General features: G+C 37.4%; 1 pseudogene; it reads left to right on the plus strand.

Moving 5' to 3' along the window:
• The first annotated feature begins 19,482 nt into the window (after nt 1–19,482).
• On the plus strand, nt 19,483–19,959 carry LOC121490159 (annotated as a pseudogene).
• Nucleotides 19,960–72,089: the final 52,130 nt, after the last annotated feature.

Consider the following 72,089-nt stretch of genomic DNA (forward strand, 5'->3'; position numbering starts at 1 on the left):
AAAAAAGAACAGGAAAAAATCTACAAAAACAACTATAAAACAAGTAACAGAATATTAGCAAATCAAATCCAACAACACATTAAAAAAATCTTTCAACACAATCGAGTAGAATTTATCCTAGGGATGCAAGGGTAGTTCAGTATTCACTAATTAACAACACGATACCTCATTTTAACAAGAGAAAAAATAAAAACCCTATGATCATCTCAATAGATGTAGAAAAAGCATTTGACAAAGTACAACATCCATTCACAATAAAAAAAACCTTTCAGCAAAATAGGTTAAGAGGGAACATACTTTAACATAATCAAGGCCATTTATGAAAAACTTGCAGGTAACGTTATACTCTGGTGAAAAACTGAGAGCTTTTTCTCTAAGATCAGGAATAAGATAAGGATGTCCACTGTTACCACCTCTATATATAGATGTCCACTGTCACCACCTCTATTTAACATTGTACTAGAAATCCTTGCCAAAGCCACCATCACCAGAAATAAAAGACATCCAAATTGGTAAGGAAAAAGTAAGTTTTCACTATTTGCAGATGACATGATACTATATATAGAAAACCCTAAAGACTCCACCAAAAGAACAATAGAATGGATAAATGAATTCAGTAAAGTTGCAGGATACAAAATTAGTGTACAGAAATCTGTTGCATTTCTTTACACTAACAATGAAGAAGCAGAAAGAGAAATTAAGAAAACAACCCCACTTACAGTTGCACCAAAAATAATAAAATTCCTAGAAATAAACTTAACCAAGGAGGTAAAAGATCCATTAAAAACTATAAAACATGATGAAAGACATTGAAGATGACAGATATAAATAAAAAGATATTTCATGCTAATGGATAGGAAGAACCAATATTGTTAAAATATTTACACTATCCAAAGGATTCTAAACATTTAATGCAATTCCTATCAGAATACCATCACCATTTTTCACAGAACTAGAACAAATTATGCCCAAATTTGTATGAAAGCATAAACGACCCCAAATAGCCAAAGCAATCTTGAAAAATAAGAAAAAAAAATTGAGACGTACTACAAAGCTGTAGTAATCAAAGCAGTACAGCACTGGCACAAAAACGGATACATAGATACATAGATAGGAACATGATAGCCCAGAAATAAACCCACATTTATACAGTTAATTAACCTATGACAAAGGAGCCGAGAATATACAATGGTCAAAAGACAGTCTCTTGGGCAGCCTGGGTGGCTCAGTGGTTTAGCACCACCTTCAGCCCAGGGCCTGGTCCTGGAGACCCGGATCAAGTCCCATATCAGGCTCCCTGTGTGGAGCCTGTTTCTCCCTCTGCCTGTGTCTCCGCCTCTCTGTCTGTCTCTCATGAATAAATAAATAAAATCTTTAAAAAAGATAGTCTCTTCATCAAATTGTCCTGGGAAAACTGGAGAACTACATATAAAAGGATGAAGCTGGACCATTTTCTTAACACCATATGCAAAAAGAAATTCAAAGTGTAGTATAGATCTAAATGTGAGGCCTGAAACCAAAAAACAAACAAACACATAGGCAGCATTTAAAAAAATGTGTTTATTTATTTGAGAGAGAGAGAGAGAGTGAGAACATGAGTGAGAGGGGGCAAGGGGCAGTCGGAGAATCTTTAAGTAGACTCCTTGCTGAGTCTGGAGTCCAATGCAGGGCTCAATCTCATGATCAATGAGATCATGATCTGAGCCAAAACAAGAGTCAGAAGCTCAACAGACTGAGCCACCCAGGCACCCCTAAAATTTTTTAAATAAATAAAATAAAATGGTGCTTCTTTCATGACTTAAAAAAATAAAGGCCATTAGATCAGATGATCACCAGGAACTCCTCTACCTCTCAAATACTGTTATTCAATAAGTTGATATATAAATTTGATTCCATGAACTCCCAGGACTACTATTTGACTTTCAGGCCTAACTGCTTATAGAAACATCAGTATCAAAGGAAGTTTTTGCATGTTTTGCTTGTCTAAAGTCAAATGCTGCTCAAACCATCTTAACTACTACTAGAAGCTGATACACCCCTCAATTCCCCAGCCCCTTACCAGCATCACTCAGAGAGTAATTTTGAAACTCATCTGCCTATCTGTCCTGCATCTAGCTGCTATGAGATTCAGTCATCAGGAGACATTACTTAGAATTTTGTATTGCTGCCATATTCAGATCTGCCGACCAACAACTGACCAAAGAGGAGAGATCATGTAGCAGAACACATCCTTCACATAATCAAATGTCTCCCTGCTGATGCAATTATACCATTTCTACTTGGCTTTGACCTTTGCCTCTATCATTCCCATCCTAAGATCTGAAAGCAAAACAAAACTGACATAGACATTGCTCTAGTATGTTGTGAAATAGTTCTACACAGTTCTAAGCCTAGCTCATTTCTCCTTTAGCAATGTAGTATAGTAATTACACCTAGAAATCTATTGAGAGATAAAGAAAAAGGAAGTGATGGGGGGACAAAATCCTAGAGGGGTTACTAATTAATTGTTACATGTTTCTCAAATGTCTCTTAAGATTTTTGAAAAACTTATGTCCCTAACCAGATTTATAAGACAATCTAAAAAGAAAGTAATTCCTAAAAGACCATTCATCTTTGATTATGTGGATAGAATGGAAAACTCTAACATATTTTCTTTTCTAACCTGGGGAAGGTGGGAGGGTATCCATCGAATACTGAAAAATACTTCTGTTCCTCAAGCAGTGGTGGAGAGAATTCAGTAGACTCCTTGAAAAGAGTAGTGGAATGACAAAGACTTGAGATGAATTTCTTGTTAAAACATCAGAATTCAGTATAATGTGAGTACACATTAGATATAATACAGAACATATGATCTTAAAGAATGAGTGTTGAAGCTATGATTTGTGAGGGAAATTCAAGTGGTCTGGAAGATACCTGAAGGTTTTGTTGTTGTTGTTGTTGTTGTTGTTGTTGTTTTGTTTTTGTTTTTGTTTTTGTTTTTTTTTTTACCTGAAGGTTTTATTGGAAATTTTTGCTTGAATTCTGCTGAAGAGAAAAAAAAAATTCAAATGGAGTCTGTCGGGTCAGCATTTCTGGCCACCTTTTGCCTGATTATCAGCTCTAAGTAGGCAGTCTGTAGGGAAGCATGCACCCTGAGGTCTGTCTTGCTGATGCTTATCCTCCCCTACAACTCTCTCTCAGTGACCCTTTGTCCTTTATCCAGAAATGAGAATGGCAGACCAAGCTTTACAGAATTATTGGTAATAAGTTGGATGATGCTTTAGGCAGACTTCTAGGATGACCCCCAGTGAACTCTGCTTCCTCATAGTGAGTGTAGGCTAGACCTGGTAACTTTCTCGTAACAAATATAGTACAACAAAAGTGCCAAAAGTGATTTCTGAGATTTGGCTGTAAAAGACTGTGACCTCCATTTGTGTATATTCTCTCTGGTTCTTCTCACTTGCTCTGATGAAGAAAGCCACCATGTTGTGAGCTGCCCTGTGGGAAAGCCCACATGGCCAGGACCTGAGAGTGGACCTCCAGGCAAAAGCCAAGCTTTAATTCCACTGTAATAAGCCATGTGAATTAGCATGAAGGATCCTCCTCCCCACTTGATCCTTGAGATGACTACTGCCCCGTGTAACCTTGATCACAGCCTGTGGGAGTCCCTGAACATAGAACCCATCTAAGCTGTGTTGGAGTCCCAACCCACAGAAACTAGGGGAAAATAAATGTTGTTTTAAGCCACTAGGTTTTGGGGTAATTTGCTCCTTGTGTGGACCTTGCTTTAAGTGATTAATGAGCTTCTTTCAATTATTTTGTAAATCTGTTTTTAGTAGTTGAAATAGGCATGATACAATACTTATGTGTGAAAGATGCTTTTTTCCAGACATCCACAGGGCATTTCCTAAAAAGAGTATGAAAGAAGTATTTGGCTTCAGTTCCCACCTTCACCACTGTGGTGTAAGGGGAAATATATATTTTCCAGAAATCTGTTTCAGATTCTGAAAGATCTGAAAATAGTATCTGGCAAACAGTATATAATCCTAGAACCTTTGGAATTTCCTGAGTGTTAAATAAGGAGTGATAGAAGCTTCTTTTACTATTTACAACAAGCACCGTTCAATCATACCAGAGTTTATGCATATAATGAGGTGACTCTTGTCAGGGTCTCCATATATATTCAGGAGGGGGCTGGTCATCAGAAAAACCCAAGAACTAAAAGTGTCCCATAAGCTCAAGGAGACATAAAAGGAAATGAGAGAGAGATAGATTCAGATAGTCTTGTGTTGGGCATGAGGAAGTCCCCAGGATTACATTCTATGGACTGATGTTGAGAAACCAATATGAAGAGCTCCATCATGGTGTGTGTACCACAGAGATATAGTAACACAGGACCATATGCTTCATTCACAAATCAAGCCTTATCTATAATCTCTTTGACACCACCCTACACCTATAAGATGTAGCCTCAGAGATGGGGTTGGAGGTAATGAGATGAGTAGGGCTTTGAAATAATTGAGATTTACTTTCTAACCTTGGTAACAGAGCTCTGTAAATGTAAATTAGGTTATGTAAAAATAAAGTTGCATTTCTTTATTTGGTGAATGAGATTTTATACCCATTGTACAAGTATTATATTCTATAGAAAGCATTGCCCTTCATAAATTATATCTGCCCAGATTTACCCTGAGGCAGCAATAAGATATTGAGAAAAGAGCATGCATGAGCTTTGGCATCTGTCAGACCTGGATTTGAGTTGTAGCTTTATAATTTACTGTGCATGTGAGCTTATGAAATTTGCTAAATATTCCCTTGACTATTTTCTATGTATAAAATGTGGGCAATAATACCCATATCGTGGAATTTGCTGCAGGATATCATGAAATGAGACAAATGGAAGTCTTTAGATCACATCTATTCACTTTCCAGTCGTTAGAAAATAACTGGGTCTTGACATCACAAGGCCAGAATTTCTAGATGTGGTTCTGAAAGTTCCTGCCTTGTCCAGAGTCAGGGGGAATAGAACACCCTGAAAGAATGACATAATGGCTGGTCATCAGAGCTTTGCAGTCTTCTTAACAGCATTCTGGTTCTCCCTCAGGCTCTACCATTTCATCATCCAAGGGGACAGCTTTCTAATCAGACTTATATTCTCATCAATTCTTATAATAAAACCTAATAACTTAAAGATTCTATTATCTTAATTCCTTTGACTCTGAAAAATGACTAATTAACTGAATGAGTAACTTATTTAAAACAATTTAGGCATTAAATAATTTTCTTGGTTCAACATTTTCAAATTGCTTAGCACATGGCAGGCGCTGCATTCACCACAGAGGATGAAAACATGCATTGAACAAAGCCCTTTTCTCAAAGAGCTCACAATATAATACAAGAGACAGGCATAAAATAGTCAGTTAGATAAACATGTGATTAGTAAAATAAGGGAAGAGTGTGGGATCTCTGGGTGACTCAGTGGTTTAGCGCCTGCCTTTGGCCCAGGGTGTGATCCTGGAGTCCCAGGATCAAATCCCACATCGGGCTCCTTGCACGGAGCCTGCTTCTCCCTCTGCTTCTTCCTCTTCTTCTCGCTCTCTGTGTGTCTCTCATGAATAAATAAATAAAATCTTTTTTAAAAAATAAGGAAGAGTGTTCAAGGTGCTAGGGACTTGGCACAAACATTAGGTGGCAGAGTGAGAATAAAACTAATTATTGAAACTAACATAATTTCCATACAACCTTTAACAATGGGGGTTGTTGAATCCATTTCAGAGATGGGAAAACTGAAAGTCAAAGACATTTCTAAATGCAGTGGTCGAGACAAGAGTGAGGCTGGGGAAAAGCAGCCAGCCAGGCCAACCTAATACAAAGCCCATGCTTTACCCACTGTGCTTACACCACTTAGTAACTGCTTCCAGGAAGAGGACCAGAAAGAACCTTGCTATCCAGCTCTCCCTCACCTCAAGCATTTCCTCTGCAGTGACTTCTACATTTGCCACCAGATAATTCCTAAATGGTCCATTAAGAGCCACCAAACAAGGACACTATATTTTTTTTTTAAATTTCCCCCCCATTATGCGTATTGGTATTATTTTGTATTTATGCCTTTCTTTCCCAACTATATTAAACCTGACACATTTACTGTACATTTTTATTCCTTCTCTAGATCTGGTTGGGACAGAGAGTTTTCTCTAATTAGTTTATATATTAGAGTTTATGTTTCATTCTGGAACTGCCTGGAGACTCATTGGTGTTATAGGTGCAAGATAAATGTTAGTCATTATCATGATAAAACCTCAATAAACATTTAAGCAATGCAAAGTTATAATTTGGGGAGTTTATGGAGGAATCTGAAATAATTCAAATCATGAAAGATTCTATTACAAGAAGCAGCTAGGCTGATTTCAGGAACACACAGTGCTTTGTTCATTTTTACCCTGGCTCTCCTGCCAAAACACTATATTTTGACAGGCAAAAGCAATTAAAGTCACTGTTTTGGAACTTTGTTCATCTTCCTCACCACTCCTCCTTCTCATCCTCTCTTTCCATCCAATCTGTCATTAGCACACACATGCACTGGCCTTGAGGTGGCCTCGGCATTGCTAAAGAAAGAGAAAAAGATTTTCTGGGAAAGAGGGAGACCTATTGTGGAATGTGAAGGGCTTTGCACCAGGACTCAAGGGCCCTAGAGGCTGCCTGTGCTTTCTGGTACTTGAAAGTGAGAGTAGCAGCAACTACCGCAAGCACCAGTGCGCATCTGCTTGTAACGGCCAAGATCAACAGAAAAGTAGAAAGCCAACCATTGGTAAAAGGAGGAGGCCTAAGGAAATGCTGAAAAAGACTACCTGTGGCCCTTGACAAATGGTGAAAGCCTGGGTGAAAGCAAACTGAAAGGAAACTTTCAAAGGCTGTATCAGAGCTTTTGTTCATGTGCATGGAGTAATATGTTGCATGCACATACAGAAAGATGTTTCTATAGCAAGAACCCTGTAACACCAAAGTGAGTGTTGCAGTGGAGAAGTGTTTCACCTGGTTTAGCACATTTGACTACCAGAATCTGGACTCTATAAGTAGGCTCTGACAAGTCGAAGGAACTAGCTATACATTTAATATCTAGAGAGATCTTGCTTTAAAGTTATTCTCCAGTTATATTAAACATCCAAAATTTAAATGTACCGCATGGTTAATTTTTTACATACATACACACCTGTACACATACCTCCCTTGTAAAACTATACCCTCCCATTACATGTTCCATGTTCCTCTAATTTTTCCTCTTGAAGGGGATTCTTTACCAGTTGATTTTATGAAGTTGATTAAATATTTTGAGAAGTGAATAACCCCACATTCTGCAATGGTAATATAGAAAGGAATAACATAATGTGAATGTAATCCTGTGTATATGTGTGTTTATGTGTATGCATTCACTTTCCAGATCCTTCTCACCAGGAAACCAAGAGCCATTGCACCAGGCTTGCCACAGGAATGGGCCTGACAGTCTGAACAGTCTGAAGCTCTACTGTGGGTCTCTCCTTTTGTCCATTTCTTACTGCTTGTACCAGGGGTGAATTTCTTGTATCAGGCCTCTGCAAACAAGCTCTATGCACTTGTCCAATCTAACTCTTTTTCATTTGATTCATTAAGGAAGGACTTACTTTCTTCCAACATAACCACTGACATACTAGTAGTGGCATGGAATGTTGTAGTTCTCTAATCCATACCAGAATGGTCAAGTTCTCTCTGCATTCCCCGTGGCATCCCATTCTTTCTGTAGAGTCAACTTTCTCAGCACCTTCCATGGTGATAAGTGGCATTTTAAACCTCTTTTTAAGGTATTATCACTTCCTGCTTGGATTCTCCATTTTCAGAGTGCTGGGAAAGACTCTGTGTGAAACTATTAAACATCCTTCTGGCAGCAACAGCTTCAGTTGCAATAAGGCGATTATTGGATGTCAATACCTTGTGTGTTTATAAGATGATGGTTACTATAAAGCTTGTAACTAGAGTTTTGTATTTCATAGTTAGTGCACCATTTTTATTTTTTTTTATGATTTTATTTATTTATGCATGAGAGACAGAGAGAGAGAGAAGCAGAGACATAGGGAGAGGGAGAAGCAGGTTCCATGCAGGGAGCCCGACATGGGACTCGATCCTGGGTCTCCAGGATCCCACCCCGGGCTGAAGGCAGGTGCTAAACCACTGAGCCACTGGGGCTGCCCAGTGTTCCATTTTTAGATTTTAATAATTATCCTGTGAGAAAGGTATTCTTCCTAGCTTTATCAAATGCGTGAGGAGTAGGAAGAAAGTTAATCAATTCTGCCAACATGGGGCAGACCTGGGATTTGAATTTCAGGATTCTAATCCCAAATCTTATTCATGTTTTTTTTAAATATAAATATACTATATTGTCTCCTGCTAGAATAAATAATGATGGGTTAAGGAGCATAGAGTGAGCAGAGGACCCAGGAGAGTGGGCATCAAGACAGTTAAGTGAAGAAGTGGCTCATAAAGAAATGGAAATGGTGCAAATATCAAGGCATTTATAGATATTTTTTTAAAGAGAGTGTGTACATAAGTGAGTGTGAGCAGGGGGGAGGAAGCAGAGGAAAAGAGAGAGAGAGAGAGAGAGAGAGAGAGAGAGAGAGAGAGAGAGAATTACACAGGCTCTATGCTCAGCACAGAGCCCAAAGCATTGCCTTATCCCACAACTCTGAGATCATGACCTGAACCAAAATCAAGAGTCAGAGGCTCAGCTGACTGAGCCACCCAGGCGTCCCTCAAGGCATTTATAGATTTCTAAGTGAGCTGACAACTATATCCCAATGTACGGCTATCAGACTAAAATGGTGCAAAAAGTGTGCTGGGCAAAGAAACCAAAGACCATGAATGAGTATATCCATCATACCAGAACACTCCATTCCTCACTGCAGCAATTGCTTATTACTTTCCCCCTAGCTCATCTACTCCCAAAACCAAAAATGCTGTTATCTCTATATTTCTTTAAACATTGTAAAAATAATAAAAAATAAAATTCAAGCAGAAAGCCCCTCAAACTATATCCAAGTCCTCAGGCATCTATTCATTTTGTGATTGTCTACTTCTTTGTATGATTTCATGTATGGAATGGGGGCACTTGAAAAGCCTACAAGTTACACAGATTTAGGGTGGGCCTGTTGATGATGGGAAGGAAGAGCAGCAGAAATGTATGCTGTTTCCGGGTGAACCATGTGAGAGGCAAGGGTAAGAACATGGGAATGTATATTAAAAATATATAAAGCAGCATACCAACATAAATAGAAGATTATTTTGTAATTCTATTGCAATGAGCTCTCCAGCAGATTCTCAGCTCCGTAACACAAGAGCTAATTAATTATTGTATTTACAATGCCTTACACAATATTTGGCATACTTTAGGCTCTCCATTAATATCTTTCACATGACTAATGGAGGTTTTTCCTTGGTACAAAGTATGCCATTTTGGAACTGGAGGCATCTTAAAGACTGTCTCATACAACTGCTTGTACAGTTATAGAAAATTGGTCTCACAGAGGCTACATGATTTACCAATACCTTCCAACGATATTAAAAGCAAACAAACTATAAAATTTGGCTTGAAAGATGGATTAGGTATTCATCAACAAGTATTTGAGGAACTTAGAGTTAATAAGTGACACTCAAAAAAGCACCTCCTTTAATTTTGAATTGATAAAATTCAAAATGAACAAATCAGAATGTTTAACCTGATTTATCAGATCAAAATCTAGGGAGTTTGAATTGAAGGAGGCTCACAAGGAATGACTCTGCTGATGAAAAATAAGGATGGGGAAGAAGAGAAATTATTTTATACTATTCTGCACAAGAAGACCATGTAACACAATTAATTTATTAAATTGTAGATTATTAGAAATAAGTTTAGACAATCAGTAGATATGGAAAGGAATAATTTGGGGCAGTTGTGACTGGGTGTGCTACTGAGCTATACAGACTTTGTTATAACTTCCAAGACATACTTCATATATTATATACCTATTTTATCTCTCCCTGATATATACATATGGGCTATGTGTGGTTAGTCAGATTATTAAATATCTAAACCTTAGAGTCTTTCTATGAAAACTGGAGGATATAATGATTATTAGTTAGGAATGAGTGAGATAACCCATGTGATTCACCTTATGTCCTGAGCACTCACTCTAGGTAGGTAACATTGTAAAGAATAAGCAACAAGCAGGACATCTGGATGGCTCAGTCTCTTAAGCATCTGACTCTTGGTTTCAGCTCAGGTCATGATGTCAGGGTTCTGAAATCAAACTCTGCATTGGGCTCTGGGGTCAGCACAGAGTCTCCTTGTCCCTCTCCCTCTGCTCCTCCCCCACTTCTTTCTCACTCTTTTGAGTAAATAAAGTTAAAAATATTTTTAAAAATTAAAAAGAATATACTATATCTGAATTTAAATTAAAAAAGAAAAGAAAAAAGAAAAAGAATAAAGCAGTAAGTAACACCCCAGAGGGAAGATTGAACAAGGACTCTGGTACCCTACAATCTCAGTGCCTATGCCCATTCTTCTTTCCGATATGGCTGTAGGGGCAAGCTTTCAGATCTTTGAACTTTCATCTTTCATGAAAAAAAGTGTAGGTATGATAATGACTACACCCAGTTTCTTTGCAAGAATTGAGAAATATACATAGAAGAAACCAGCACTTAATTATCCCTTTGTGTATCTTTGGTTCCTTCGTCACCTCATTTGTGCTTCTTCTTGATCCTAGTAGCCACTGTCCCCTCCACCCCCCATATCTGCTTTTCCTGGTTGATTGCAACCCATGGCTTATTCCCAAATAACCTGCCTCTTAGGATATCAGTCAAACTCTTCAAACATATGGACTAAAAAGATTCTAAAGTGTTATTCCTCCCTTAAGGTATGCATTTTAATGGCAATCCTTGAAAACTTAAAAGCCTTAAAAACCAAAAGAAATCAATGTTTAATGGTGGAATTTGAAGCATTATGACAGGGGAGAAGGAGCTGAAAGGGATTTTAGATTTCACTGAGTGCAACCAATTCATCTTATGGATGAGAAAACTGAGAGAGAGGGAAATGACAGGTGTCACCTGACAGCCCCCAGCCCATAACTCGGGCAGAAACTCAGACTATGAGGCTCATCATAAGCTGCTCTGCCTCAAGTGCCATGTGCTGCTGAGCAGCAACTACCTTACCACTACAGTAAACATCTCCTGCCCTTCCTACCCACCACTCATATTCACAATAGCTGGATCAGCCTCCTGGCCCCCAGACACCAGGAGTAGTACTCTTTTCTGGGCATCTCACCCTAAAGAACATTAATACTTTGCACCTAGAGTGGTGAGGAAAATGGTCAATGCCTTACTTGGAGAGTACTCACTAATTGACTGCTGTTAGACAGTGATGCATTATTCAGGAAATTTTCTGTTACAGGAAGGGATGGATTGGCATTCTATTCACTCTATACCACACAGAAGCAATAGCCAAGCCTTAAAAACATAAATGAGAAAAATAGAATATAAAAGTTGGTCATTCCTCTATCTTGTTTTTCTCTACCCCAAACTAGCTATATAAAGGTCAGGGAAAAGAAGATTTTCACTTCAAGTATATGCCTTATGTCTGAGTCAGAAACTTGGACTTTAGTTTCTAATGGATAGAAGGAATGTTAAAACTGCCAAGCACCCCCCAGGCAAATGAATTTTCTTGGGCCACTAGAGAAAATCATTGAATATACACACTACAAGGTGACCTATAAAATTGTGCAGCTTAACCAAACTTGAATCTGTTCAGCTCACTCAGATTGACCTCCAGCTTGGACCCTGGATTGCCCCTACTTGTTACTATAGGTCCTGAGGGACATCAGTTTGATCTTTACCTAAGAAAGGGAAACCAATTGTCCTGGAAGGACCATTTCCAAACAAAGGAAGGTTGGAGAGGCAAAGCAATTAGCTGAGAGAATAAATTATTTAAGTCCAGGAATGGAGGATGGGACAGGGAGTTAGAATCAGGAAAAGTAGGGAGATCATATTTTAGAGACATCAAGGGAGAAAAAAGTAAAAATGATGAGAAGAAACTGCAATAAAATCATCAAAGGAAGATCAGAGAGGAGGCAAGTGAGGAGCATAAAATAAAAAGAATTTGCATAAAAAGGGATTAAAAAGAATTGAAAAAAATTACAAATTAAAAGATCTAATAAAGATTACTGGAAAATAAATGAACATGCAATAAGAAGGGTTCTGCATGGAACAATAAATACATTACAGTACTGCGAGGGGAAAACATCATAGAGAAACCTCGGAGCGAAGAAAATAAGAGAGGAACAATAATTTAAAGTTCAGCCCACAGAGGAACCAAGAAGATGAAGATAAAAAGGATAAAGGAGGCGAGTAAGTGACAGATATTAATACAATACACAGAAGGCATGAGAGAACCATTCAAAGCAGGAAAGAACCAGGGTAGGTGACAGGCACAGGCATGACAGGAAATGCATGCTGCACATAGGCAGAGCTTCTTTTTTCAAAAAAAAAAAAAAATCTGAGAAAGCATTCAATATTGCTTAGATAGCATTGACAGGATGATAAAGGTATTTTCAAATTTGTAATTAAGAGTTTATTCATGCATAAAAGCAGCTATTGCAATATTAGAAAAGTAAAGTCAGGGACCTTTTTATCTTTGTAAATATCTAGAAAGCCAACTCTGTCTACATGCACAATTTAACCATTATCTACCTCCCTGAAGGAAGTACCCTGGGATTTTGTATTCAAATATCAAGGGAAAATGGTTTTCATTTTTTTCTTCATTCATCTGACATGACTTTCAGGACACTTGGAAGAACAGGACTGGCTTCTAAGTATAAGGCTGTCAACAGCATGGGGATTTTCTTGCACTGTACACTTCCTCCGACTTCAAGACCCACGCAACATTCTAAAGTAGAAAAAGAATTGCCTCTGCCACAATGTCCAGGTGTCCCTGTCTCAAGTTGCTAAGTGTCAGCTACTCTTCCTTCTGGCATCCATTATTTTGGACATACCTGTATCAGTGCAGCCTTCATATGTATCAAAACTGCAGGCTGTTGCTTTGAGACAGAAGACTTCTCTCTCTCACCTAAACCATGTGTGGGGGGCTTTCTTCATTCCATTCCTTGGATAAGCCCAACATTATATTTCAAGAATCATCCAGATTTGAAGCCTCAAAGAATGTTAGAATAGAAGGAGACTGGAGGTATCAAAGAAGCCATACTCTTATTTCACAGATGGAGAAGTCAAGGTCAACAGTGATGATATGACTATCTTTATCCAAAGGTGTCTCTAATATATCAGAACCCTTTCTACAGGTGGTTTATAAGGAACACATTGAAAACATGTTATTATATTTAGATGGATTGTGTAAAAAATAATCTCTCTAAACCTTCATAGGAAAGTAAAGAAATTAACATCAAAAATGAAGTGCTGTGAAGTACTTAGGTACATGAGAAAGGTCAAACACATTTTATTGCATTAGGTCCAGGGGCTCCCAGTCTTCCTTGATTCTCAGTGCCCTTAATGTCTCACTAATTTTTTATGGCACTCTTGGGCAAAAAAAAAAAAAAAAAATCCTAAAAAGTAACAAAAAAATTAAAAACAAAAACACCTAGATGTTCAGTTTATTTAGAAGGAAAAAAGACAGGTTCAAACAACCTAGCACTTATTCCTTAACAACTTATTAGCTGTCTGCAAAAGTAATACACATGAAATGAATGACAAAAAGATATACTTATTTCATTCTTAACTCCAGTACTAATGGGATGTGTGCCCATGTTGGCCACTGCACAAAATCTCAGACTTGGAATCAGATTGCATATTGCCATCCTCATTCTTTTTCATGCCAGTTTTCACACCATATTTGATTTTTATCATACCTGCCAAAACAAAGGATATATGATATATGCCTTTGAATGGAAAGTAGCATGATTTTTGGGTTGAAACTATGAACTACCTCTAGCTAATAAACAGTGTCTAGTAAATGTCAACTATTATTATTTTTACTTTGAACATTTAAAATATCCCATTATGCTACTGTAAGCTCACTGTGGTGTCTTTGTGCCACTTTTGCACTGGGTTTGGGATCCACAGCTCAAGGTCCTTGCTTTGATCTTACAGTATTATTTATTTTTATTAATGATGACAAAGGGAAAGAGTTTAAACCCTGAAAATGAAATCAAACCAGCTACCTTCTCTATTATACTGTATGATGAACAGAAATCTTCTTGTCTCTATATTTTCAGTTAACAGTTTCCTAACCAGCCTGCAGGGCTATCTTCAGGTCTGGAGTCAATCTAGATCTGGACCAAAACTCTAAAGTCATCTAATTAGATACAAACCATTGAATGCATATTCAAAATTTGTTTTCAGGGATCCCTGGGTGGCGCAGCGGTTTGGCGCCTGCCTTTGGCCCAGGGCGTGATCCTGGAGACCCGGGATCGAATCCCACATCAGGCTCCCGGTGCATGGAGCCTGCTTCTCCCTCCGCCTGTGTCTCTGCCTCTCTCTCTCTCTCTGTGACTATCATAAATAAATAAAAAATTAAAAAAAAATCAAAATTTGTTTTCATTGCTTTGATGAATTTCCAAAGCAGAAGGCAAGAAAGCATATTCTATAAAATATGAAGAACAACTTCAACTAAATTCCTAATAATCTAATCTATCTTCATAATAGTAGTATAGCATCACAGTAATTTCCCTTCTAATACCTGCTTTGATCCTCACAACACCATATGAGGTGGGCAAAGGCATCATCAGTACTTCTATTTGACCTACTGTGGCTTTATAATAAAGGTAGTAAGTAATCAATGCAAAAATTGATAAATCAGAAGGCTTTATTGCATACCTACCCTATATCATTACCATTATTCCCGAAAATGCAGGATTCAAGAGAAGTATGAAACATGCTTCCTCTCCCAAAGAAGATTTTATACTCACTGTTGTGAAAGAAGGTACACACATATAAAACAATTAACATATTATTATAGGAGACAATAGCAGACAATTGTGTTACTGGAACAATTAAAGAATGGATCAACATGTAATAACTGGCAGCTGTGCAGGGCTGACAATAAATACAAAGTGAGTTAAGCCAGAGAGAGATTGATGTGGCTGCAGTCATCCAAGAAGCTTTACACTCAGTGGGAAGGTCACTGGTTGAGAATCTCAAGGACAATCCAAGTCCACTTATCTAATTTGTATCTGGAATAACTGGAAGGACTGAAAATATTAAGAACACCCATTTTCAGTTTCAGTTTTGTTGTTGTTGTTAATAGTCAACTGGTAGCAAAGTTGGTGGTTACATATTACTCTTCACATGGCAATCAAGAGATTCTAACTGCAAGTAGACTCAAATAGATGAATCTTTTTCTGTGATTTACTAGAAGTATATTCAGAGTTTAACACAATTAAAATGAGGGCAGGTTTTTATTTTGTTTTGTTTTGTTTTTAACTAGAGAAAATAGACAAATAATGAGAGAAAGGTGGATAAAAGAGAAATCCTGGAATCAGAATCAGAATTTATGCCAGCCAGATTTAGGAGGAATATCGCATCTCAAAAGTCGGCAATAAGTAAGGTACAGAAAACAATCAACTAAGTCAAAGACACTTTTGGACATGATTTGTATTACACTCTACCTGAGAGAGTAGACAGCATGTAATGAAGAAGCAAGGGAACAGATTCTGGATCCCTCCCCAGAGGCCTGATGGTTTGAGTGGGAATATAAGGTCTCCAATCCCACCATTAGATGAACAACGCAGTCATTGAAAAAAAAAAAAAAGTTACCTTCTCATCAATTACTGTAAAATAATCAACTATCTCTTCCTCACCTCTTACATGTCATAGTTCAAAAGTATGTGTGCCCACTTACATCTTCTTATTCTACACTATCATCCTTGGCCATATCATCCACTCCTACATCCTCAGCTACCATCTAAAATTTAAATGCTACATGAGATACATGCCAACCTTTACTCTTAACCCAATTCAGTGGGGACTGAATATTGCGCATCTCTCTCTGGTAACTCAGTCTCAGTATGCATACATTTGAAACTACTGCTTTCCTCTGTCTGACTGTATGTATCTGTGTATCTCCAGTTTTGTGAATGGGGCATGATCTGCCCAGCCTCCCCATCAGAAGCCTTGGAGTCATTTCTGATTCTTCTCTCCTGCTTATGGCCACATCCAATCATTCTCCTACCACTTCTCCTTTTCTTTTTCTGCCTTCCATCTTCCTTCCTTCCTTCTTTCTTCCTTCCTTCCTTCCTTCCTTCCTTCCTTCCTTCCTTCCTTCCTCCGCCCTCCCTCCCTCTCTTTATTTTTAAGTTTATTGATCTGCACCAAACTGTACATATGTAATGTATATAATTTGACAAGGTTGAACATATGCATACACCCATAAGACCATCGCCACAATCAAGATAATGTACATATCAATCACCTCCAGAAGCTTTCTTGTGGTCATTTGTTTGTTTATTTCTTTATAGTGAAATATTTAACCTGACATTTGCCCTTTTGACAAACATAAGTGCATGATACAGTATTGTTGACAATAGGTTTTATGGATTATGACATATCTCTAGAACGAATTCATCTGGTACAGCAAACTATATACCAATTGAACAATGACTCCCCATTTCCCCCACCTCAAATGGTTATTGCAATAATTAAATGTGATTATCTATACCAAATGTAATGGAAAGAGGCTAGTATATATTATACCTTAAATAAGTGTTACCTAGAATTGGCATTACTCATTATACAGGAAGAGATGATTGGGAGAATAACCTGTGGTGGGACCAGCTAGCCTTAAAAAGGTCACAACTCAAGCAATAATCAAATAAGGAAATTATATGGAAAGTTTTTTGATAAACATGATTTTTAAAAATATGATGGAAATAAGGTTATATACTAAAATGGCATGGAAAAGACAAAGCACCACATGAATTCATAGTTTTAGCTAAATTCAACACAAAGGAGTCCTAAAAAAGTCATTTTATAAAGGAAAATATAAAAGAAAGACCTTTAGCTTGGTATTGATTACACAATGACAGTGGATAAAAGTTATAAAGACAAATTATCAACTCATCCTTAAGTTACAAAGAAAATGAACTTTAAGTTAAATGAATACGTGAATGAATGGATAGATAGAATAGAATACATATTGATAAAAGGGAATTAGAGTCTTAGAGAGATATAAAATGGTTTTAATGAGAACACCTTTTGTTCTAAATGAGCTCAAAGTACTGAGATCACTGATATATAAGCAAAGAACTCTGAGAATGCATAAAGATGTGTAATGCAATTTTCAAGAAGTGGAAGAGGTGAATTTATTTAAATTGCTAAAAATGAGTTTGATATCCATTCTGGTCCACAGTTCAGAACTAGCTAGTAAAAGAGTATTTTGTGGGCATTTAGGAAAGGAAGTAGGGATCTAATGAGACAATAGATAGTATCTTTAAAAGAAAATTATCTAGGACAAGGGAAGGGAGAGACTTGGTTTACTATGACGATTATGTTCACTTTAGGCAACACTTTTTTAGAGTGATAATTTGGAGGCCAATTAAAATAGATAGGAATAACAGGGAGGTTCAAAGAAACACTTATGAGAAGGAATAGTTGGACAAAATTATAGCAAAATTATGTGCAATTTCTAAGGATTGTTATTTTATTGTTATTTTTTAAAACACATTTCTATATAATATTAAATATTAGAACTAAATATTTATGGAATAAGCATTAACTATTCCTTCCCTTTTTTAAATGTTTTTTTTTTCTGTTTTTAACACCTTTATGCACATGTAATTTGTATACCATGTAATTCACCCATATAAATAAAGGGAGAAAATATTTGCAAATCATGTCTGATAAGGGGTTAATATCTAAAATATAAAGAAGTCACACAACTCAAAGGTTAAAAAAAATCCAATAAAAAATGTGCAAAGGATCTGAACAGATCTTTCTTCAAAGAAGACATATAAGTGGCCAACAGGCATATGGAAAAGTGCTCAACATCACTACTCATCAAGTAAATGCAAATCAAAAGCACAATGAGATCATACCTGACACCTGTTAGAATGGTAAATTGTCAATTTCTCCTCTCATTTCTATAAGGCTTTGGGGTCATGTATATTGATGCTTTGTTATTAGGTGCATACCTAATTGTAATTGTTCTATCTTTCTGGTGGATGAATCCTTTTATCACTAACTTTCCCTCCAATTCTAGTTACATTCTTTTTTGAAGCCTTTGTGTCATGTTAGTATAGCTACTCCATTTCTCTCTGGCTACTATCTGCATGATATAATTTTTCTAGGCTTTTACACTTAATCTACTTTTATCTTCGAATCTAAAGTGTGACTCTTCTAGACAGCATGTAATTGGATTTTGATTTTTGTTGTTGTTTTAATCCAATCAGACAAACTCAGATTTTTGACTGGATTTTGTTTAATCCATTCACACTTAATATTATTTTTTATATTGTTGGATTTATGTCTGTTGTTTCAGTTTTTCTTTTGTGTATGTCTTGTGTGTCATTCGTTCCGTTCTTACTGCCTATTGTTTTCTTTTACATTAAGCAAAGATTTTCTAATATTAAATTTCTTTCATGTTTTTTCACTTTTTATAAAATTTAGGTTTTTACTGGTTACTCTACAGTTTGCCTTACACATCTTAACTAATCAGAATCAGTTTCAGTTTTCTAGTATCTTAATTTTAGTAAGACACATAAACTCCCTCTATGAGATGATTATTGTATGCATTACATCTAGTAATGTTACAAACTGAATAATACACTGTGATAATTATAACTTTACACAATTTTGTCTTTTAAACCAGCTGAGAAAAGAGCAAGTATATGTTTATGACTTTTGATACATTTTCTTTTATAACATTTCTTACAGATTCCAGTTGCTATCTCAACTTTGCTCTCGCCCACCATACCTTTCTTTACTTTTAATTATTATTTCCTTTTGTTCCTTAAACATGTTTATTACAGCTACTTTCAAGTCTTTTTTCTTAAATATAGCGTGTAGTCACTTTTCCAAGCAGTTTATGTTGCATGATTTTTGTGTGTTGTTTGTCTGTTTTTCTGGCATATGGATCATACTTCCCTGTTTCTGTGCGTATTCTCTCTCTCTCTCTCTCTCTCTCTCTCTCTCTCTCTCAACTGGACATTTTAGATAAGATATTGTAGCAACTCTGAGTACTGCTCCCCCTTCTGAGGCTTGTTATTGTTACTTGCTTGTTCATATCTCTAGTACTAGTTACTTTAGTTACATCTATTTCTCTCAATGTTAAACTTCTGATACTGTTCCTCAAGGAGGCATAGCTTTGGATATGTCCCAGAGCTTCCAGATAGAAGCATATCCTGGACAATCCTTGTTTTTAGCCTTCTGAGAGCCTAAGCTAAAAACCCAGACAAGGCTGCTGTGGACTGTGGGCTGCCGGGGTCAGTGAAGGATCTCAAGATGGCTGGGCTAAAACTTGCTCTAAAAACCATTGACTGGGTAGCTTTTGGGGAGATCATACCCCAAAACCAGAAAGCATTGCCAACTCTCTGAAATCCTGGAATGAGATGCTTACCTCCAGGTTGGCTACTCTTACTGAGAAACCACCTACTATCGACTGGGCTTACTACAAGGCCAATGTGGCAAAGGCTGGCTTGGTAGATGACTCCGACAAGAAGTTTAATGCCCTGAAGGTTCCTGTGCCAGAGGATAAATCCACTGTCCAGGTGGATGCTGAGGAAAAAGAAGATGTGAAAAGCTGAGTTTTTGCCCCTCTCAAAGGCCAGGATTGAAGAATATGAAAAAGAGCTGGAGAAGATGAAGAACATAATTCCATTTGATCAGCTGACCATTGAGGACCTGAATGAAGTCTTCCCAGAAACCAAATTAGACAAGAAGTATCCACATTGGCCTCACAAGCCAATTGAAAATTTATAAACTTGAGTTGAGGAGAAAGCCTCGGCCCTCATATTATAAATGTTGGACATTAAAAATAATGATACAGCAAAAAAAAAAAAAAAACAGACAAGCCCACTTAGACTTCTCACTTACTCACCTGAGAGTTAAAAAATGAGTTTTGTTTAAGCCACCATATTTGTGATTATTATGTGTTAATAGAAAATTGATAGGGTTAACCAGTCTCCAGTATTATCCTATTCTAATCTATTCTCTGAGGAATCTTTCTAAAAGGGAAATCATATGGTCATTCTTCCTTGCTTCCCAGCAACTTTAGAAGAAAATTTGAATTTAGCATAACATCCAAAGCCTCAGCAAATACATCACCTTGCTCAAATCGAATGGTGAATTTGCACCCTTTTACTAAGCTAGGCTGCCTTCCATCTCCATGTGATGGTACAAAACACTCTGGTCCCTGCATGAATTTAAAATGAAATGTGAACTCTTTACTTTCATCAGTTAGCATCTACAGTCTGCTCTTCCCCTCTACTTCCTGAGTTTATCTAGTATCATTTTCCTCTTGCTTATTACACTCCAGATGCACATGTTTTCTTCATGTAGCCTTTGGATTTCCTCTTCCCTTGATTGAAATGCTTTTTCCAGGTCATTGCATGGCTGGATAGTTCCTTGTCATTCAGATATTACCTTAAATGGCACATCTTCAGAGATGCCCTCCATGAATGCTTCATCTAAAAGAGCCCTGAGGTCACTCTCACATCATCCCATTTTACTTTAATCATACCACATAACTACTGATATATTTTCTTGATTATTTTATTTGCTTCTTTCCACTCCCCCACCAACATATAAACACACACACACACACATGCTAAAATACTGGCTCTATTAAAACAAATACCTAGATCATCTTATTTAACTACATCCTTACTTTCTAGAAAAAATCACATAGTGGGCACTCAATGTTTGAATGAAATTAACCATGATTGTCATCACTGTGGGTAGAAGATCTCTAAGAATGGTTTAACAGTGCCCAACCTGCTCAACCATACACAGGAGGCATCCACTGAGGGGTAAAGCACAAAAAAACACAACCCTGTTTTATGACTATGATTTAATCTTCATAAGAGAGTTATAGTGCTATTGGAGTCAGTAAGATGTTTTTACCTGAACCAATTTCTCCCAGTGCTCAAGATTATATGATGTATTGCCTTAGCAAAAGCCTTGATCACTCTCATATTAGAACTGTGGCAAGTATTTTATCTGCAGAAAGTCAGGGTGGGGATAGTGGCTGATTTATTCAGTAGGATAATATAATTACACTAATTATTGTCTTATAATAAATTAGCAGTAATCAAATTCTGTAATGAAGATGGTCAGTACTTTTGGCCTGGGAACCAGAAAGCTGAAATTCATTGAGTAACCTATAAAATAGATATATTAAGGAGTATATTTTTCTAAAAGCCTACCCGACTAATGCTGGCATAGGGTTCTTTATTAAAGCCAATATGAATCATTCGACTCATGCAAGGTGAACTCTAAAACAAACTCTAAAACAAGTTACATTCTAATAGTCATAGATACCAATTACCAAGAAAATTGGTATTTGAAAAAAGAGTCAGTGTATTTGAAAGAAGATATTTAGTGGCTTACGAGTTTGAGATTCATTGGCATAAGAGTGAAAGGTTTTCTATGGGAAATACTTTGGTGACACATGTCAGCAAAAACGGAATGAACCTCAATCACTGAGTGACATTTTCTAAAGGAAGTCATCTCTAGATCTGATATTAAACAATCATCGCTGCCTGCACAGTTTCATGCAAGTTGATTAAAACTCACAAGCTTTAATTTTGACTTTTGTAACACAGAGACAAAATAATAATAATAGCAATGGCCTTCCCATCTCACACAATAGTTTGGGGCTCAAAATACTAGATGATCTAATATTGTAAGTTGCAATACATTATTAAAAGTAAGTGTTGCATTTTACGCAGTGATGCTATGCAGATTTGCTAGGGATTGAGTACCCAAACTCAGAGTAATACTTAAATTTTGTTTTCACGGCATCAATTGTGGTGAAAATCCAATAAAAATTAAATAGAATATAAGATATATTAATATTACATATGTACCTACTGGTTTTCTCCTTTATAACCCAGGGGCACTGAGGCACTGGGATCAGAAGCCAGTGTAAATTTCTATAGATAGGTTAACATAGCAGATCACAAGGTTGTAAACCTTCATCCCCCCATGTTCAAACTTCAGAAGTACCGTATAACTAAAGAATTTCTCCTTGCTCCTGAATGGGTCTCTTGCCATAAGGTTATATCTGTCCTATGGCCTTGTGCTTTTCATCTCTGCATTCCCTCTCCATGTGGCATTTCTGTCACTGCTTCTAAGTCCCTAAAGGCCTAAGCAGCAGCAGTCACAGCTGGCAGGAGTGATTTCTATAAAGCATTACAGGGTGAAAGGTGCTTCATCCACCTACAATGCTATCATTAGCAGCCATCTCAGCAAAATCAGAGTTAAGCCTCCTTCTAGTGTGTCACCAGCTGCAAACTGCTGATATTTTTTTGATATGGATTTCTTGATTGTTAAACTAGAATAAAATGTATATTGCTTTGATAAAAAATGCATGTGGAAAAGCTTCTTATTTGAAGGATTAAAAGTAAAATCTGGTTTTGTTCTAATTTCCTTCTGTTCTATTTGAACAGCAGGAGTACAGACTTACTTTTACTATCCTTCTGCTCAGAGCAATGGGATTTTGATATTAAACAAAAGAAGGGATTTACTTCAAATATCCAGGCATAGGCCAAGGAACCAGAGCTATGAGTCAGTGACGTGAAAATTGGACTTTGTTACATGAGATGCAGCTCTACAAATTTTTTCCTTAATTGACTCAGTGACTGCACAAAAGTTCATTTACTGTAATCAATATTACTTTACATTGTGCCTCAATCAAAAACTACTTTCCACGGTCAATAGCAATTAGACAGATGGAGAGAAATGGCAGCATCAATGGTGATGAAACTCAAGATTTATACCTGCCACTCTTCTTTAAAAAAAAAAAAAAAAAATATATATATATATATATATATATATATATATATATATATATATATCAGAGAAACAGCTAATTGCATTATATTGAATCTGCTATCTTGCCAGAAGGACTTAGAATGAATCCAAAATCCCACAGGTCAGGAAGCCAAGATGAAAAATATCTCTAAAACTTTATCTCTGATATTGTCTTAAGTTAACCAAGATCTAATAAACAACAGGTAAAACACTGAAGCAGAAGAGCCAGGAAGGACAGAAGTAGAATATAAATTGGTATCTTGTAGATATTTCCAAATAAATAAAATAAATTCACTGGAAAAGGAATTTATAGGGAGTTGGATCTGGTTTTCATAAAGAACTATGGTTGGTGATTATTAGAAAGATAATGGAGATAAAAGAAATCATAGCAAGAAGCACGCTAAACAGAAGTGATGAGAAATGAGTGAGCACCTATAAAGAATTTGATGGTTTGTCTGAACAAACATAGGGAAGTATTTACCTTCTGCTGTCATATGCCAACCTGACTATACTTATGCACATAACACCTCAAACATCTGCTGCTTTGCAATAGGTTTCCTGATTTTTCTCTTTGGTCCTTTTTAAAAAATCTCTATTGGATGGTTTAAACCAATAGTTTCAGGACAATATGGTAGTGACACAGAAAGTTTACTAAGTGTTGTTAGAATCAAAATGGGACAAGTTAAGTCAAACTAGAAATAGGACTGGCATTGGAAGTCAGGGAAGCAGTAGTAATGGCACCTTTGAGCTGTAGCAGAAGGAGATGGAGACTGAGAACCAGGCCTCAACAGCACAATAAAAGTAGCCAAGTTTGATCAAAGAAAATAAGAAAACAAAACTAAGGGATCAATTCTAAGCTACAAACATGTTGGTTAATAATGTAGCAATGTCCTGGATCTGGTAATCTAGATGAAGTTTACAGGATAGCATCCTTATAACCCAAGTCACTGCAAAGCATCTAGCCTTGGGGAGTATAAAATATAAAAAAAGACATACTTAACCATCGCAGCTTCCCAATTTTTCTGGAGATTTCTTTCCATAAAAATAGTAGTTCCTCCAGAAAAGAAAGGGAGGCAGGGAGGGAGGGAGAGAGGAAGGATAAAAAAAAAAGAATCTGGAAATGCTCTCCTTTTTCAAGAAGTTTTGGAGCTGTCTGCAAATGCTTATAAATACTCATGAACATAATCTCCCTTCATATTGCTCAAGTGACCCTCAACTTTCTTTGACCATCTGTCTTCTAGCTTCTAATCTTGTCAACCATCTCCATGAGAAGAATCTATTGAAAATGCAGTGAAGGGCCACCTGGGTGACTCAGTCAGTTAAGCATACAACTCTTGATTTTGGCTCAGACCATGATCCCAGGGACCTGGGATCTAGCCTTGCATCTGGCTCCACATTCAGCATGTAGTCTGCTTGAGATTCTGTCTCTCTTTCTCCCTCTGCCCTTCACCCTGCACTCACTCTCCCTCTCTTTCTCTCCCTAGAATAAATAAAATGTTTTTAAAAATAAAGAAAATGCAAAATAATCTCATTCTACTACCTCAACCCTTTTAATAACTTCCCATTTTTCTCTGAATACATTTAAAACTTCTAATGGCCTGGGAGGACCTGCAAGATATGCTCCCCTCACCTCTATAGCTTTATCTCCTGCTCCTCCCTTGAGCTTTCAGTTCCTAATACAATAAGCACTTTATCCAAGGGCTTAACATCTCTACTCCCTTCTGCTGAATATTTTCCCCAGTGCCTGTGAGACTAATTTTTCTTACCAGATGATTTGCTGGTGTTTGTCCTGGAGAGGGATAGAATTAGCCAGAAGCCCTGATAATCTCCCACCATACTTCCTTTATTGTATGCAAACAGCCATTTATGGGTGTTCGATCTTAATCCTTAGTGGTAATAATTCACCAATGAGCATCTGATGGGAGTTTAGGAAACCCTGAAAAGAAGAAAAGAGGGAGACAGATGGAAAAGCAACTCATATGTGTATAGTTATAAGAACGAAAATTATCAGGGATTCAGGAAGGAATAATAAACTAAAAAGAGACTATTGTCTACAATAGGAAAAACCTAAGGAAGCCATGAATATGAAATCACAAAAGTAAAGTTCCAATGGGTTTAAAAAGTCAAAGAGAAATTGCTGAACAGGATTTAAATAGCCACAGAGAGCCAGTGAACAGAAGCAGAGGAGAAAGCCCAGTGCTGCTTATATTTTGAATTGATTTTTATGACATAAGAATAGGAAAATGAGCCAGAGTCTTTTAAATCTTTTTAAAAAATTATGATTCTTAAAAAGTTGACTAGTTAGGAGATTACCATTCAAGTCAAGCTCTCATTGGTCCAAAACTGAACTGCATCAACGTTCTTCTTATATTCCAAGGGGGCAAAACAGATACTAGCACTTCAATGTGCTATTTATTCTCTGCAGCACTGTGCCTTTTATCAATGATCGTTTATCAAAAACAATGCTTTATGTACAATGCACACACATCTTGTTGAAAACAAAACAATGCTTTTACTGTTCTAGCTTCATTCAGGCATCTAGTACAAGTTTGCTGTTGTCTTAAGCTTTATTATGTCCCTACCTTCTCACTTAACAATAATACCAAGATCCAATTTATAACCACCCGGATAGTCAGGGGCATTTGTCTCTCACAAGGATATACACAAGTGTGGGAGGCACAAGTGGTTTTGTGGCGCTTGTCACAGTCCATTGGAAGTTGAAGATGAATCAACGACAAAGAGGACATTTTAAATTATTTTGATTTCAATTTACTGCTACACCCACAAGTTTCTGTAAGTAATAGGGAAAATAAATAATCATTCTGTAACGGGAAAACCACCCATCCTTTACACCAACCAAAAGGGCTGTGATAATTAATGGGGACCTTCCGTGAGGCTACATTGTGAATTTAAAACCATCACAAACAGCACTAATACTTGAATTCAAAACTGAACTCAGGTGATTTTCTTATTTGGCTTTATTTGGCTTTATTTTTCTACTGAGCCATGAAGCAAACATTGTTCATGTTTGAACAAAAGTTTTGGTATTTTGTTTCTTTTCTAATGTCTTAGTGAAACAAGATAAATGGAACAGAATTTATATAGTTCCTAAAATGATTCACTTAGAGCAGAACTAGAATAAAAAAGAATTCATAGACTAGAATAACATTTTCATTCCAGTATTTTCAATTATGCTATATAATCAGGATTTCTTTGTAAATACTGGACCCTTGAGCAAGACAGGGGTTAAGGCACTTTTGACTCCTCAAAAACTATTGAGAGCCTTCATCAGAAAACTTACCAACAACATAAAGTCAATCAATACCTATTTTGAATGCTGTATGTATTATATACTGTATTCTTATGATAAAGTAAGCTAGAAAAAATGTTATTAGAATCAAGAGAAAATACATTTACAGTGCTGTATTTAAAAACAAACAAACAAAAAAAACTATCTGTAAGTGGACTTATGCAGTTCAAACCCACATTGTTCCAGGATCAACTGTATGCACATATAAGGGTGTGTGTGTGTGTGTGTGTGTGTGTGTGTGTGTGTGTATTACATACCATGTGGGTATTAGCTATTTGAAGATTGATTTGGGAAGTATAAATGAGTAACCATATTTTTCTTTTTTTACAACTCTGTAGTAAATGAAATAACATGTAAGTAATTTATTAAAGAGCTTAGTACATTAGAGATCCTTAATTCATGCTAGTTCTTTTCCCCTTCTGGATACTAGTTAAGAAAGGAGTGAAATAAAGTTCAGTTGTACTAATTATGTGTTCACCAAAATATGTAAATACCTGCTGTATACTAGAAACCTCTAAATAAAGCATTTTATTTGCTCTTTACAAATGAGCATTGTAATTCCCAGTTTAAAGAAAAAGAAAAGTTAGTAAATGCTAACTCAGCTAAATGCATAGAGCCAAAAAAGGGTGAAGGTGGCAGGGATGAAAATTTGTACCTGGGGATTTTGACTCCTCTTACAGGTTGAATTTTTCCTCCTAAAACAATATGTTGAAGTCTTAACCCCTACGACCTCAGAATGTCTTATTTAGAAAAGGGTGGTTGACAAGATCATATGAGAGCAGCATGAGCCCTTAATCCAGCATGCCTGGTGTCCTTGTAAGAAGAGAAGTGAGACACAAAGGACAAAGTATCTATGTGATGATGGAGCAGAGATTGGAGGGACACATCTACAAGCAAGGAACACCAAAGACTGGCAGCAAACACCAAAAGAAGTGAAGACAGATTCACCCTCTACTTTTTTCAGAGGGAGTATGGCTCTGCTAGCACCCTGATTTCAGACTTCTGGATCCAGAATTGTGTGGTTTACCTAAGGACATGGCATTTAATCTAGAAGTTTAAGAAAGAACAGATGTGTGCCAGGCCAAGTGATTTTTAAGGTCCGATTACAATTTCATTTCTGTTGATGGAGATGGAGTTGGTAGTGATGGGGAAGTCTGGGTAACAGTCACTTTAAATTATGCTAAATTTATTTTAAGGATTCACATGGGAATAAATAAGTGACAAAAGATCTCAGCTACATGGCCAAGACCCAAGAGAAGCCAGGGAAAGCCATAGATTCAGGCTGAGAAGGAGCAGAAGCCACAGTAGAACTAAGGCTCTGGAGTTTGGACCAGGAAGGTCACTTAGAATCCAAAGTTGCTTTAGGAATCTCAACCGCAGAAGTTCTGAGTTTACACTCAAGCTCTTTACCCTTAAATCAAATCTGCCTCTTTGTCCACTTAATTTTATCTTGACAATTTGAGGGCTTCTCCCTATATTTTCTAGCACGAACTCCAAGAAAGGAATCACATTGTCTTACCAAATAATCCTTATTTACATTTGGGCAATATTTTTCCTACCATGCCATGTCAGAGGCCGCTGGTCATCCTATTCCATTTTAAATGGCATTTCTCAGCAAAAGATAATAGGTGGGCTGGTCCTAAGAGAGGCTATTCAGATGTTGGGCTTTCCAAAGGAAATTTACAATACAGTTCTTCTATGTCTTCTATGTCTATCGAAATATGGTAGTCTTCTATGTCTATCAAAATAATTCTAATTTTATTCTTTGGATTTCAATCAAAAGATACTTGTGCACAGAGAAGTGTCATAATTAGCTTTACTGGGCAGCCCCGGTGGCCCAGCGGTTTGGCACTGCCTTCAGCCTGGGGTGTGATCCTGGAGACCCGGGATCAAGTCCCACCTCAGGCTCCCTGCATGGAGCCTGCTTTTCTCCCTCTGACTGTGTCTCTGCATCTCTCTCTCTCTCTCTCTCTCATAAATAAATAAAATCTTCAAAAAAGTTAGCTTTACTTTGTATGAAGACAGCTATAGGATCTCTGAGAAGTAAAGATTGAAATGCAAGGAGGTGGGCGGTCAAGACAATAGCAAGGGGTTTTGCAAGAGTTCGAGCTAGTTAAGGGCAGAACCCAGTGTTTCTCTACCATCCACAACTTGGTGATTTCACATAGGTAGTGTCTCAAATATTTCTACATAGATCACTTGAGATGTACTTGCTTGAGCTATGCTTTTTATCCGATGTATTTCACAATTCATCAACAGAAATGGGGACGAGGTGACTTAGGCCTTATGATGATAGACCATGCCTATATACTGAGAGAGAAAACACAAAAACAGAACAAGCAAAACAAAAACAAAAACCCCCTTGGCTTTCTTATCCATGACTTTAACAGCTTGAGTTATACAAATGCTTTTTGCTTCGTAAAAGCAAAGCCTCAACCAGAACACCTTTCACAAAATGGCTATGTAATAAAGATTAAGATAGAGCAAATCCATTTTGTTTTAGGTAAAAGACAAACCCACATATTATTGTCATCTTCCTTCTGCTTTACTGTTTTTCTTTTAATTAAAATGCAACTTTGTTTGAGTTCCAAAGGTTCTAGTCTCATCACTATCAAGCCACTCTGAAGAGGAGAGAGGTTGGTTTGGCAAGAGTTGGAGTGCCAGGATCCACATATACAATGAACAGAACAGAAAACAAAGTCTAGCATCACCCAGGCTTTTTTTTTCCTCTTCTTTTTTTTTCTTCTTCTCCCTCTTTCTCCTCCTCCTCCTCCTCCTCCTCCTCCTCTCCCTTCTTCCTTAATCTCCTTCTTCTCTGTTTTCTTCTTTTTTTACATGTAAAACTGTCATTTAAAATGAACAAACACCAATATTCCTGAGCAACAGGAAAAGCAAAGCAGGTTGTTGGTTTTCTTGTTGTTGTTGTGTTTTTGTTGTTGTTGTTTTGGTGGTCTTTTTTGTTTTGGTTTTGGTTCCACTCTTCATTTCAGTGAGTTTCCTAATAGCACCTTTGACAAGGAACATGCATTTCCACTTGTGATCAAAATTGCTGAAGAATAGGCAGCTCTCCTTTCCTTCATCATCCTTCTCTGTCGTTGCTGCCCAAGGAGATTTGTTTTTAGTCCCAAATAAAATCATCTAAGGCCACCACTAAAAGGGAGATGTTTTATAATGAATAATTATGCCAAGATCATTTCATTAACCCTTCATTGCCCTCAAATCTGATTTAACCTTCGGAAAAAAATGAACATAATTGAAAATATAGGAAATCTATAGCAACACAAGACAAAGCTGGAAGAGATATGCTTGCATGGCGTGTGATGGGAAAATGCACCTTGAGGGACACCACCTGACCTTTTCAAGAAATCAACAGTCATAATTAGGTACTAGAAGCACACTGAGTTTCCAGAGACCAGAGGAGGAAGAGACAAGGGCAGCATATTGCAGTAAGATGCATTCAGCTTCTGTTTACACTGAACATTTTGGGCAGTTGCTGCAGCAAGTCAGATGGAAAACCTGGATTCAAATATGCCACAGGGCAAATTCCCTACCCCATCACATGTCCTCCTGCCATAGTGGAGATTGTAGTAGTTCCTCAATCACAGAAGACTGTGAAGATGAAATGTAACACTGTGTCTTGCAATGCTGTGACCTTGCTCTCAGAAGAGGGTCTAGCATGTAGCAGACTTCTAAACAAATGCTAACTCCTCAAGGTTGGGTACACAAGCCCCTTCCCTTGTACTAAAAGAACTATTTGCCTTAACAGAGAGTACAAAGATTCCAGAAGATATTACTATTTCCTTTTATTAATTTGGTTAGCTGATTTTGATTTGGGGTAAATTTTGGAGTGTTTATTTCCTCAATCTCCATTTTATTGTAATACTACACAAGTAAGGCTGGCTTCTGTTGTCCTCCAAAGTGAGAATATGTTACTATTCATCTCATGTCGGGTCATGGGCAAAGGACAGAGATGATGTTTATTATATCAGATTTTAGAATTCATGAGCCAGGGAAAGATTTAGCAGTTTAGTATGTTGGGAAAACTTGTTCATAGCAGTCAGACAGACTCAGTTCTAAGTCTTATTTGCTTCGTAATGTTAACGTACATACTTTCCATCTTCATTGATTAGCTGGAAATTATAATACCTACACATGGTGGTAATAAGAGGATTAAGTATAGAGTTTTTTAAATTTTTATTTTGAAATAATTTTAGACTCACTAGAGGGTTGTAAAAATAACAGAGTTCCTTCTTCCAGCTCACCCTGTTAACACCTTGTAACCATAGTACAATTATCAACATCAGGAAATCTACATGGATACAATTCAAATTCAGAGATTATTAACTAACATACAACACATTATTCAAATGTAATCCATATTCCCCCTAGTGTCCTTTTCCTGGTGCAGGATTCAATTCAGGATTCAGCAGTACATTTACTATTCAAGTCTATTTAATGTCCTCCTGTTGATGAGAGTTTCTTAGATTGTCTTTGTCTTTCATAACCGTGATTCTTTGGGCTAGTATTAATCCATTAATTTTTAGACTATCCCTCAATTTGAGCTTATTTATTTTCTTCTTATGATTAGATTGAGGTTATGTAGTTTCAGCAAGAAGGTCAAAAACTGATGTTTTGTTCTCAATTTATCATAACAGGAGGTATATGATGGTGGTATATCTTATTACTGATGATATTAACTTTGCTCATTTGGTTAAGGTAGGGCCCCAGATTTTGCCACTATAAATTTACCCTTTTCCTCTTGTAGTTAATATCCTTATGCTACTATTATTTATTTTGTGTCTCAATTATCCAAGATTTGGCCTTGAAAGTATGTTATTAGCCCCTGTACTATATGAGCATATTTCCATCTTTTTTGAACTTCATACTTTACTAACACCACAAAGAAGTATACCAGGCTCAATTTGCATTTTTTTCTGTCCCAACTTTGAAATCAGCTATTTCTCCAAGGAGCCCTGGTCCTATTTTGCTGGAGAATGGCATTTATAATATTATTATATGTATGCATTGGCCTTTCAGTAGACAGTACTAGAAAATTATATATGTTAATTATATATGTTATACTATAATGTAATTACCAATTTATATATAATTAATATATAAATTATATTAATACATTAATTGCTTCTAGGTCCTCTCAGAAGACAATGCTAGGAAATTATATATATTAATACATTATATGCAATTAACATATTAATTTTATAATTATACATTATATAGAAATTATATACACATGTATCTTCTACATTCACATATGTACATTTCTATATTTATCTTTATATCTCAAAAAAACACAAATTCATGATGATTTCTGTTGTCCTTTAAAATAGGAATTCCAACTGCACCACAGAGTTCAGTTTAATATTTCTCCTTATTTGTTCAATGGAAAGTGTGGTTCTTGTTAGTTACTTATTTGTTCAGTCCTTGTATATATACAAGATTGCTTCAGAACGGCTAAACCATACTCCTGTGAAAACCAGATTTATGAAACAGAGCAATACTTGGGTATGTTTTTATCTTTAGCCTTATAGAATGCATAATTAAAGGCTATTTTCCCAAGTTATTTGAATTAGTTATTTTCTTCTCCCAGTTATTCCAACGTATTCATATCATTTCTTGGTAATACATTGGGTTCATTTGTTTGTATTCCATTTTGCTTTCCTCGGACAATCTGATCAATTACTTTCTTTCTCCTTTCTTTTTTAGGTACGTTTATTTTTTATTTTTTTTAAGATTTTTACTTATTTATTCATAAGAGACAGAGAGAGAGAGGCGGAGACAAAGGCAGAGGGAGAAGCAGGCTCCACGCAGGGAGCCCGATGTGGGACTTGATCCGGGGTCTCCAGGATCATGCTGTGGACTGAAGGTGGTGCTAAACCGCTGAACGACGCGGGCTGACCTTTTTTAGGTATGTTTAAAAGATCAGAATTATAACAAGAACTAAATTCAGAGAAGTGTGACTCCCTCATCCTTTTGTCCCATTCCCATCCCCCATTCTTTTTACCTCAAACCCATCCTCCTCCTTTAGGTAACCAATATTACTAATTTCTGGTTTATCCTTTCTATATTTATTTTTACACAAATGATCAGATGCATATATATCCTTTCTTTTTTACATAAAAGTAGTATATTATAAATATTCATATATTTAGTCTATTCAAAACATTCCTTTAAAGGAATGCAAACATTCCTTTGCAGAGATTTTTCTAATTCTTTTTGATAGCTGCATAGTTTTCTATTGGGTGATTTACCATAGTTTATTCAATTCCTCTCATATGCCTGGGCATTTGGGATTTTCTAATATTTTACATTCATAAAGAATAACTTTGTACATATGTCTTTTTGTATTGTTGGACGTATTACAATATTTTTAAAGTTTCTAGTACATAGTAAAAATTAGTCACCAAAACTTCCAAGCATGTAGAGGGCCTAAATTGTCACCTGATCTACATTCTAAGAGAAGGTTATTACTGACTATGCATGTCAGGTGTATAAAAGGAAAACAAAGAAATGTCTCACATTGAGAAAGATTAAAAATCAAGAGACAATTCAAAGTACTAAATCTATTCAGGAGAATGAAACAGCTAACCATGACTAAACTGCAGCACCAGTTGAATCTGGGTATTGGTGGGGAGGAAAAGTGGAGTCAAAGAAATCCCAGGCCACCATGAGTGGAATACTTTGCAAGGAATGGAGAACAAATTTTTGGGAAGAGTTGTCACAAGAGAAGTAAATGACTCTCATTGCAGAAGGCTTAGCAAGTGTGCCCTTTTTTTTTTTTTTTTTTTTGAGGAAAAAAAATCTCCAAACTATTACTGATGGAAATACAATAGATGGAAGCTACAGGCAATAAAATATCTTGTTCTCTGTCTGACATTTCTTGTAAATGCGTCTAGACCTTCCTGACCCGCATCCCTCTATTTGAGAATTCTCCCCTAAGACAATTCTCCAATTTTTATAACTTTGAATTGGTGCATATTAAAAAGAATAATTTCTGGCTGTGTAGCTGTTCCTTTTAACTTTATCCTAATTTGCCCTAAGTCAAAAAGATATTAAGAGTCCATTAATGTAACAAAGGGAAACAGAAAATTGTTGAAATTATCATTATGGTATCTCTAAGCATTCCTCTCAGTAGGGGAAAGAGGTATTTGAGGTCCTAAATAAATATATTCACCCTCCTTGTCCAAATGTTAAAATAATTGAATGAAAGACATAGACATAAGAGAGAACAAAACAGCAGCTTCAAGGCTAGAAAACAAAACAAAAACAAAAAGCAAACAAAAAAAATCCAATTTGGAGAATGTGATTTAATATCTGTGGTACAATGGTATTGTTAATATTTTATTCCCATCACAAGAGGGGGATAAAAATAAACAACCAAAGACTTTAGAAGTCTGTCTAGCAGAAAATAGAAGCTTCCTGCTGACAGGTTCAGTCTAAAAGTGGAAAGCAGGAAGCTGGAACTTTATACTCAGGGACATTTTCCAAATAGAACTGGGTATACTCAGGGGAATTTTCCAAGTTTATCAATCAAATACGTTACTTCTGTCCCTATGTGCAGACTGATTAAAGATGGGGGAAGAATATAGGCCCCGTTGTATGCATCAACTAATAGTGGTAAAGGTGGTTTTCTAATGGTGCAAACTCATCTACACCCTTGTGAAAATAACTCCTAATATACACGCTTTCAAAAGTGAGATATTGGGCCTACTACTATACACCAGCGCATTTTTCAAAAGCACTGTTGTTGCCTTCTGATGTGGCCCTGTGTTTAGAGCTCTAAGGTTTATTATGTGCATTTTGGTGGATCAGGACCAACTGGGTCCTGATCTCAGAAGAGTACTTGGTGGCAAAGCTCTTAGCAAGGGGCCTGAGGCTCCTAATCCATGATAATTAAACACTCCAGACTCCTACTGCTTCTGCCTGTCATTTGTTTTGTTTTGTTTTTGGAATTTTTTTTGTTTTTTGTTTTATCTGATGCTGCTTTTACATCTTGAATTAATTATTATTCCAAAGCTCCTTGATTTGTTTGTCTCATGCAGGGAGAGACAGGTACGAGAGTTAATTAAATATCCTCTTGTCAGACAGTTGATGAAATCTTCAATACCACTGGTTCTGGTGTGTGTATGTGTATGTGTGTGTGTGTGTGTGTGTGTGTGTGCTTTCGTTCTTAACTTCCTCTTCTGCTAGGTGACTGAAAGGCAGTATTGGGCTCCTTACTTATTTTAATGTACAGGTGGACTTTGCTTTGGGAAAGATCCGGCCATAGTAGCACAGAAGCAAGGTAGCAGTAGGGGTCTAACTGGGTGATTCATCTGACAGTGCTCATAACTAATTAGAACTGTGTCATTGCCAAAACCTCTTTCCTTGGTTCTGCACAAAGCTGTACCTCTGGATCTTTTTCATTGTGTCCTTTGTAGTGATAGGGATGGACACAGCCCATTGCCTACAAGGATATAGGAGGCTGTTGGAGAGAATTGTGTTGCTACAAGAAGAACAAGATTATTACAAGAGCAGATATCTCTGGGTGAGGGACAGGGAGTGAGTGATTGGGATACTGGTGGTACTGCAACACCATGTGGGAGGAGACAGCACTTTTTTTTTAACTTTATGTGCAGCAAAGAATAATTTCTGGACTTCTTAGTATCTATAGTCACAGATATTATTTCCTCATTCTAGTTAGTTTATTTACTTATAAAATAGTACATATGTTATCATTGGGGTGAGGATAGATGAGAGGAAAAAATATCAGATATAAGGTTCTTTGAAATAATACCTAATGTTATTTAAGAGACGATCTCTTGTCCTTGGAAAATTAAATCCTGGTTTATTACAATAGCCAGGAGACATACATAAGCCATTTGCTCTTATTCCTTTTACTGAAGGACATAATTTCTCAAAATAAGTTATTTATTTCCTGTTGCACAATCTTCAAGAAAAGGTGTCTTGTACTTCTTCATTTGAATAATGAGGACAATGTTTTTCCACATGATGAAAGAAATAATAAAATCCTCCAGAAATAACAAAATCCCTGGCTACTTTGTTTGGTATCCCCTCCTTCAGTCATACAGTGGCATTTTGGAATTTGTCATCTACGTGTCTTGAAAAATACTTGCCTATGCTTTACACTGAGGGGCATAGTCCTCTAAAATCACCCCAGATCTCAGACCCTTCATCAATTAGCCAAAAGATCACCTCTGTCACAAGGTTTTCCCTACCCATTCTAGCTTCAAGTAATCTTTCTTTGCATTCCAATAATCTATGGCTTGACCTCACCTATAAGACTTTCCACACATTGTCTTTGACAAAGCTATTTTAGTGTGCTCCCTATTTTCTTTGGTACATATATTTCTTAAGAGTAAGAATTCTTTTTATTTATTTATTTGTTTATTTATTTATTTATTTATGATAGTCAGAGAGAGAGAGAGAGAGAGAGAGAGAGAGAGGCAGAGACACAGGCAGAGGGAGAAGGAGGCTCCATGCACCGGGAGCCCGATGTGGGATTCGATCCCGGGTCTCCAGGATCGCACCCTGGGCCAAAGGCAGGCGCTAAACCGCTGCGCCACCCAGGGATCCCAAGAGTAAGAATTCTATCTTAAGTGCACCATTGTATGAATCAACATCCATGCAACAAGGTCCTGATCTCTTGGGATTTATCCCTAACTGGATGTAGGGTTGAGAAAGATAGAAAAAATTACAAAAGCAAATGAACTTATTAGCGCCCAGCAATAATTTCTGAAAAGTAAAATAAAACAGTGATATGGTAGAGAGTGACCTGAGGGGGAGGGATTTTATGTGAGAGAAAGCAGGCAGCATTAGGATGAAGAGTCAGGGAAAGCCAATCTGATGTTCAAGCTGAGGTCTGAATGAAAAGAAATGACAGAGGATGTCAATATCTGAGACCAAGTGTTTTTAGGGAAAATAAACAGAAAGAGCAAACCCTTTAGAAAGTCATGAGCTGAGAATGCATTCTAACAATAAAAGTGTGTGACTAGGCTTCACTGGAGCATGGGCACCAGGGAGCAGAGCATGCAAGCCCTGTGCGCTGTGAGAAAGAGTATCTTAAGCAGAAGGGTGACACAGCTTGACTTTGATTGTTAAAGATCACTCTGTGTAGATCAGAATTATAAGCCAGCCAGATGGGCAGCAGGAAGACTAGGTATGAGGATAAGGCCCCATCCAGGTGAGAGTGGATGGGGCCTGGGCTGGAGGGGACAACAACATCTGTCACTAAGCTTTGTTGAAAAAATAAATAGGGGGGATCCCTGGGTGGCGCAGCGGTTTGGCGCCTGCCTTTGGCCCAGGGCGCGATCCTGGAGACCCGGGATCGAATCCCACATCGGGCTCCCGGTGCATGGAGCCTGCTTCTCCCTCCGCCTGTGTCTCTGCCTCTCTCTCTCTCTCTCTCTCTCTCTGTGACTATCATAAATAAATAAATTTAAAAAATATATATTAAAAAAAAAGAAAAAATAAATAGGTGATTAAAACAATACAATGGGGATCCCTGGCTCTCTCTGTGACTATCATAAATAAATAAAAAATTAAAAAAATAAAATAAAACAGTACAATACAATGAAGATGATAGCCTTAAAATTTTGTGCCACCTGAGAAAATCACTTTTCTATGTACTTTGCCACCACAAATAGAGTGAAATATTCAAGAAAACACTGACTGGGTCCTAGGATAGCCTTATACTCTCAGTGCCTATGATGTCATGCCTATGATATCATTACATGGTGTTCAAGTAATGTTTGAGGGTGCTATACTAATGACAAAATCATTCACCACCCCTAAAATGACCACTCAGAAACTGGATGGGGGGAATTACCTGATGACTAAATCCTCACAATCTGAAATCACACCTGGGTGGGGAGTTTTCTCACACTTGCCCTCCTGCTCAGGAATCCTGACCCTTGTCCATTGATCTTATTTACATTGAGATTTTTGACAATCCCTTCTCTGCCCAAGGTCAGTGACAGGTGGAAATGCTAATAGTTGGTTCTTTCTTGGGTTGGCATTACTCTTTATTCCTAAAAAGAAAGATGCCATGTCAGTAAAATACATTTTATTGCTTTTGCATTATCCAGTAAGAATAAGATGAGCCAAACCACTTAACTGCCTTGAAGCTATGGCATTCAGTGACCCTGACTGCTCCTTTAGCCTGAGCTGAATGTGAACAATGACCTCAAGGTCAAGAATTTCATTGGCCCTTCCTAAATGCCTAACCCTCAGATTCCCCCAGGATCTTGAATGTTTGCTTTGCAAATAGAAATGTCAAAAGGTCTGTTTATAAATGTGTATTTTGTGACCCAGCAGAAAAATTTTGGCCAAGAACTTATTTATTTGGGGAATGGTTCTATTCTCTGAATCAGCTGGAGGGATGTGGATAACTGGAGAGAATGGTTCTGGTTTCCTAAAAGGCATTGCCCTCTACCCTCCATCTCACCTTGTCAGAAGACATGCTGTACCCTACTTTGAGCTAGAGGATGAGCAGCCCCATTTACTCTGCTTTGGGACAACGTGATGAGAATCAGCCATGAGACAGAGATTTTTAAAGATGTTTTATTAATGTGTCCCTTGACTGTTCATTTGCTAAGGGTTTACAAATGCTTTATTAAATATTAATGGTCTTGATACCTAGCTTTAAAAAAAAATCCTTAAAGTTGGGAAAGATATGGGCACTGAATAATTCACACCCATTGCCACTTGTACTAGACTAATGCCTTTTAACAGATAAGGCCAGAGTAGTCTGGATTAGATTTGTTTATCTCTGGGTCTGTTTCCTTTTCATTCCCCTAAAAATGGAGACTACACCTTGAAGAACAAGGCCTTATCATCTGATTGCTAAAACTGAAACTGAGGAGCCAGGATTTTCATGGTTTCAAGCTAATGTTTCTCCTGACCTTGGGTAATGGTTGGAAAGTCATTTAACAGGTCTCTCTTCTTGACATTTTCAGATTTCTCTGGCTTTATTCTGCTACTCATTTCTCAATGAATTATTGAAGATGAATTTAACCAGCCACCCATTAGTTTGCACTTTTCTCACTCTACATATATCACTTTGGGCCTGGCTTTTTTCCTTGCAGAGATTGAACCATGACTAGGTCTGCATCCTGACTCTCGATAGATGCTCTTCTGATTTCTCACTACTTCACACTTCCATTGCGTTGCTTTTAACCAAATGCAGTTAGAAATCAAAGAGCATTTTGCAATGTGTGTGTGTGTGTGTGTGTGTGTGTGTGTGTGTGTGCATGTGTGTGTCTAAATGTGTGGATTTTTCAAGGTCAGGAAGCACAGTGCATTTTCAGATAGATCAACTTCAAGATAGAAGGCATTTAGAGTGGGAAAGCATTTAGGAGGGGCAGCATATGGGCATATAGTTCATCAAGATGATGCTAGCTGGTCAGCACTCCTTCTCTGAGTTTTGGGATGTGGGCCTAGGGCAACTAACATGGTGATAGAAATTGGTCTAGGCAAGCACAACTCTGGGGAGTCCAAGACAATGGGTTTATTGCAAAAAATCCAATATAAACGAAACGGCATAGCAACAAAGAAGTTGTGAAACAGACATGATTGTATCTTAGTACTTATATATTAGAATATAATAGGAACTCAATCAGTAGCCAGGGGTGTGAAGACTTTAGATTCAACACAGTGATGTAGGGAACTGGAGAGGGTCCATATAGTATCGAGTGGATACCATAGACTGAAGAATTTTTTTTTAAAGATTTTATTTATTTATTCATGAGAATACACAGAGAGGAGAGAGAGAAGCAGAGACACAGACAGAGGGAGAAGCAGGCTCCATGCAGGGAGCCTGATGTGGGACTCAATCCCAGGTCTCCAGGATCACACCCTGGGCTGAAGGTGGCGCTAAACCGCTGAGCCACCGGGGCTGCCCTAGACTGAAGAATTTAGATTCAACACAGTGGTGTAAGGAACTGGAGAGGGTCCGTATAGTATCTACTATATACTATAGAATTGGTCTGGAATTGTTTCAGTACCAAAGCTATGTTCTTCACTCAGCTCACCTGATCACATTTCTCTCCATTTGGGAGCCTGGCCTGAAACTGAAGTTAATCCTTCTGAGTTGGGCCTTGGATTACCAGTTGTTATTTCCAAAGGACTTTATTGCTGCCCTCATTTATCCACATTTATGCCAGCTTTTTGAAAAAAGATTTTATTTATTTATTCATAAGAGACACAGAGAGAGAGAGGCAGAAACACAGGCAGAGGAAGAAGCAGGCTCCATGCAGGGAGCCCAACACAGGACTCGATCCTGGGTCTCCAGGATCACGCCCTGGGCTGAAGGCGTCACTAACCCGCTGAGCCACCCGGGCTGCCCTATGCCAACTTTCTGATAAGTCCCTTTCTTCACTAAACCTTGAAAAGTCTTTTCCAGCATGCCATGTGAACTCACAGACTTGGGCAGTTCACATTGACTACCTTTTGTGAGTAAACTCTAATCCCAAATTGATGATCAATAACATGATGATGTTGGGGCTGAGACTGCTCCTGTGGGATTGGTTCTGGAAGATGGAGTATTTGTTGGCCAAGGTCCCCAGAGGAAACTGATGGATGGCACACTTGAATTAGGATAATTAAAGAAGTCTTTCTTAAAGGTACTACTTCCAAGGAGATGGAGGTAAGGGAAATCACAAGGCAGAAATTAGTAATCCAGGGCTTATCTCTGAGAAGCTCAGAGATATAAGGTGAACAAGTAATTCCTGAAACCAAAGAGGAGTGTTGTGGTGGTGTTGCCCTCCTTGAGCGGAATAGTATTCATGTTGAAGAACACAGCCACTTTCCAGTAATTGTAGGAAGGAGGTTAAGAGAAGTACCCGTGACCTCACCCTCCTCACTCCTTTGATCTCTAAATGGGATCCCTGTTGGCTGAACCCACTGAAAGCCAGAGACATGGGAATCCACCCATGTAGTCCCAGCTTCCTTCCCTGCAACTATCATCATGCCAATCCAACAAGAATACAGAAGTTTCGGGGTGCCTAAGTGGCACAGTCAGTTAGGCATTTGACTCTTGGTTTCTACTCAGATTATAATCTCAGGGTGGTATGATTGAGCCCCCTGTCAGGCTCTGCACTCAGTATGAAGTCTGAGATTCTCTCTCCCTCTCCCTGTGCCCCTACTGCTTGTGCTCACTTTCACTTTCTCTCTAAAATAAATAAACAAATCTAAAAAAAAAACAATATAGAAGTGTGGAGAGTGGATCTGGAGAGGTAAACAAAGGGAGCCAACAAAAACCCAAACCCGTAGTTGCATTCATCAATTGATTGATCATGGATAGGAATGAGGAAACTTAAAAGATAAGAGAGGAAAAGCAAAGACTAGTATCCGTATTCATTTACTCTGCATAAACCATAAAAAGCACAGTCAACACAACAAATGAAAACTAGAATCAGTATCTGTGATGTTTTGAATCAGGTGTGATCAAACTGTTACCCATGAGCCAAATCCGAACCATGCTTATTTTTTTGTAAATAGTTTTATTGGATCACAGACAGCCATGCCTATTTGTTTAGATGTGGTTCGTGGCTACTTTCATGTTACATCTTCAGATGAGTGGTTGCAACAGAGATCATATGGCCAATAAAGGCAAACATATAAAATCTCTTGACTTTCTGGAAAAAGTTTGTCGACCTCTGCTCTAAGTTGTTCTGTAAAAGGAGAATATGTAAAGTGTCCTGTATGGTATTATCACCAATGGTACTAAAAATGTAGTAAGTGGTGATTTTCTATCCCTTGTCCTCTCTATGTCTTTCTAATATATACTTCTGTGACCTATATACAACATTTGCTTTGTTTTCAAATAAATACATTGCAATAGGTCAATCATGTTTGATTCCACCATAGTTCTCTACTTTCCCTATCTGGACATATTTTAAGTAGTAAGTAGGTTAAAAGACGTTATGTTAACACAGTATGGCATCTTTCAGAAGGCTATAATTATAACAATGAAAATAATAATAATAAAGAAATACCTACAAAGTTTCCTATGTACCAGGCTCTATTCTAAATGCTTTAACATAGAACAAATTGTTCAAACTTTAAATAACATAACTTTATGAGTTGGTACTTTTTAATTATCATCATTATCTTTTTATATATAATAAATATATAGAGTAATAATTAATATTAATTAATTACAATTATTATCATTATAATAGCTGGCATGCAACACAGTTAGAATTCAAACCCAAGTAGACTCCAAAGTTTGTGTTCACATCCCCTACACAAAGCTACATTAACTTTTGAAGTTTATGATAATCCAGAAGCATCATGAAACAGTATGTTCTGATAATAGACATGTTTCAGCTAATTGAAAAGTAGAAGATATCAAATGAATATTCCATTTTAAAATATCTTTACAATGGAATTAATACCAAAACTATATGAATTATCTAAATTAATGACTGAAAATGTATATCTAGAGTTTATATCTTTGAATTATAAAAATCAGCTACTAACTTGGCAAAAGAGTGCAGTCTTGGCTAAAGAAAGTTTCTAGGAAGGAAAAATAGCCTAAAAACAGAGAACATGCTGAATATTTTTTTAATCACATCACCTTAATAAAAACACATGGTGGGGTAGACAGGAGTATATACAGACAAACAAATAAACCAGCGATTAGTTATATGAAGAGGGAGGGAGAAGTCCTTCCTGGAAATTCCACGTGTATCCCAAATCAATGCAATGGGCTGTTCATGACATGGTTTGTGCAATATTCTTCTTAGGTCTCTACTTCTCATATTATTTAGGCTGAAACAAATGATGTACATGCATCATTTTCCCTGAAGCCCTCTCAAAAATGTCTATTGCAAAGCAGTTGCCAAACTTTTCTTTCCAGTATCTGATTTTAATTGGTTCACATCTTGTCATTGAGAAATCACTTTGTTTGGAATTTTCAAGATACCTTTTATTCCTGTTCACATGAATATAATTAATGTGTTTTGTGCTGAAAAAGCATCATAAAATGTAACTTTTTTTCTTGTTGTCCTGAAATTACCAGCTCAGTGCTGAGAATAAATGATGTACCTTCCAAATGCCTACACTTGAAAAGGAACTGTTTTCTGGACGAATTGAATCTTTGTTTTACTCGTATGATCTTTAATATCCTCCATTCTCATCTCATCACTAAATTATAAAACCTTGCTGGAAATGATTCCCTCAGTAGTGTTCCAGGCCCTGTCCCTCACTTCAGAAAACACTTCATCTAAAAAAACCTCAGAGAGATCCATTCATTCTTTCATTCATTCAGTAAATAATTGTTGGGTACGTACCATAGACCAAAGACTCTGGCCCGGTGACACAAAAATGAAAAGACAGTGCATCTTCTCTTGATGAGCTCACTCTCTGGAAGAATTGAAAAAAAAAAAAACATTATGAAGAGTACTTGTGTAGATAGCTGGGGGAACACAGAAGACACCGCAGTTTGTTTTGCCTCAGGGAGTCAAAGGAACAGCTTTACCAGGGAGGTGACATTTATAGATGTCTAAATAAGGCTATTCACAACTTCCTCTAGATTTAAAATGCTATCTCTAAAATCAAATGAGAAAATAGTAAAAATCATTTTTAAATTTTAAAAATTAAGAAATATATGTTTAGAAAAAGGTTGGCTAACTGAATGGCTTCTGTAGCTATGGGATTCATCAGAGAATAGAACTCATTATGCAGGTATTCCATGTAACCTGGCAAAATACTCACAACTCTGTTTTGTTTTGTTTTTTTTAAGTTGCTATTTGAAATCAATTTTGTCCCAAATCAGCCTTACAGTCTGATGGACTGTACATGGACACTGGAAGATGTGGATTGGATGTCGGCTGTCTATTCTATTCCTCTGCTCAATTGTTTACTCATGGATTAATGGATATACTTTCTTTATTATGAGCATTTTACAAGAAATCCTAGTATCTGGTGAGGCAAGAATCCTTCCCACTTCCTCAAAAGTTTTTGGCTACTCTTGGCCCTTGGCTCTTCCAAATAAATTTTACAATCATATTATCTTGTCCATATCAAGTCCATAAAAGACTTTGGGGGAACTATTTGGAATTGGACTAAATATATAGGTAAACTTGATTAGAGTTTATATTATTACAATATTCTTCTTCATGATAATAATGTAGATTTTCATTTATTTAGATCTTTTAAAACATCTCTCAATGCAATTGTATAATTATCTTCTTTGCTCTACTCTCTTTCCCTCTCCTCTCTTTAGAATTCTAAAAGTAACCTCCATACACCAGATTCTGCAACCACATCTACACACCTGATCTACCATGGTTCAGCTTTCTGCAAATGTCTCAATCAAGTTGAAATTCAGTGCCCTATTACTCTCCTCTGAAGTCTTCCCTGAAAAATTTTATCCCTCTATGATCACTTTCCAGTTCTTTTCCCTTCCATGAACATTATTGCTTGACTTCAGTGTGTAATTGTTATAAGGCTTTTTAACTGGCCTGTAGTTGTTTCCTGTAATGAGCTCTATCTCTGCTCAGAAACTATGACTGCTCTCCACTTTGCAATTCTTGCACTGGGCTTAGTAAAGGGCGTGACATTAGTTAGGCTGGCATTCAAAATTGTTTACTAAAGGAACAAAAGGCTTCAGCAAATGATTCTTTTATCCAAAATTCTCTTGTGTTTAGAGTCAACGCCACTTCCTGATGGATCATGAGGGAAGAAAGCTCTCCTCCTCACTGTTAGCTTCTCTTCCAGGCTTGTCAACATGGCTTTCTTCATACTAAAGAAAATAATATATCACTTCGTATCAAACTATTTGCTTTTCAAATTGAATATCTCAGAATAATAAATCATAAAAGAAAGGCCATGAATCAAAAATGCCACCTGAACACATCCTGTATTTTTTTTCTCTGCACAGCCTGAAGTGACTGCTCTATTAGAATGAATCATCAGATAATCAACACAAAAGGCCTCATTTAAGTTCATTATTCATAGCAGAAGGCTGGTTTTGAGTCCTGATACACTTCAGAACTTTGGTTCACAGAGATAATAAAAACATTCAAAGATATGTCAGACTAACTTGAGTGTTCCCATCTCTGTATAAATGAGACAAGTCCTCCCTAAATTGGCGTCAGCCTCACAAAGTAGCCTCCTCCTCAGCACACATCCTCCCTACAACCTCCTTCTTGTGTGGATGGTTAGACGGAGACACAACAGATGTCACAAAGCACGACAGAGGGTTGCTGCCAACCCTGTTCCTGAACTGACCCTCACAGTAGTATGTATTTGGTGGGTAGCAGAAAGTGCGATGGAAGTGAGGGACTGGGGAGCAAGGCACTGTCTTTGTCAACAGAACACTTCTACTCCACTTTTATTCTCATCACAAACTAGGTCAGTGATGGAAGATAAGGCATGCCCCTCTCCAAGACTCCATCTCCTCATCTGTCAGATGAGAGAGATTTAGGCAATGGTTTTTTTTTTTTTAATTTTTTTTTTTTTATTTATGATAGTCACAGAGAGAGAGAGAGAGAGAGGCAGAGACACAGGCAGAGGGAGAAGCAGGCTCCATGCACCGGGAGCCCAATGTGGGACTCGATCCCGGGTCTCCAGGATCGCGCCCTGGGCCAAAGACAGGCACCAAACCGCTGCGCCACCCAGGGATCCCTAGGCAATGGTTTCTAACGTTAACTTCAGCTTTGTCCTTTGATGACTCCATGAAGCCACGTCATTAAGTCAATTACTGTAAATGAAATAGAACTATTTGAAGTTGCCTTCCTCACCATTTGTTCTATATTAAATAAATCATGGCTGTGATAAACAACCTAGCAAATGCCAACTCCACATCCTGGTAATCATTTCAGAGAGTAAAGTGTTTGTGCTTGGAGTCCAGGTACTGAGGTGTTAATATGCATTATACTCAGACTATGAAAAAATCCAAAAATAATGTAAAAGGTAAAATCTTTGAATAAATTTAACTACTTTTATACAAAAGTATTAATTTTAGCATATATCATATTTTTAATATAAAGCATTTGCCTTGGAGCATCTGGGTGGCTCAGTTAAGTGTTTGACTCGATTCAGGTCAGGTCATGATCTCAGGGTCCTAAGATCAAGCCCTGAGATCAAGCCTCACATCAGGTCCATCCTGGGCATGCATCCTGCTTGGGATTTGCTCTTTCCCTCCCCCGGAGCACTCTTCCCTTCAAATAAAGAAATAATTTTTTTAAAGCCTTTGCCTTGTTCTTTAAATTCAAAGGGATTTGCTCAGAAAAATGAAAATACCAGTGGCTTTTTTGTCCATATTTTATATAAATAATTATTACTTTAGTAACTAGACAAAACCTTTGAATTTTAATTTATTTAATTTATTTTTAAAATTACTATTTTTGTGAAGACTTGTTTTACTGTGTCCAATATCAATAAACCAGTAGTGAGTGATACTTCCAAATTTCTGAAACCACCATCACTCAAACCAAGCAACCAATGAGACTTCAGTTTTGGATCTGCCATCATTCAGTCTACACAGCATATGGAGTCTCTGACTTTTTGGTCTGCCATCACCTCACCAGAGTGAGAAGTTCACTGGCCACTAGGCCCAGTGCCTGTTCATATCCAAATGACTGTAGAAATAATATGCACCTTCCTCTCCTCCATGTTTTTATAACATATTCCCATTAGTCCTCTCCCCAATGACCGCTTCCATAATCCTCTGAAGCCTTCCTCTGTCCTGTCCTCCACCTTTCCTTAAACCTCCCAAACTCTTCATGAAATTAGAGCTCATTATCCAACAACGATTTCAAGATCTTTAAATTTCTTTTCTCATTATCTTAACTGACACGTGCCAATCTTTGAAGGTACTACTTCCTTTATTCCCTCTGACATGATGGCAGTCCATTTTCTCAAATCTCATCCCTTCACACTAGAGATGGATCTTGAGGCATTCTTCCTACCCATTGCTGCTTTCAGATCATTACCCTACCAATATAATTTTAAAAGCCTATCCCTTCAAGGCTCATGACATTCAGTTATATCATTTCCTTCTGCTCTCTACTGTTATCATTTATCATGCCTGCATAACTCCTTCCCATTCATCAAAAACTTTGGTACCTGGGACTAGCTTCCTCCCGACTCCAAGTGCCACTCTCATTGGTAACAACATTAGCATCCATTTCCCTAACTCATCCAAACATGCATCTGAGTTCCCCAACTCATTTTCAAGGAAATTCTCCCCCACACCTGGGCTATTTCATTATCATAACTATTCCACCTCCCAAACTCCAATTTAAACATCATTTCAGCCACAATCTTTTTATTTATCCAGCTTGCTGCTTTCACAACTACCACTACCACCCACCTAGAAAAATTATCTTTCTGGATGACTTTAATTCTGAAAAGGACATCTAGTTTCCCTCTAATATCTATGGTTCCCCTCTTCCTTGGTAACAGCAAATTGAATGCTCTCTTAGTACATAGGCATCTGGAATAAGTATCAAACTTCACAACCTCTTCTTCATTGAGTGGTGACCATGTGACTCCAGTGTGTGATTTCAGGGAGTGTCTTCAAAGGAAGGGTGCATGCCCTGCTTGTTCTTTTCTCTTTCCAGCTTGTTAAAAAGTAGACATTACGGTTGAAAATGCAGAAACCCTATTGTCTCATGCAGTGATTCTGGGAAAGGAAACTACTTATATCTGATGAATCATATAGGACACTCTGAAGCACAATAACAGTCATACATAGACTAGCCCTAAATTTAATGAAGGCTGAAAGACAGAAAATTTCCTTCTTGCTTATTATTGTTATTGTGGATTTGTTATCGTTTTATTTTGGTTTCGGTTATTTACAGTTAAACCTCATCAGAGTAATGTACAAATTATACACTCCCTCCATGCCTGTCACTAAAGAGTTGATGACTTATGCTACCAAATGCAAACAACACAAAAGATGACTTCCATTGTAAATTTATGATATAGCCCCACATGGCCATTCAACACTTCTCAAACATCATATTTCTCCTGTCAATTTACTCTATCACCCTCCAAGATTATTTCAACCTTTTCTACTCTCTTCAAATTGTCCATTTACTTTTATCAGCTTACTGTTTTACCAATATAATTTATTAGACAAGAACTTCTTAATTTTCAAGATATCTAACAAATCAACCTACCTTATCTATCACTCTTCTATATTAGACTCATTCTTCCAATTAACTTCTCAAGAAAAATGTCACTATCAATTATTACTTCTGTATTGTATTCTCAGCCTCTCAATCTCTGATTCTTTCTAGTGTTTTTGTTGTTGGTATGACTATTATTACTGTTGTTTTAAGCTTTTCATATTGTCATCCATATAAGCTATCATTTTTTTCTCTCTTCTCCTCTACCTGTCTCCTCTAGTTTGGAATCAAATGTCTCAAAGAAGCTGTCTAGTCTTTTGTCTGTTGGCTATGGTGTGACTTCCTTGGAGAAATGTCTGTTCATGTCTTCTGCCCATTTCTTGACTGGATTTTTTGTTTGTTGGGTGTTTTGGATACTGGCCCTTTATCTGATAAGACATTTGCAAATATCTTCTCCCATTCTGTAGGTTTCCTTTTAGTTTTGCTGATTGTTTCCTTTGCTATGCAAAAGCCTTTTATCTTGATGAAGTCCCAATAGTTCATTTTTGCTTTTGTTTCCCTTGCCTTTGGAGATGTGTCTAGCAAGGAGTTGCTGCAGTTGAGGACAAAAACATTGCTGTCTATGTACTCTAGGATTTTGACAGATTCCTATCTCACATTTAGGTCTTTCATTCATTTTGAATTTATGTTTGTGTATGGTGTAAGAAAGTAGTCCAGTTTCATTCTTCTGCATGTCCAATTTTCCCAATACCATTTGTTGAAGAAACTCTTTTTTTCCATTGGATGTTCTTTCCTGCTTTATTGAAGATTAGTCGAGCAATGGTTCCATGATCTTAGAACAAGAGCAAATGCTACCTCATGGCCAGGAAGGCTTTTCATAGGCATTATTTTCTCTAATTTCCTCTTGCTCTTTGCTCTGTTTCACCATAATTCCCATCCACTGTCACTGACTTTCTTTTGGCTCCTCATAGTTTTTATGTTTTATCCTGTCACAGGCTTTTGCACACACCATCTCCTCTGCCTAGAAAAATCTCCACTTCCTCATCGAAATAATTCCTACTTAGCTTAAGGAGAGTATCAAGCATCCTTCATTTTTTAAGACTTTATTTATTTATTTGAAAGAGAACATGAGAGAGAGAAAGAGAGAGAGAGAGAGAGAGAGCACATGAGGATGAGCAGGGGGGAAGGGCAGAGGGAGAGGGAGAGGTAGGTTTCCTGCTGAGCATGGACCTTGATATGGGACACGATCCCAAGATCCTAAGATCATGACCTGACCCTAAGGTAGAGGCTTAACTGACAAAGCAACCCAGGTGCCCCTATGCAAGCACCTTTCTGACCAACATGGTATGAAACTAGAAATTAATCACATGAATAAAACTGGAAAATTCATAATTATGTAGAGATTAAATAACATGCTACTGAACAACCAATAGGTCAAAGAAGAAATCAAAAAGAACTTTTAAAAAATACCTTGAGAGAAATGAAAACAGAAATATGGTACACCAAGATTTGTAGGATATAGCAAAAGCAGTTGTAAAGGGGAAGTTAATAGTAATAACTGAGTGCTTACCTCAAAAACCAAGAATAGTTTTGGGAACCATGGGTAGCTCAGTCAGTTAAGTGTCTGACTCTTGATTTTAGCTCAGGTCCTCATCTCAGGGTCCTGGGATTGAGTCCCATGTCAGGCTCCATATTCAGATGGTGTCTGCTTGAGATTCTCTCTATCCCTCTGCCCCTGTCCTTACACATGTTCACTCACTCTCTCAAAATAAATAAATAAAATCTTTTAAAAAATTAGAATCAAGGGGATCCCTGGGTGGCTCAGCAGTTTGGCGCCTGCCTTTGGCCCAGAGCATGATCCTGGAGTCCGGGGATCGAGTCCCACATCAGGCTCCCAGCATGGAGCCTGCTTCTCCCTCCTCCTGTGTCTCTGCCTCTCTTTCTCTCTCTCTCTCTCTCTCTCTCTCTCTCTCTCTATGTCTATCATAAATACATAAATAAATAAATAAATAAATAAATAAATAAATAAATCTTTAAAAAAATTAGAATCAAAAATAGTCTTGAATAAACAACCTAACTTTATACCTCAAGGAACTCAAGGAGAAAAAACAAACAAATCCCAAAGTTAGTGGAAGGAAGAAAATACAAAGATTAGAGCAGAAATAAATGAAATAGAGACTAAAAAGACAGTAGAAAAGATTAATAAAAGATTATGAAAAGATAAACAAAATCAACAAGACGTTAACTTACCTACCAAGAAAAAAAGAGGGAGAACTCAAACAAATCAGAAATGAAAGAGAAAATGTTACAACTGATACCACAGAAACACAAATGATAAATAAGAGACTGCTATGAGCAATCATAAGTCAAAAAATTAGACAATCTAGAACAAATGGGTAAATTCTTAGAAAAACATAACCTACCAAGACTGAATCATGATGAAATAGAAAATCTGAATAGACTGATTACTAGTAAGGAGACTGAATCAGTAATTAAAAACCTCCCAACAATTATTCTAGTACCAGATGGCTTCACTTGCTTAATTCTACCAAATATTCCAAGAGAATTATTATCAGTCCTTTTCAAGCCCTTACCAGCCCCCAGGGAAAAAAAAAGAAGAAGAAGGAACTCTTCAAAACTGATTTTGAAGCCAGCATTACTGTGATAGCAAAACCAGATAAGAACATCAAAAGAAAAGAAAATTATAGTCCATTATCCCCAATAAGCATAGATGCAAAAATTCTCAACAAAATGTTAGCAAACTAAATACAATAAAGCCTTCAAAAAAGGCTTTCTTTTTGTTTGTTTGTTTTTAAAAATACTTTTATACCACCTTCATTCATCCATTTATCCCATGATCTCACTCCTTGTATCTGGCAACCACCAGTCTATTCTCACCAGTCTGTTCTCTCTATGAGTTTGGTTTTGTTATTATTGGTGGTAGTTTGTTAGGTTGTTTTAGAATCCACATGTAAGAGAGATTACATGGTTTCTAGCTTTCTCTTTTTGACTTATTTCACTTAGCATAATGCCCTTGAGGTCCATCCATGTTGCTATAAATGGCAAGATTTCATTTTTTATGGCTGAATCATATTCTATTGTGTATATGTTTATACACACAATTTATGTAATATATATATATATATATATACATGAAATATATATACACCACAATGTTTTGATCCTTTTATCCATCAATCAATCCTTAGTTTATTTCCATATCTTGGCTATCATAAATAATGTTGCAGGAAACATGAAAGAACGAAAAAAAACATTCTTTGTGGCTCCCCTACTAGGACTAAGCTCCCCTATGCAGACTCCCAGAGCACTGTGCACCTCTCTTCCCTAGCTCATGTCACAATCTCAATTTCACATTTGTAAAATAATTTGATTAATGTATATTTTCCCCAATATCCATGAAGACAAAGGGTTAATCCATCTTTGTACCTAGGCTGTAACAAAGTTCTTCAGCATCTAGTTAGTGATCAATAAATACACATTGAATGCGTGAATGGATAAATGCCTGAATTAACTTATCTCCTATGAAGACTATCCAGAAACATTGAAATGTTCAATGAAACCTTCTTGCTTTTGTTCTTTTGATTTTTTTCCTTCCATGAAACTTTCTATAGTAAGCAGCATTTTCAAAATTATTTTATTGACTTTAAAGGTTAACTTAAAATTGAATAATATCTTTTTAAGACATAAAGGTATACAAATATTTGACGGTTCATTACTTAAATTGCATGTTGTAGACAGAAATTTCTTAGTTCTCTTTTCATCCTCTTTCTCCTCAACATCAAAAGCATTTTTCTGGAAGGAGAAAGTGACTCCCAAGGAGACAGTCAAAGAATGTATGTGTAAGGTGTGTGATGAAGACCATAATAAACCCTTATATCTGAACACATGGCCAGATATTGTGAGATTCTATGGATAAAGTCTTCAGGCACTTAAACTAAATGAAGTGCACCAAGTTGTAGTTGCTCCTGTCCAGTGTCCTAGCCAAGCCTAGTCCTGGAAAACATAGTACTGAATGAAGTCTAGTGAAAGAAATCAGCATTTTTAGTTATCTAGCACTGAATGAGACAAAAAATAATAGTGTTGTGAAGTATTATGAATAGAGCTCCCTATATAAAAACAAGTATTAATCTTGGAAGGGAAACGTTCATTAAAAGCTGAGGGAAATCAGAAGGCTTTGCAGATGAAAGGTGCTAGAGCTGGGCATTGATGGAGCTTTATTGGATTGAGAGAATTAGGAAGAACATTCTAAGCAAGGGATACAGTGAGGAGCACAGGCCTGAAGTAGCATATTTGTAAGGGGCAATGAGTCGCTAAATTTAGCTGGATGCGAGAATTTACATGAGATCACAGGAGATCTAAAGTTAGGAACTATCTTTTCAGAAGAAAGATCTTTTAAAGGTTTGACTAAAGGTATTTCAGGGATCTGAATTTACTTAAAGTCATTCAGGAAAGAATGACACAGAAAGCATACAGGCAGAACAGATAGATTTTCACCATTTGTTTCACTTATATATGCTGAATAAATTGTGAAAGGAAGAAGAAACTAATGTTTATTGAATATGTACTAGATTACGTTACATATCTTACATACGATTTGCCTCTTTACCTTTAGAAAACTTTTTGAAAATGAATTATCATCACTATTTTGTTTTTCTCTCTCATTTTTTTTTTTTTTGAGAGAGAGAGAGAGGGAGAGAGCGTGAGTGCACACATGCACATATGTGACGGTGGAGAGGGGTAGAAGCAGAGGGAGAAAATCTCAAGCAGTCTCCATGCCCAGCTCCGAGCCTGATGCCAGACTCAAGCTGAGCCAAAATCAAGAGTTGGACTAAGCCACCCAAGCACCTCATCACTATTTTTAAGACAAATAAATGAATATTTAGATTTAAATCATAAAATGTTACAAATGTAGTAAATCATAGACTGAACATTTGAACTTGGGTGTGTAGAATTATACAACCTATATTCTACAGTTTAGCACATCTTTGGTAATGGAAATGTAAAAGGAGAGATGAAAAATTGAAGTTATATTATAAAATGTAATATGAAAAAAATTGGTAAATGTTTAGGGGCGCCTGTGTGGCTCAGTTAGTTAAGTATCTGTCTTTGGCTCAATTCATGATCCCAGGGTTCTGGGATTGATCCCCACATCAGACTCCCTGCTCAGCAGGGAGCCTGCTTCTCCTTCTCCCTCTGCTGCTTCCCCTGCTTGTGCTCTCTGCTCTCTCTCAAATAAATAAATAAAATCTTAAAAAAAAAAGAAATAATGGTAAATGTTTGAAAGTTCATCTGAGAGGAGAGTTGAGAGGTCATTTTTTTTTGAGAGGTCATTTTTAAGTGATATTTTGACCCCGATGACAAAAGACTGTGAAACATTTTTCTTTTTTTTAAATTAGAAAATTATTATTTAAATTTTAAACTATTGAACAGGAAGTGATGGAAGGACATATTAAGTAGGTAGGAGACATGCGTTGGTACTCAGGACACATAAAGATGTGAAGATATTAAACTAGGATTTATATCTAATGACATCTAATGACACTTACCTTGCCCCAATGTCCCCCTACAGCCCACCTCTTTGATAATTGAATTACCAGCTCTTGAATTAGTCCTGCCTCAGAGTGTAGATCTCTCAAGTTGCCTCTTAACCAGGAATCATGATTAATATCCCCAAAAGTTTAATATCAAACTGAACCTTGTACTGACTTGGCTCTGATCTGTTGCCTCTAAACTTTAGCTTAGTTTCTTAAAAAAAAAAAAAAAATCTCTGCTTTGCATCCCAGTTCCAGTAACTGTGATCTTTTCGTTTTACATGAGCCTAAACTCCTGGTCTTGTGTGACTCCCATATTTCCCTAGATCAGGAATTTTACCTCCAACTCATTCTGTGCTTTCAGGATCAGATACTCTGCACTAAATCCAGACAGTAGGCTGTAATCTGGATATATGGGGCCAGTCCTTGCTCTCTGTCCTATCAGCAGCAGTTTTGTGTCCCTATGGAAGAACCATCTACTGGATCATCTCCATTAGCAGCTCACATGTTACACTAGCTCTATCTTAAAGTAATAATAATAACAACAACAATAATAATTATAATAAAACATTCTAAGTGAAAAGGCTTCTCTTAATTCTAGCTGTCATCATTTGTAGCAGAAAGTTTTAATATACAATAAGACCTGGCAATGACTTCAAATTTTATGTAAAGCACTTAGAACTTAATGTTCTCTAACCAACCAGCAGTTGGAAGAAGAGATGAGCTAAAGTTCTTTACTTTGAGATGGACATGAGAGGAGTGTCTAGGCTAAGAAATCATAGGATTTGAATTAGGATGATGAAGATGGGGCACCAAATCTCAGTGCTCTCCCAGTACAATTTCAATTAGTATGATATCAGGAGACAACACAAGCACTGTAGAGTCCTGGGAGCCCCAGGCAGCCATAGCATTCAGAGTCATCCTGTCTATATTTGAATAAGACTGAACAACTGCTGTGCGGTGGCAAACTGTAGCCAGGACTTGGACAAATTGGACTCATATAGCTGGACCATTGAAACTACCAGCTATGTTGGAACTACCAGCTATGATAATTACACAGTTCATCTCATTCACCTGTGAAACAACAGCACTTCCTATTTGATACAACTGAAATTTATGTACTCTGTACATTGGATTATGCTTGAGTTTTCACAAACCGTGCTTTGTTTGCATTATTCTTTGGCCCACTGTAATCTGTTTTTACTCTCTCCCACTTCACTGGAACTGCTTTTGTCAAGGTCATTGATGATAACCATAGTGCTAAATTGACTATACAAATTACTTGTCTGGATTTTACTTGACCTGCATTCAACATACTTGACCACATTTTTTCTAATACACTCCTATCTTGGCTTCCATGACAACATCCTCTTTTTTTTCTTATACCACTAGGGTCATTCTTTTTCAAATTTCTTTGGTGTCTTAGCTTTTTCAGTCTGACCTCTAAATATGGGAACCCGTCAGGGTTCCATCCTAAATCCTTTTCTGTGTCCAGATGATCTCATTCATGTCCATAGTATAAAATAACATATTCATGTAGATTATTCTCAAATTTATATTTCTATTATGGAATTTTATTTTGTGTTTCAAGATTGCATATCCAATGATTATCTGCACTTGATTTTCTCATATTCAGCTCAAGTTTTATTAAATTTTATTATAATCAGTATTGTTTTTTCACCCTTTATACTTGTCCCCAGAAATATCCTCTATTTTTAAATGTTCCACCAAGCACTTTCAAGGGTTCTACATCCAGGAACTAAGGAGTCATCCTGGATTCTTTACTCTCCCTTTGCCCTCTATTCAATCCACTTTCATTTCCTGTTCATTACATGTATAAATTATATTTCAGAGTCATCCACTTCCTCTGTTTCTAAAATCATCCCCTTGGACCATCATCATCTCTTATCTGAACAACAGCAGGAGACCACTGACTGAATTCCAGTGATTATCATTCCCTTCCATCTCTGCTCCACATATTAGCAAGAGATCCTCTTAAAGGGTAAATTAAATACTGTTGCTCTCCTGCACCAAAACCCTCAGAGGCTTTTCTTTCAACTCAGAAGAACCCCAGTTTCTGTATCCATTCCTGTATGATACTGTCTCAGAAGTGAACCACTTAAACACTATCTCCATTACTTGCTAAATGTCATCACCACCCATCTTTTTAAGGACCTCTGGCATGCAAATTCTTTGTCATCTCAGAACTTTTGAACTTACTTTTCTTCCTTTATGGAATTATTTCCTTCTGTTCTCCTTTCTATAAGTCTCAGCATAAATGCCACCTCCTGAAAGAAGACTGCCTTGATCATCTTAATTAAAATTGGCCTCTCCAAGTGTTATTTTTTTTAACTCAGTCTTGCATATATTCTCTTATTAGTACTTAGCATCATATGGAAGTGTTCATATTTATTTATTTGAGTGTGTGGACTAAAGCTGTTGATCTTCACTATTCTTAATATCTCAGTAGTGCCTGGTACAAAATGGACATTCACTATAGTTACATAGATCCATATAAATGATTTCTATAAATGATTGTCAAAAGGAATTATTATAGAGAGAAAAAAAAAGGAAGTATATTATTACAGATAATATACAGATAATATCTTCTGTAGATATTTTTGAACAGGAAAATTTGAATATAATATTTTCTTTAGAGCATTTAAGAATCAGACCTAAGGTCAAGAGGAGATCTGGAAAAGTTGGTAGGTTACAATTCCCTTTGAGAGACTGTGTCAATCTTGCGGTTTTTTTCTGTATAATTTAACAAGGACGGAGATCATATAATCCTACTAGTCCTAATGGAGCTAAGATACCAAATCTTTTCTTATTTCTTTCTGGGAGACAGTGCAGTGAAACAATGTGTTACATATAAAAACTGTTGGGAGTTAGCTTTTAATAGTTGCGTGACTTTACCCAAATTATTTAACATCTCCAACCCTGAAAGTATTCTCATTTATCAAGTGGGGATGATAATAGCACCTATCTCATTAGTCATGATGTAACAAATAAATAGAAAAAAATGTATATTTAGCAGTGTCTGGAATAGGTTAAACACTCAGCAAATGTTGCTAGCCACTGTTATTATGTTTTTAATTTAAGCCTCACTTATAAGTTAATATAGCTCTTCCCCAAGTGACAGACCCAGGCTCAGCTATGGCCCAACCTATGTCAACACTCTCATTATCAAATTATAGCACTCTCAAGCATCAGAATCACACAGGGAGATTATCTAAAATACACATTCCTGGGATGTATCCCTAGGGATTCTTTCATTAGTCTTGTCTAAGACCTAGGAATATATATTCATAATAAACACTATTATGATGAAGAAGAGGATTCTAGGACCTCATTTAGGGATAAGTTGGCATGAAATAGACCTATTGCCTCATTGTGGATGTGTGGTTCAGAAGACTTTTTTTTTTTTTTTTCTGGTTGGAATTGAGAACAAATAAATAGAGAGGAGATTTGTTAAAGGGAAACTCCAAAGAAATGTATCAAAATAGGGCTCATTCAAGAAGGCTATGGGGTAAGTAAGGAGGCTCACTGTGGAAAGTCACTGAGTGTCAGGGTATTAGAGCTTCGTCAGAACAATTTCTCTCTATCATTCTCTCTATTTTCCCCCCGCACTCCCTTCTCCTTCCCCTTCTTCCTCCTCTCTCCCTTTCTTTCTCTTGCACATACAGTTTTGGGTCATTCATTGGTCTTTTTATTCATAATTGTGGGTGGGAAATGCAACACCAAACACACAAAAAAATCTATCTATGTATGTTTGTAAGATAGCTGAAGGGATCTATAGTTTTGCTACAAATATGCTACATAGGGTTCATAATCCTGATGGAAGCAGCAGTTACACAAATCATGAATATGCTTCATGGCAAATTGATCCTGATAACATCCAAGATGTCTATTTAATTGTCCTATCAATGCAATCTCTATTTTGCTAGTTCTTTCTCTTCACTGTTGGTAACTGGAGCCAAATATGTGACAGTGGGGGGCGGGGGGGATATCTCATACTAATATACCAAATATCTACTTGCCTTTTTAATATAAAATACAACATTCCTTATTTAAAAAGCTACTTAAATCATGCCTTTTGTTATGTGAATCACCGCTTTCTGTCCTCAAGGTCATTTTCTTCTATTTATCTACAAGCAGATTTAATAGAGTCATTATGGCTGAATGTCATTTTTCTGGATCGACTTTATGGAAAAAAATCAGATGTTGCAAGCATTTCTCCATGTGTCTAGGTGACAAAATACTACCCCTTTCATTTGAAATCCGAATAATATGGGAAACTCTTTGTTCCCCCGCTCTTGAAGAAAGGAGATATACATGTTGATACTGCTTTAGTCATCACAATATGCAGTCTATTATTCCAAACGTGTTTGTGGGTGACACTAGAAGCCCATCAAAGTCTAATCTTCCCCTTTCAATATGAATTTCTGCCATCTCTTTTGAGTTTGATAGTAATGAATGCTTTTATTTTAAGTGCAATAGAATACGCATCATCAGTAAAGATCAGAGTTTCTTTGTTCTATTTACATCAAATCTTCTCTCAATTGTCGCCATTTAGTTGCCAGTGTAATTGCAGATGATACCCTGTGTCTGGATGCCACAGATTTAGCAGAAACAATTGCTAGCCAGCCTTACTTACCTTGCTATGAAGTCAACAATAAATTGAGAAGAGGGCACTCAGGTGAAAGCATTTCAGAAAAGATGTGCTCTGAGGGGTATCGCCTTTATTGCCAGCGGCAGCAACTGCAGGACTCAAGTCCCTCAACTGTTTATCCTCAAATTATCCTCCTAACTTCACTGCTGACATTCCCACAAAGATCCCATGACTCAAAGCAAATCCTCCTAACCTGATGCGAAGGTATGGAGCTACTAGGTCTGTTGCAGTGCAACTAGCCAAGGCTGGAATAGTGTCACTGTTTATTTGATTAATATTCATTTGTTCCATCGTGTTTCAGGTATTGGGCTAAGCACTGAAGATAAATAAGGGATAAATAAGATATCTGTGATCACTACTGTGTGAACTTTCAGTCTAATAGAAATGAGACACAGTTAAGCAATTAATTATAGAAAAGTCTGATAAATACCATGAAGTTTGAGTACATAAGGAATAATTTAGAAACATTATAAAGGCAATCTCCTTTATCTAGTGAATTAGGACAGGCGTTCTGAGACCTGTGATGTTAAGGTCGAAGCTGGCTCGTGGCACCAGACAAAGAAAGAGGTATTAGGGGGCACCTGGGTGGCTCAGCCAGTTAAGCATCTGCCTTTGGCTCAGTTCATGATCCTGGAGTCCTGGGATAGAGTCCCATGTGGGGGCCTTCTACTCCTCAGGGGGCCTGCTTCTCCCTCTCCCTCTGCTGTTCCCCTTGCTTATGCTCTCTTGTTCTCTCTCTCTCTCAAATAAATAAAAATCTTTAAAGAGAGAGAGAGAGAGAGAGAGAAAGAAAGAGAGAAGGAACGAAAGAAAGAGGTATCTGAACTCCAGGAAGACAAAATTACATGTTCAAATGCCCTGAGATGAGAAAGTGTAGCTTATTTGAATATCTGAACAGTGCATTCAGGTAAAGCAAAGAATGTAAGCATGTATAGAGCTGAAGAGACTCTAGAGAGGTGGGAGGGAAATCATGGAGGGATGATTCAAAAAGTTGGGGTTACATACTAAGAGCAATGGAAACAGCAGAAGGCTTTTAAGCAGGAAAAGTGAAATCATCATTGTCCTTGCTGTTAATAGGTATGTTCTAAAAAGAACATAAAATAGGACCAGGAAGAAAACAGGATGAAAAAGCAGAGAAGGGAAGCTTAGCAATTTAAAAGTAGGTTAGACATTTCCTTTCCCAGGATGAATCCAAGACTTGGCCTCAGGAGGGAGACACTGAGGCGGGAACTAAATGCTTAATGGATGAGAGAGCAAGGGATAACAATGCGAGGTAGCCCTAGAAGATAGAACAGGCCCTGTGTGAGACGCAAAGGAATAGGACTTTTTGAAAGAAGCTAGAGGAGTAATGGTTTGGAAGACGTGCTAATGACCCAGGATCAGAGAGACCATACTTCTGATCTTAAAATAAGCATTAGGTGGGAGAATGAGTGCCTCCACTTAATAAGACTACAGGAAAATGCAAAGGCCGCAAAGGAGAACCTGGTTTCTTTAGAAGCCAGAATTTCTTGAATTATTTTTGACTAGTTTGAAAACACTAGGCAACTTTTCCAGTTTATCACAAGCAGCTTCTGAGAATTTCCCAGAGAAGTGCTTATAGGGCTGTCGTATTTCCTCTAACCTCTACCCCACAGCCATGCTGGGCCACTGAGCAGGTTCCTTGTCCAGCTGTAGGTATGGCACACTTGGTTGTTTCTCCCAAGGAAGGTTGCCTGGTTTTTCTTATGGATCCTGTGAAGCCCAGAAGTGTTCAAAGGTGGCTTACTCTTTGTTTTCCCTGCCAAGTGCTTCCCTGGGCATTCTTATCTTATTATAATCATATTACCTGCTAAAGTCACTTTTGGTGGTGATTTGGTTTGTTCACCTGCTTTTAAACTTTAAGCATCTTAAAGGCAGTGACTGAATTATCTGTCTTCAGTGTTTAGCAAGCAGAGGCTCTTAATTAATTAATTAATTAATTAGGCCTGTGCAGGTGAGGCATCTCGCTCTACTCTAAAAATAGCATATATTCCTCTTTTCAGCAAAACTAATGATTCTCCATACTTCTGGCTAATCTAACATGTTCTGCTACTAAGTTTCTTTAGAATATTAGCTTTTAAAGGGAAGGAATTAATATCTCTCAATAGATTTTCTGCCAAGATGAAGGGAGGCACAGATTCGAGCTCATATGCCAACTCTAATCAATTGGCTGTCATTCCCTACAGTACTGCTTTGAAAAGGATTTTGAGACTTTTTTCCAGGCACTGCAGGAAGGACTATCATAAGTATCATAACTGATTTGGAATCCATGTCATTGGTTCAGGATTTGGAGTGATGGCACTTTTCCCACATATTTCCCCATCCCTAATCTAGAGCTATTTAATATATGTGAAAGTAACAATTCTAATGCCCTCAGCAGAGATATTAGGTTGCGTTACAATTATAAATGCCATGTCTACATTCCAACTCTCACTAATCTTTCCTTTGTGACAATTTTATGAAATCATATGGTCTAAATTATACAATCTTAGTCATCAATTATTGTTTATGGCTCTGGGTTAATCTTCTTTTCCTGACAAGATTGCAGGCAGTATGAAAGCAAGGATCTTCTTTCCCTGAGTATTAACTTTGACTTTGGCTAAAGAAATTGTATTGAACAGCTATTGCTGCATAAAAAGAAAAAACCTCCAAAACTCAATGGCCTGCAACAATAAACATGTATCATTATGTTCACATTTCTTTGGATAAGCTAGCTTGGCTATGCCTCAAGCTTCAGGTTCTGCAGGTTGGATGGGTTGAATCATTAATGAGATTTCAAAGGATAATTAACCAGGTAGCCCTGATCAACATACCCCACATTCTTCTGAGACAAGTGTATTGCCAAAGTTGCATTGCTTCATAGCAGTGGCAGAAGCAAAAGACAGCTGTCTCTAATGCAGTTGTACATTCCATGTCTTTGCTAGAATCATATCTTAAACACTTTTTGGCCAAATCAAAGTAAATGGCCAAACTCAACATCCATTCAGTATAAAAGTATAAAGTATAATTCATCCACAGAGAGGGAGAAGAGAGTGATTATTTGCTGAATTCAAACCCCAATAGAGTTTTTTTTTCCTCAAATCAAAAGTGGTGATAACATGTAGGGCTCTGAGACTGTCATATAAAAACTGAGAAGAAAAATGCCTGGCATACATTGGCATTCTGTAAATCTTTGTTGAACCATTGGTATTCTTTTTCTTCCCCTGCATTATATACAATGTGTGATACTCAGGTAGATTTTAGAGATTCGCTGGACTTTGATCAAGGTGAGATTTCCAGATTCTATCTCTATTTCACTCTGTGACCTTAGGCAAGTTCAGAAATGTTTCTCTTTATTTTGCAGAAAGTCACAGATCCCAGTTGCACTGTTTATTAGAGAATATTTTGGGATTCTAAGATACATATTATGTAAGATATTCCAAATATTCAAAAATTTAGCTTCTAATCAGACCTCAGCAATAATGGGAATGAAAAATGTTACCTGTTCAATTACTAATTTATTGGTTGTAAGTAAATACCACTTTCCACTTAAGGGAGTAGAATTAACTTTCCAGCCTTTTAGGCATCAGTTGTGATAATGCATAAGTCCCCAATTCAAAATCTTTGGCTTTGAAGCTTTATTTTTTGGAAACTTTATAAATATAAATAAGTTTTCATGAAGTATTAATGCATCCTCTCCAGGCCACAGGGAAAGAGAAAAAGTCATAACAAATAAACAGACTCACAATATCTTTAAATCTATAATGAAAGAACACATTTAAAAGGCAATAGTCAGAAAAATGAGTTACTAGTACTACATCATTTAATATTTTTCAAAAAAAATTGGAGAAAAATGTATGCTTTTCCTGACATATACTTTTCCAGGAGAAAAGGCAGGAGAATGTGCAATCAGAGTGTCTCTGAGTAAAGAACACTCTGTGGGAAACTTACTTTTCTCCCATGGAGTTTGAATTCCTTATGGCCATTAACACTGTAAAGGAAAGTTCTGTGAGGGATTTGACTCCTTGGAATGATTATTGTTTAGAACAGGGATATGTGTCAACATTTCTTTAATGTCACACTTCCTAAAACACTTGGCATAGGTTTATAACTGGAGTAAAATATTTTTTTGGATTAAAATTTTAATAAATATTTGTTCACTGATTCAATTGTATTTTTCACATATTTTGGTGTATATCTATAAATTTTGTGTCAGAGAAAATAAGAGTTAATGCAATATTTTACTTAGGCATCAGTCTTCTAAATGTATTACTTACATTTTGCAGCAACTTTAAGATGTAGATGCTAATATTATCCCCATTCTACAAATGAAAACAGTGAGACACACAGAGGGTAAGCAGCTTTCTGAAAGTCACAAAGCTAGTGAGTGGGATTTAAACTCAGGCTTCCTGGGTCTCTGTCTATGCTTTTAACCATGATGTGACCGAGCTAACTTGGAAGATGCACACTCCTTCAGGAAGACAGCTTAGCATAGTGAGGATGCTTTAGACTGTTATGTGACATGTTTTTTGTTTGTTTGTTTGTTTGTTTGTTTGTTTGTTTGTTTTTTAAGCCAGAAAGCATTAGGATCTACCAGGAATCTTAAAACGTAGAACAAACAGGTTTCAATTAAAAGCCCGTTTCTACTCTTTATTACCTCTGCAACCTTGGGCAATTTTCTTACATCTCTAAATCTCAGTTTTTTCTCTGTGTCAATGGAGAGTATATTTACTTAAAAGGGTTATTAATGAGGTAAGAAAGTATGCTTAGCAGAGTATTGGCATATAATAAACTGGAATTATTAATACTATTTAGTCCAAGCGCCCAGGGAAATTAAATGGCTTGCCCAAGGTCATATGTCTAGTTATGGAAAAGTGGAGTCTAAACTATGGATTTCTTGGTTCAAAGTCCAATACCTTACACTCTGGTAATGGCCACTCCCCAGTGATTTCTCACATAACTTGATAAAGTGAGATAACCCAGAAAGGAAACATATCGCCCGACAGCATGTTTGCCAACCACGCAGGGTGGTTAGGCTTTGCAATGTGTTACATCACTTCAATTAGCCTGCATGCTTGTGTCACTACATTTTCTTCAATAGATCAGAAACATAAGTAAACAAATATTCACAACAAAGCCAGATTTCTTCATGAGGCTTTTCCAATTAACATTTGAGGGCTCCATTAAGTTTGTATCATCAATATCTGTATTCCCACAGTAACTGCTTCTCCATTGCCAGCTCTACGCCATAGTATTTATCATCAATCACTTAAGAATTCCATGCATTTATTATAGATTTCCATACCCCAGTTTTCATCTGCTAGTTTCTTGCCTAATATATCAAGAATTTTTTTTTTAAAAGAATTTTTTAAAACCTACTCCTTCCCATATCGTCAAATTATTTTACCCTCTCAACTTTTATAGGAGCAGATATACATGAAGGGACATATTCCATTTGCCTGGTGTTTGCAAATATTTTAGCTCTTCATGGATATTGTAGCATGTAAAGTATTCTGTGCCCTGCTTATATATTACATTAGTAAAATTATTTATTTTGCATTTCTAGGAACTCAGTTTCTAGGAATTTCTAGGAATTCAGTTAATGCAAGCATGCTCAAAGCCGTTTTAAACTTAGCCTTTGTGACCTGCACAGCATTATTCCAGAAAGGCCCTAAACATTGTTCTTTCAAGTCATATTTTTGATGACACCCCCCCTCCACCACCTATTCTTTCTGTAAATATTTTCTCTACATACTCCAAGTCTGATTTGATTTAGCCCCACAGCTTTATAAATGTCCCTGAAACACATGGGGTATAACTATAATCGATGATTCAGCACATTTCCATCACATAAAAATCAAATTTCCAGTGGCACCACTTACTCTTTATTGTGCTGAGATCAATAGTTGGAGGAACCCTTAACCCAGCCGCGTGCCTGTCTGCCCAACATGTATTCATAATATCAGTCTATAAATTCAACAGAGATATTAGGTTACAGGGGCATTCATGCTCAGAATAGCAAGATTTCTTGAATATGGGGTATGTGCTTCAAACAAACTGCTCTTTTAACGAACTGAAGTCTCCCAGAATGGAAGCGCCCCACAATGTAGAACTCCTCAACTGTATGTGGTGAGCAGATGGGCAGGCTGAGTTTGGGGATATTTTTAGGACATATAAAAAGTTATTCCTTCTCATCTACTTAGCTGACTGTGAGCATCCTTGGATACATCCATATTTCCTGCTTGCTGAACTTTTTCAAATAACTTGATGAGACTCCTCTTTTTGCAGGGGAGAGAAGAGGAGTCCTCAGCATGGTCCATAGGTGGTCATACCTCTTTCAGAGCTACTTATTCACCTGCACCTGCTTTTCTCATATATTTCTTATATATTCATATAATAGTATAACTAGTTACTCCATGACTACATTTGGAGTAAATGTAACTACAAATATTTTTAATGTCACATCTAAACTATGAGAAACTATTTTACCGGACAAAAAGCAATTGAAACAGACTTTCAAAATACACAAAGTTCAGAAATGCCTTTGAAACTTTGGTTCTTAAAACAAGAGTGAAGCATTTTTAAACAGGTTTTCCTGGCAGGTCTTAATCCTTCTTCATTTGCATTTTTTAAAAAAATGTCACATAACAGGCAAATTTTTCTCACACTTTGCTCAAACAAGCCCATCAGTAACTGATCTAGATCTCACCTGTTACTTAGCTTTCTCTCCCCCCAAAACAGACTTTGGTTGGACTTTTACTGAATTTTTGTTCCAACTAAGATTCCACCGAAACACTTTGCTATTATAAGGCAAGAAAATTAGTTTGAGAAGATAGCCGATCTTTGGTTACCAAACAGTTCTGATGAGTCCTTTTGATTTTTTATTTCAGGGAATAGATAAGAAGAGAAGAACAAAGAAAAAACTAAATTAAACACAGGAAATAATGAAGTTTCTGGGTGTGGCCTGCAAAGGTGAGATAGAAAGTCCCAGGGATGGAGGGAGGAGGATGGGGAAAAATGGTGAGGACTTTGAGGGGGAGGAGGGGGTCATTGTCCTACTAGAGGAAGTCTGGTATCTGAAGGGATAAAGGCATCCAGGAGATGGTGGTAAGGATGCTGGGGATTTTAGGAGAAGCAGCATGCCAGGGTTTTAAGTGTTGACTCCACCATGAGCCTGTGTAATCCCATTCAGTACTCTTGATCTTCATCAAAAAGTCTACTACAAAAAAAAAAAAAAAAAAAGTCTACTACACACAGCTGCCTCATGTGAGTGGCATTTTAAAAAGTTAACAGTATTTGTACCCAAAGTGTAGTTTAGAGAAGACTAAAGGGGCCTAAGAAGTGAGGAAGTAAGTCAAAAATTGAACAAGAATTCATCAGAAATAGGAGATTAGAGGAAAAGATGAGTAAAGGATACCTATGTTTCCTAAGAATATCTGGATTCCCAGAGGAAAAGGAGATCTGGTTCTTCTAACATAGATGGCAGGAGAGGCCAAACAGACTCATTTGATATCAAAGCAAAAGTCCCACAAGGCTAATGGGCTCGGGGACGTATGAACTAATATATGATTACATGAGGATGTTTATAGACCTGAGTCAGAATTTAAAGTTGAAAAGATAAGCAGAGAAGAATGACTTCCCTCTTTTTCCATACTGTTCCTTGCTTCTCCTCTCTCCACCTCCTTGCTGGCTTTTCTCATCTCCAGTATTTTTGAGCTTTGGGTCCTAGAAATAAAAGGAAGAGGAATAATCTAAAATGGGAGCTGGTAAAGAGGATAAGGCATGCTTATCCACATTGCTCTTTCACGTGCCCCTGCATCTCTGGCCATCTTCCCACATAGCCATATACCTCATATACCTGCTGGATTATTCAATGTCTTCTAGGTTAAGTTTTGTGAGGTATTTTTTAAGGTTTATTTATTTATTTGAGAGAAAGAGACAGAGAGAGAGGGCTCGCATGAATGCGGGAGAGAAATAGGGGCAGAGGGAGAGAGAGAATCCCGAGCAAACTCCCCTCTGAGGGTAGAGCCTGACACGGGGCTTGATCCCAGGACCCTGAGATCATGACATGAGCTGAAATTAAGAGTCAGATGCTTAACCGTCTGAGCCACCCAGGCACCCCTAGCTTAAGTTTTTTAAGAGTTAGAGAATTTTGTGTATCAAGCATTGGAGTGAGTCTTGTCAATGGGATTGAAAAAGTCAAGACAAATCTAAGGATCAATGCCCTGAGATGGAAAAGAAACTGCATTTACAGGAGCCCATGGCTTCCCTCTCTCTTTAATTTTGAGAAGTGATCAATAGATTAATGGATATTTCAAAAGAAATGTACACATCAATTGAAAGATGCTTCTATATGGACATCTTTGAATCCGAGCTCACCATTTAACTGAATATTGTGACCCATGTATCAGAAATGCTAAATTTTAGTTTACTTGTTTGGAGAAACTGCTGTTTAATATTTCTCACCACCAGCTAGACCTCTTCCCATCACCACCAATAGCAAAAAACCTCAGATACACACTTTACATGCAGTAAGATGGTTTAGGAAGTGCACAGGAGAACATAGATAGCAAGGAATTTCTACAATTTCCTCATTATGAAATTTTGGGAAAATCAGCTAACATATCTGAAACCTCTTTTTCTCATCAATAGAATAATCATCACCAAGAATGTTTCGTGAGAGTTAACAACACGTTGTTTGAAAAGTGCTTTTTAGCCAACCACCAAGTCAATGGCTTAGACTGACTGTTAGTTTTATTCTAGATAGCTTTCTGGGCTAGCTTCCTCATATTCTTGCCTCTCCTCCCCTAGCACACCATGCTTCTGCCATTTGTAATTATCTGCAAAGCCAAACAGCCTCATAGGCTAAATACATTTTTAATGCTCAGAGTCAGGAGTCTTGCTAGTGACTGCACTGAGAAGAGATTTTTGGCCTTGCTAGATTGTAGCAATTATATGCAGAAGAATGGAAAGGCTGGAAGCCCGTGTATCAGCCAAACAAATGCCACACATGCCAGTCTCATTTAAAATCAGTTAAAAGCTATATTTTCAAAGGAAAGACACACACACACACACACATACACACCCACCCTGATACCACTACCACCTCCACTATGACCAAAGCATTAGCTATTTGCTTCCCAAAGCCAAAATAAGCTATTTACATTTTACTCTCATTTTCTCTTTCTTGGGATTTTTTTTCTTTTTTTCTTTTTTAAGATTACATTTATTTATTCATGAGAGACACACAGAGAGAGGCAGAGACATAGACAGAGGGAGAAGCAGGCTCCTCTCAGGCGGCCTGATGTGGGACTCCATCCCAGGACCCGGGATCACCCCCTGAGCCAAAGGTAGATGCTCAACCACTGAGCCACCCAGGTGCCCTGGGATGTTTTTCTATAGGAGTAAATAATATCTAATTTACCCCCTGGCCTATATAAATTTTGAAGACTCTCGTCACCTCTTTAATGGTTAAAAAGAATAGATAACTTCATCCAATACTTGCTATGGCTGGAGCTATGCTAAGAGTTTTACATCTTGGCTTTGATACCTCCCAGTTGTTGTTTTTGATTTACAGGTATAAAGTAGTTAAGTAATCCCCTCAGTGTTCTATGTGGTGAGTGCTAAATGTTACCCCAGTCTGTCTTTCTGACTCCAGAATTCATGCAATTAATCATCATTTTATATTGATTTTCAAGTTCTGCACTCTTAATATTTATACCTATTGTGAACATATTATTCACATATATTAACATTACTTATATACATTATTAACATTAGTACACTTTTCTTTTTTAAAAATATTTTATTTATTTATTCATGAGAGGCAGAGACACAGACAGAGGGAGAAGCAGGCTCCATGCAGGGAGCCCGATGTAGGACTTGATACCAGATCTCGGGATTATGCCCTGAGCAGAAGGCAGACACTCAACGACTGAGCTACCCAGGTGTCCCCATTAGTACACTTTTCGTGACAGGCACTGTCCTGTGTCCTTTATATATATTATTTCATTCAATCCTTGAAACCTTACCATGAGGTTGGAATTTTTTCATCATTCCCAATTTACAGATGAGTAAACTGAGGCATGAATGCCGTGGTAATTTGCCAGAGATTACATTGTTATGAAATTGGAGACTCAAATCCTCCCAGTCTGCATCCCTTACCTGCCCCACACGCTGCCCTGGGGCCACACTCAGCATAATGAACCACTAGAACATTGTCATAGGCCACCTCTATAACCCCGTGCATGCTGCTACATTGTCAGCACACCACAATACCCAATATTCAGAATATGCGCAGGCTCGGTGCTCCCCTAAACGTTAGTCCCCACACCCAGGATTGTTCTCCTCTTTGCTCTCCCCCTTGCTCACCTGGAGAAACTCCTTCATCCTCTAAGGCCTCCAACATCACTTTTAACCTGCGGACTCCTCGTACCATTTCTTTTCCCTAGACAACATTTCATCATTTCCAACAGCATTATGATTGGTCTTTCTGTGTGCCAGTCCTTACATTGTGTCACTGTGGTTTACTATTCTTTCTTTTCTAGATGATGAAGCTGGGGTGATATTGGAGGAGTCACTGAGAGGACAAAATATCCAATTGCCTTTGAACCAGAGGTGGGCGATTGGAGGTTCCTCCTCCTCCCCTGCCTCTGGAATGTACCTTCTGCCTACCATCCCAAAACCTGAAGTTGTTTTCAAGGCCCAGCTTTGAGACAGTAATGTGTTATTGAGATTGTCTGGTGGTGTATATAACCAAACCCAGTGAAAGCCGCTGTGTAAACTTTAGATTCTGGCTGGCCGATGTGGGGATCTCCTTGTCTTGCAGATGCTCAGGACAAGCCCCATGGGTGAGTTCCTTGATTATTTTGTCTGCTGCATACTGATCTGGAGGGACTTTCGTTGGTTACTTTCTTCCTCCAATGCAAAGGGGCCAGTTTCAGATGTCACTTGGGAAGCACCTTGGGTTTCAAACTAACAGATAGCATTTTGTTCTTCTGTGTTTTGTAATGTCTAGTAAAGTGACTGGCATATAGTAGATATGCATTTAATTATACATTGAATTGAATTCAGTACAACTGTTTTAGCTGTCCCTTTGATTCTGTACCCAATAGGGATTAGACCAAAATCAGAGACCCTTTCACATAGTTTTGCTCTAATTAGAAAATTTTAGTAAACAAACTCCAGGTTTGGTTCTTATTCACAATTGTCTATCCATAATTTTTGTTTCTGTGAGATCATTTTAGGTCAATTAAAAATAGCTGTTTGGTGGGGCGCCTGAGTGACACAGTTGGTTGAAACTCAACTCTTGGTTTCAGCTCAGATTGTGGTCTCAAGACCGTGCCATAGAGCACCACGCCAGGCTCCTTGCTCAGCATGGAGTTTGCCTAAGATGATTTTCTCTTCCTCACCCCCAGCAACCCACTACCCCTGTTCTCTCTCTCTCTCTCTCTCTGTTAAATAAATAAATCTTTAAAAAAAAAAAAGAAAAAAGAAAAGCTGTTTGGTGTGTTAGCTCACTATATATGAATGTAGAGGTCTTGAGTTAGCAGTTTGGTCTGGGCCCTCCTCTCTGACATTCTCTCTCATTTACTTTCCATTAATGGGTGATTCCCAGATCTTTTATAAACTACTTTTGGCTAATAGTGGTATTTACCAGTTCTGCTTGAAAGTGCCATGTGTTTAGATTAAGACACCAATTTTAGAACCGTCTCATATAAAATGTTAAGCATTCCTGTATGATGCTAATATTGGTTTCCTCAAGTGTTCCAAATTTTCACTCTTAATATTGTTTCATTATAAAAAATAAATAGAGATAAAACAGGATGTTTGTGTGAAAATCTAATATACTAGTCCTGCAACAATCTTTGAAATTGAAATTTGTCTGAGAATCCCATTACAGCATAAAGGGGGCAGTGGAAATGAGAGTCTGCCCTGGCAATAAGCACAAAGGCCAGGAGGAACAGTAGTGCCCATCCTGTGGAATTTTGCATAAAACCATTGCTTGCGGATTTTGGTTTTGTAAACTCTTTGCTCCCTATGCCATTCTGTGTCTCTCTGTTGCCTTGACTTCCACCCTTCTGTCTGTTCTCCAAAGATGTTCACCATGTGATTGTTGTTCCCAGTAGGCTTGTGATTGTACTTGCTCCTTCAACACTCTTCCAAAATCCTGTCCCCCCTTTTTCCGTTACTCTGAATTTTGCCACTTCTATGCCACCTCTAGTACCACACTTTGGAAGAATAACCACAAATAGTACTTTTTAAATTCTAAGTAATTCTTGCACAAATTTCTCAAAATTGTCAGATCTCATTGTTAATTATCATTAGTAGTGATTAATGGCATAGTTTATGATTCTGACTTTCCCTTAAAAGACAGTTGTGATTGTACCTAACAACATCATGCCTTATACGTGGACTAACCATTGTCCCATGAAAATACAGCCCACACTTTAAGTCATGAAAATTTTAAATAGAAAAAAAAAAAAACAGTGATGCCAACAGAACTGCTTGCTGTAAGTGGAGAGGAAACATTAGGAGGGAAGCAGAAAGTTGTCATCTGGGGGTAACTAGTAACCATCAGTCGTTTTATGGTGAAAGCACTGAAAGAAATCAAGTTTTTTAACATAAAATAAACAGAAGAGCTTGATAAGAAGCACTATGAATTTACAATCAATAAAGACTATCTTGAAATCCTTAATTTTTTGCAGTTGCAGATGTAGAGACAGATTTCTCTGCATTTATTTGAATAGCCATCGTTCTGGACACAGCCCATTTTGGCAAAGATCAAGAACAACACAGATACTTAACAGATGGCAGGGAGCCAGAATAAGGTCTGGAATGTATAAAATCAAAGAGTTCATCCCTGACATCCCTGACTGTTGATTTACCATGTTCTCAGTAGGCAAATGTCAACATCAGTAGTTCACACTCCAGGGCTGTCAGGGTGGCTCAGTCGGTTAAAGATCCAGCTTTTGATTTCAGCTCAGGTCATGACCTCAAGGTTGTGAGATCGACTCCTGTGTTGGGCTCCATGCTGGGAGTGGAACCTGCTTAAGATTCTCCCTCTGCTTCTCTCTCTCCGTCTCTTAAAAAAAATATATTGCACACTCTGTATAGCAGCTTTCACTTTCTATGCACATTTAAGCTAATCATCTGATAAACTGCATAATATGAATTTCATTTTTTTTTTCTGATCCATTTGCTCATCTATATACATCTTGAGTAAAAGAAACACTTAAAGGATAGTTTTACAGGATTGGGTGGACCTAACTAGCAATTAAACAGAACCTAAAGCAAACACGTTACAGCTTTAGCAGAATGGGGACAGGGGACTGTCACGTTGTGTTTCCTTTCTTTCTGGGAAGCTAAATCCTGTCAGGAGGTCACTTAAGCGAGAAATAAAGTCAAGTCTCCTACATGTGTGCTCTGTCATCTCTCCTTTCCCCCTCCCCACCTTGAACGCCTCTGCTCCTTTTCCTCCTCCTTTCCTTAGTTCCTTCTTTTCCTCCCCTTTCTGCTTCCTGCATCCTTCCATTCCTATAAATCTAGCCCGTGGAGCCAACACATGCATATTTTCCTTCTTTTCTTTATTTTCCTTTATGCCTAATGAAAATGCCCAAAAAGGAGAACTGTATGGGAGCTGCTGCTACAGACAGGGTCCAGTCCCATAGCCCTGAAATGATGTTCTGGGGTGCAGAACTTTTGCTGAGTTGGACACACACGGAAGCACTAAGATAACAGGGTACTCAGATGATACTGTCTGGTGAACTGAAGTGAGGCAGCTGCAAGTAAGAAGGATGAGCATACACTTTAAAGATGTACTGAAGCATGGAGATGAGCAATCTGGCCTGGCAGGAACTCCCAGGTAATAGCTGATGCAGTCACAGAGAATGACCTGATACTTAGGAATGGCGAACCAGATTTCAGATGAATGGGAATGTGTGGTTGCCGGTTCTGAAAGTCTGAAAGATGGATTGTGTTTTCTAATGTGGAATTCTCTCTCAGTTATCGATCTCTCTTAGCCATACCAGGATCGATGTAAGTAGTATCAATCTTGAAAAAGTTGGATAATTTGAAGATGGCTTAATGTATTACCCAAGTGACTTTTAATAAAAAGTATGAGCTACAGCGCTCTGGAAACATTGTAAAATAAGCAATGTAATCCTGCAAGGAGAGCTTTTGGTTTTTTATTTGGCATGTAAGATACAGTTGTGTCCAACTCTCAAATTAGATGGACAGATGGATATGAAGGAACATATGTAGAAAATTGAGAATTATGGCCAAGTATTCTGAAAATGCAGACAGCATGATGGACTTTCCGCTGCACTATTCATATATGGAAGACAACTCTTGGGTGGGGGAGGGGGTGGATTTAAGAAAGTACATGGAACTAAGGGACAGCCATTGAACCTGGGCCCTCAGGATGGAGCAGAACGTACAACTTG

Source organism: Vulpes lagopus, chromosome 4 (assembly GCF_018345385.1).
Source record: "Vulpes lagopus strain Blue_001 chromosome 4, ASM1834538v1, whole genome shotgun sequence".
In the NCBI taxonomy this organism is placed as follows: Eukaryota; Metazoa; Chordata; class Mammalia; order Carnivora; family Canidae; genus Vulpes; species Vulpes lagopus.